Below are 56,210 nucleotides of genomic sequence, written 5' to 3'. Positions count from 1 at the left end.
GGTTTTTTTTTAAGGGTATTCTTGGAATTTCAGGGATAAAATGTTTGATGGTAGTATGAATTAAAAGGGTAAAATAGAGATTTTAAAGGTAGAGTGTTAAATTTTGGGGGGTGTAGTTTGTTTATATAGATAGTATAGATGTTTTTATATTGTATTTAGGAAAAATGATCTGTCTAGCAGACTTTACTTAAGCTTAGGTACTTTTACTTTAAAAAAAGTTACAAACTAAACCTTTAAATTTGATAAACATACATAGCCCCCCCCCCCCCCCCCCCCTGAATTTTACATAATCCCCTGAATTTGATAAACATGCATGTTTTACCTAACCTTTCTCATAATATTTATTGACGTATTATTTGAGGGGCCCAAAGTATTATATTGGTCCTAAACATTGTTCATATTCCCGAAGACGGCATTGCATGTACGACACATCAGAGGTCCTGTAATAATCTTTGATATAACAGAAGTAACCTCTCTATCATAGGGATAGTTAGTAGTAATGTTTTTTACAACTAAATCTCTCCCACACACTTTTGAAGACATTATTGAGACCTATAACGATGAATGACGACATTGAGTGTTACTTTTTACAACATGCATATTTAAATTACCTTTCTTGATAATTCGGTTAAGTTTTAAAGGTTTGTATGTTGTAATAAAGACAATTATATCACATACATTTTATCAATGTCGTGGAATTAAGTCTCGTAGATGACTTGTAAATATTATTTGAATATGTGTGAATGTGTAGTTAATTTGCTTTAAAAAATAAAACCCGATTGACTTGATTAGTAACAACTAGTGAATCCTCAACTTCTTGGCTAATGTGCTACGTACGTTGCTAGGCTAAAGGTCTGCAAACAAAGTATGATCGTAACTATTAGTCTATTACGAATGACACGTCATCGATTCAATCACATACGTATTAGCAAGGATAAACAATACGCAAGTTGAGAATTAGAGCCATGCACTAATTACTTTATTGAATTATTGGGGATTTGGGGGTACATGCAAATACTTAAAACATCTAATGTATTGAATTTAACATCTTAATAAAGGACAAACATCTCATACTCATTCTGACCCATCAATTGATGAATGTTTCCAAGGGTCGTCCAAATCCTCTAAAGGAGCAATAACTACAAAAAGTGATTCGTTTGTAAATAGGATGGAGATTCCCTCAAGTTGAAAACAACTTGAGAGGTCAAGTTAGAGTGAATAATGCCCTTTGAATTATTATCAAGGGCTAAGATTCAAAGATGATTATTGAATCTTGGCCCTTGATTTTAATCAAAGAGTCAAGAATTTCTTAACTTGACTCAAGTTAGGAGCTTAACTTGAAGGAATCCCACTCCAAATAGATATTAGCAAATTGTAACTTCTTTCGTAAAAATTAATGACAAGATTAATTAGCAGAGTCGTGCTCGTGTCCAACCCATATAAGTGTCATGTCATAAAAAAATAAAACTATAAAGATGTAAATAACACGAAATCTTTGTTGTAAATAGGCGGAACCACACTTTAAACAGGGATAGCCTGGATTACGGGTCCGTTAAGTTGATGTAATGTAAATTTTTTTTAATAAATGATGTATTATTTATTTGTGTTACGAGTCAAAAGAATATGAGATATATATCAGCCAGTCAATCTAACTAACTCGAAACTTTTAAGAGATTTTTCTAACAATAAAACTTATAAAAACGTACTTGTACAGCTGAATGAAATATGAAAACTAATAAAAAGCTAAAAAACTCTTAAAAATTGGAAAAAAAAATTACACCAAATATTTAAAATTAGCTAAATATAGTAACAATTCGATCGTTTCGTTACTTTATACCGATACAAGTTAAGTAAGAAAATGATTTACGCTACGGGTCACTTTGTCTCTTGGTTTTGCCACTTGTATTATGCATTAATGCATATGAAGTATATGCCCGACATATAGGTAATGCATATGAACTATATGTCCTACATATACGTAAGTTGATAAAAGATGCATTGCATGCTTCTCATGCTTTGTAAATTGTTTGCTTATGACAAATATCTATAGTTAAATTCTTTGTTAATCAGTTTATTTATATTATATTGCTGTATCACTTTTTAAAAAACTCATTGCCAATTTAGCATTGTTTTCTCGTGCTGGTAGTAGTTTGTATCTGAATTCGTATATATGATTGAGTTATATATTAGTTTGTTAACATTATGTTCGTTTCTATAGTTAGACGAATATACGAGTAATTTATATTTCTGGGGCATTCAACGTTTTATAAACAGTTCTTGAAAAATAACTCTATTCTTTGGAAAATAACTCTAATGATATATATATAGATCCACCCTTACCTAGAAAAGGAAAATACGTGACAATATTAAGACATTTATGAATGGTTCATATTGATAATGAGGTTTAAACTAAAGTCTTGATGACATGGGGCCTAATATAACCGTCCAATATCCATCCAACTGTACTCTTGATTTTGAATTTTCAAGAAAATAAAGTATGACTTGTATATGAGTTGGATGTATATCATTAAAATCAATTTTAATTCTACTAACATCAAGCTGATGTTTAGAATGACAACCGTGTCATGTTCAAATTCCTATATTCTAAGTTGGCATGTCCACAATTTAGAGATCTTAAGCCAAGTTAAAGCAAGGCCATTTTGTTAATTGTGTAGAAAATATAAACTCTTAAGGTCTTGATCCTTTTAATAAACTTGTTACTCATACCCATCATTCATTCATTCATATATGACCTGTAGCAAATCAATATGTACAACATATATTAATTGTAGATTTGAGAGTCATAAAATTTTGGTTAATACAAAATTCCGGTGTATTTCAATGACTAGATATCAACATGAATTGTGTTATCACTCACGTTCTGTATGGATGTGCGAGTTTAACTTTCAGGTGTACCTTGGATGTCACAACTGGGGTTCTAATCATTAACGTCTAATATTTGTTGTTTTAAAAAAAAGGAATTGTGTAACGATTTTAGTATATAATAATAGTTCGAGCCTACACTGTATGTGGATATTACAAATTTTGTACTAGGATAAAACACATAACATGAGGATTCTCTAAAGTTGTTTTCAACTTTACTAAGCATCTTGATCTTTGGATTGAAATCAAATGTCAAGATTCAAAAATCATCTTTAAATCTTGACACTTGATTTAATTCAATAGTAAGGATTAACAACTTTACCAATAAAGTTATATAGGCGTTTCCAATTTCAGGTTTGGATTGTTAAATCTAGTGTCATATATGTTAAGGCATCTTAATCCTTGAAAACATTTGGTGGACGCCACATCATCAAAAAAGAGTAGGACATGTGGACCGTCCAATCCACCTAAGGGGCGGCGAGCAAAGACAATAGAACTTTAGGCTTTGGCCGGTCGACGTATGCAAAAAGCATGTATTACTTGCTACATTATTGAGTTTGTGATCATATTATTCTCAATTTGGCCAATCCAAGTGACATCCTATTTCTTTTTGCCAAATTTCATTGTTTGTAACACAATGTGTAGATTACAACGTTGGGGTAATAGACTTTTTTATTTTTTATTTTTTTAATTAGTAAATGTTAGTGTTATTGTTTTAGTGAAAAAAATGAGTTATGCCAATCAAAAATGGTTCTTGGGGCATTATATTTTTCATGTTCATAATTTATTTATATTCTTTTTGTTTTATATTATTTTTTTATGATAAGAATATTAAGGATAAAAGATGGGCACAACAAATGATAGGAAAAGAATATAAAAGCCAAATAATCTTTAACATTATTATTGATTTATTATTAAAATATGCAAACGTTGTATTGTATTGAAAAAGAGAGAAAAAAGGCAACTAAAATTCCAATCCAACTAAATTTCATGACTCAGAAAAAGAATCTGCCACCTCTTAAGACGAATATCAAATACAATTATTAACCAGCTATTTCTGTATACTACTTTAAGTTTAAATGTAAGACACTAAATATAAATGACACTGATATTCTTTAAATTCATTTCAATACACCTTAAAAATCAGGTACGTCCGCTTGATAATGGCTCATATCTATGCAGAAGCCATATCAGAAAAAAAAAAAAAAAAAATTAAAGGGGGCAAATTAAAAAGTCCATGAAAAATAACACTCTAAAAGGGGCAAAATTTTAGTAAAAGCCTATAGGAAAATTTTAAAAAAATCCATAGAAAATTTAAAAATATATAACAAAATCCAAAATTTCAAGAAGGGCATTAGCCCCTCTTGTCCCCCATGTTATACCGCTCCTGTATCTATGTTCAGAAATGGCTAGCTACATACATCTGAATAAAAAAATTATCTTTTCTAAATAATCTGAACATGAAAAAGCTATTTCGTTGATACATTTATTTATCTTTAGAGAACTTATAATAAATCTTAAAACTTAAAAAGATTAATCTCAAATGATTGATGTTGCATTTCTGCTTGTGGAACCTTTAGAAATTGGGTATGCTCTCATTATCTTTTGCATAAAAAATTTAGACATTGTCCTACATATCTTGTGTGTGGTCTTATGATCAATCAATCAGATTCTTGCTACATTAAGATTGAGTTAATGAAAATTTAAGTTTGTGCTTAAAAGTCTAAAATATAATTATGGCTATTTTTTTGACTAATTAGGAAGTTGATCAATTGCACTCCCACTCACAAGTTGATAATTTTTCTAGCTGATAAGATGGTCCCTCCGGACCACCGAAAGCAACTCCATGTCATTGTTTCACTAATGCATCATTTACTACTAGTCATTAGGCCCATGAAACTTATCATAAGATCCTAAAGTATGTACAGTTAAGTAAAGGTGACAAACTTGGGATATGTTAGCAGTTAAAAGAAAACGGGTCATATAGTCAATTGGATCAAACGGGTCAAAGATCGCCCGAGTGTAACTTTAATGCATAAAAGTGATAAAACCATCATTATTCAGTATATAAGATCACACTGAAATAATACAATTATGGTAATCATAGCTGACACACTGATTATGTATTAAAGATTTTCAAAAGATTTGGACATTAAGTGTTTTGGGTCAACCCAAACGACCCAAACTGTATAAGAGATTTTACTTGTTTTGATCATTACCCACCCGCCCATTTTGTCACCTCTACAGTTTATGATTACCTTTTACTAGAGGGATCAATAACTAATCATAATTCACAATGCAATTTGTTGTCTTGGATTCCTGTGACTTGAAGCAGTACCTTCTAGTCTTCTACAGTGATTATGTACTAATCGAAACAAAAATATGAATTATTGAACAACTTGGATTAAAATCTCTGTATTAGCCTGGCTGAGCATGTGATATATTATTTAGTACCATGGGACACCAGCCCAGAACAAAAAATGTACTAATAGGATTGTCCAAGTGGCATGTTTGTCATTTACTTCCAACTTTACTAATAGTATCAATCAAGGGGCCATTAGGTGTAGATATATATAGTATGCAGTTTTAAAAGTTGAAGCCATCTCCATGTAAAGCTTTCCTAAACATTTAAACCGCCATCTCACAAAATTTATTGTGAGATTTTTTTTCCAACTGTACATGAGCTATGGCAACCGAAACTGAGATTCCTGAATCTGTTTACTTAAAGGTCAGTGATCATACCTCTACTTCGTAGCTCTTTATGTTTCATATGATCTGTGCATCACTACTGATACATATGGTTTAGCATCATGAGGTATCTTTTGTGCATTTAATATACATATATTGGCGGGTCTGGTCATAGCCAAGTCACATGGAGATTTTCTGTAAAAGCATGCATGAGTATGAATCAATTGCATAGAAAGATCAAAGATTTCATATCAATTAGTATGAATTATATCAATCGTGAATATGTGATACGTAGAGAAATACGAAAACAGAAAACAAAACAGCTAAATTAAACTTTGCACAAAACTAATCAGTTGGTGATCATAGCTTAAAAGCCCAGGCGATCTTTTTTAAAGCTTAAAAGTTCGAAAAATGGATCACAGGAAGTTACTGTAAATTGAAAAGTAATCTTGTGTGTTGTCACTAGAGGTGGGAAAATGGGTGCTGCAGTCAAGTTGGGTAACAAGTCAATATGGGTTCATGTCAATATTGGAGATTTGTTGTGCTGGTCGGGCAGGGTCGATCCAAACACTTCCGACCATAGTGCCTTTGTTTTCTTTATTAATATCTAGTGCGTCAAATATGACAACAGTACTTATATTACTATTATAAATCATCTACTTCCTTTAAGTGTTTTTCTTTCGGTAAAAGGGATTCACCCTGGTTAACTTACTTCCCTTAAGAGCTTTCGTGCTAAATGTACACTTTAGACAGCTTCCGTCTCGTTTGATCCATTTCCTTTTAAGAAAACTATTTATTTTTATTGATGTCCCTTTAGAAAAATCCTAACTCAAATCGATCCATTCTATAGTATAACTCAGTGGGCCGAAATTGTCACCTTTACACATGAATGTCTAACTTAATAATATGAGCTCAGTGATGGCTGCATATGCAGAAGTACTCTATAGTTGTTTCGTTGTTTTGATAAAATGCACACTTTCTGAAGATGTAAAAACGATGTTTTCTTGCAGAAAGGTGAAAGGGAGGATAATGTGTTAAGTGAAAATTTGGAAGAAAAGGTTACAGAACTTAGCAACCAAGTGAAGCAACTTGAATCTAGTAGTCAGCCACTTGAAACTAGTAGTCAAGTGGCAGAAACTGTAAATACATTAGAAACTGGTAAAGCGACCAACGAGAGTGAAACTTTTATCCCAGCACTCTCAGTTCCCATGGTCACTAGCAACACACTAGAAAGTTGTGAGGCCACTACAACAGAAGAAGAAAGTAAGACGTTCAAGATTGAAGACTTCAAAGAAGGGAAACCAAATATCGATGAACAAGTTGAAGCTGTTTCGACAATAGCAGAACCTGAAGAAGCTACAGAGAATGAAGAAAAGTATGATGAAAAGGCTATTGAGAAGAATGAATCTGAGGGGATCGGCCCAGACAAGGCTGACTCTGAATTAGGATTAAAACTATCTGAAAGCATGTCGTCAAGTAAGAAAGAAGTTCTTGACATTTTAGAGAAAAATCAAGGACAAAATGATGATGTTCCAAGCTCACAAGATGGAACCCATGATGATCTAAATGAAACAACAACCACTGAACACGAAACCACAATGGCCGATTTCAAGGAGCAAGATCCAAGTGAAAAGCCTAGAGAGTTCCTCAAGGAAGAAACAGAGGACATATTAACTGATGCTTGCATCTCAACACAAACAACACCTGAAGTGAAAGTTACAGAACACGATGAAAAGGATGAAAAAGAAGCTGGAAAACCCGACAGTCCCGCAATCAAGGAAGTATGTGAAGAAACTGGTAAAAACGTCGAGTATCAAGAACAGGCGGTCAATTTGTTAGAAAAAGGTAAAGATATTGAATTGGAACAAGAGGTAACAAAAGACCAAGGAAAGGATGAAGTTATAGATGTTAAAGACGGCACATTTGAAGGAGGCTTTGAAGAAAAGATTCAACAATGTGAAGATAATGACCATGAAGTTGCTAAAGCTAAAGAAAGCATAGAGGAAGATACTAAAGAAGTCGGAACTGTTGAGGCAGCAGAAAAAACGGAGCAACAAATGACAAATGTCATTCCGCCTGATGTTTGTATCGCAACGCATATAGAACCTGAAGAAAAAGTTACAGAAAATGAAGTAAGGAATGATGAAAGGGCAAATGAGAATGATGATGGTCAGACGAAAAAGTCTGAGAAGGCTGAATCTGAAGAAGGGTCAAATTTTCTCGACACTTCCACTATCACATCGAAAGAAAATGAAACAGCAAGCCATGATGAAGATCAACAAAAGGAACAGGAGCTTTATATGTCAGAAAAAGGGCAAACACAATCTCTAGCTGAAGAAGAGCATGAAGAAGAGGTCATTGAGATCAAAGATGATCAAAAAGAAAACTGCGACAACGTCTTAACCAAGGAAGCATTCAAAGAGACCGACTCTGAGAAAGTTAAATCTGAAAGTGTAGAAGTTTCTGACAGTTCCAATATTGAGCTAAACGAAAAGGCAGTGGCAATTTTAAGCAAAGATGAAACTGCAGAAAAGGAACAAGAGCTCAACATGTCAGAACAGGGCCAAGAAGAGGACGTCGTTACATGCTCACAAGATGCAACCCTAAAAGTTGGAGAAATTATAAAGGAAAACACCGAAGAGATAAAAACAGAAAAGGCCGAGCAACAAGGGTTGTTGCATCCCACTACCACTGATGATCGTGTCTCATCACAAGCAGAGTTACAAGAAGAGGTTATAAAGAATGAAGAAAAAGCGATAGAGGTTGAAGTAAAGGCAGTTCAGAGTGATGGTGATCAGATGGATAAGTCTGACAACCTCTTTGTCAAGGAAGTGTGTGAAGAGGCCGGCTTAAAAAAGACTGAAGCTGAAGAAGGGATAAAAATTTCCGACAGTTCCAATATGCTTGTAAGCTCACAGGATGCAGAACCTGAAGAAGACTTGCAGGAAAAAAGCTGCTACATTGAAGATAACAAAACTGAAATTGTTGAGACTAGAGAAAATGTAGATGAAGTCGAATCAAGTGTTAAAACAGAAGAAGAGACGGGCCAACAAAAGTTGGTGCATGTCATTACCACTGATTCTTGTAGCTCAGCACAAACGGAAATTGCAGCAGAAACTTTTGAAACTGATGAAAAGAATGAAGAGGCTACAGAGAATAATGATGGTCAACTGAATCTGGAAAGTGCGGTAAAGAAACAAGAGCTTACGATGTCAGAGGTACAAGGTGGTGAGGATGATCTTGAAACCATACAAAAGGAGGACGAAAAGAAAGCAGAAATTGGTCAATATGCTACCACAGTCGAGGCTGGGATTTTTGGTGAAACAACTGAAGACATTATCATAGATGAAGCAAAGGCAATTGATGTTCAAGAGGTAATTCATCTTTATCCTAAATAATCTCCCAAATATTTTAACTAGTTTTACTAGTATATTTCCAACTAAATATCATTCTGCATTGACCAATGCAATGAGAATTTTTTTTGCTACAAACTATCTAACTTCATATGTATGAGCAAACTAACAAGTGCAGAAGCTTTTTTAGTTGAATCATTAGCAATGATACTGCAAAAAATGACAAATGCATAGAGAAAACTGCATTATGAAGCAGTTTATAATCTATAGAGCAAGTGAGCAACTGCTCAATTCTTTGAAAAATAAGAACAATGAAACAATTGTATAAGTATCATTGATGCAGTTACGCGTGCATTCAAATGGCTCAAGACTAAAGATTAATCAAAAGACTGAAAACCATTGACAAAACGTCAATATTCTTATAAAACTCAATATCAATCAACTGCCCTTTCCAATAACCAAAGACCCCTATTTATAATAATCCTAATACCTCTAAAATAGGAAACAAATCAATTCATACTTATCACAATAAATAAAAAGATAACTTATAAAAATAAAATATAACTTATTAAAATAGAAGATACGACTTATTAAATTAGAAGATAATCTGATAATGGGTCTCCTGCATCAATCATTTTCAAAAACTTCTTACACATTATATCCATAATGCTCTCTTTCTTTAAATTCATAAACTCTAAATACCTTATGAACTCATAATTTCTAAATATCTTGTCATGTAGGCAAACATGAATGAGGATGGAGAAAAAGAAGAAATGCCAGAGGGAATTGTCGATAAAACTATAGGCTCATGTTCGGAAATTGAGCAAGATCAACAGACCAAAGAAATCATACCAAGTATTGAATCAAATGCAGAAGAGGATGTTTTTATCTCAACACAAACAGAATCTCCAGAAGAGGCTACTAAGAATGACGAAAAGGCTACTGAGCCAGATAGTGACAGAAAAGAGAATTCTCACAATCCGTTGATCAAGGAAGCTAGTGATGAGACTAACTTAGAAAAGTCTGAATGTGAAAAGCAAACGGAATTTCCCGAGACATCTAATTTGAATCTAGATGAGGATGTCGTTACATGCTCACAAGATGAAACCTTAAAAGTTGGAGAAATTATAAAGGAAAACACCGAAGAGATAAAAACAGAAAAAGCCGAGCAACAAGGGTTGTTGCATCCCATTACCACTGATGATCATATCTCATCACAAGCAGAGTTACAAGAAGATGTTATAAAGAATGAAGAAAAAGCGATAGAGATTGAAGTAAAGGCAGTTCAGAGTGATAGTGATCAGATGGATAAGTCTGACAACGTCTTTGTCAAGGAAGTATGTGAAGAGACCGACTTAAAAAAGACTGAAGCTGAAGAAGGGCTAAAAATTTCCGACAGTTCCAATATGCTTGTAAGCTCACAAGATGCAGCACCTGAAGAAGACTTGCAGGAAAAAAGCTGCTACAATGAAGGTAACGAAACCGAAATTGTTGAGACTAGAGAAACTGTAGACAAAGTCGAATCAAGTGTTGAAACAGAAGAAGAGACAGAGCAACAAAAACTGTTGCATGCCATAAACACTGATTCTTGTAGCTCAGCACAAACAAAAATTCCAGCAGAAACTTTTGAAACTGAAGAAAAGGATGAAGAGGCTATAGAGAATGATGATGGTAAAATAAATCTGGAAAATGTGGTAAAGAAACAAGAGCTTATGATGTCAGAGGTACAAGGTGGTGGGGATGATCTTGAAACCATACAAAAGGAGGACGAAAAGAAGGCAGAAATTGGTCAACATGCTACCACAGTCGAGGCTGGGGATTCCGATGAAACAACTAAAGAAATTATCAAGGATGAAGCTAAGACAATTGATGTTCAAGAGGTAATTCAACTTTATCCAAAATAATCTCCAACTATTTTAACTGGTCTTACTACTTACTAGTATACTTCCAACTAAACATTGTTCTGCATTGACCAAAGCAATGAGAAATTTTTTTGCTACAAGCTATCTAACTTCATATGTATGAGCGAACTAACAAGTGCAGAAGATGGCGTTCTTAGTTGTATCATTAGTAATAATACTGCAAAAAATGACAAATACATAGAGAAAACTGCGTTATGAAGCAGTTTATAATTTATAGAGCAAAGTGAGTAACTGCTCAATTCTTCTAAAAAAAGAACAATGAAACAATTGTATAAGTATCATTTTCCAAAAACTTCTTACACATTATACCCATAACACTCTCTTTCTTTGAATTCATAAACTCTAAATACCTTATGAATTCATAATCTATAAATACCTTTTCATGTAGGCAAACTTGAATGACGATGGAGAAAAAGAAGAAATGCCTAAGGGAATTGTTGACAAAACTTTAGGCTCATGTTCGGAAATTGAGCAAGATCAACAGACCAAAGAAATCATACCAAGTTTAGAATCTAATGCAGAAGAGGATGTTTTAATCTCAACACAAACAGAATCTCCAGAAGAGGCTACAAAGAATGCCGAAAAGGCTACTGAGCCAGACAGTGACAGAAAAGAGAATTCTCACAATCCATTGGTCAAGGAAGCAAGTGATGAGACTAACTTAGAAAAGTCTAAATGTGAAAAGCAAATGGAATTTCCCAAGACATCTAATTTGAATCTAGATGAGAAATCAATACCAGTTGTAACCAAAGATGAAGATCAAGAGAAGGAACAAGAGCTTACGGATGAAACTGCAGTTTATGAAGAAAACTTAGAAGAAAAGAAAGATATTGATGAACAAGAACCGCAAATAAAGAACCAGAATGAAAGTAATGAACCCGAACTTGTTGAAACAAGGGGAGATGATGATACTCAAGAAATCAAATCAAGTGTCGAAACAAACGAATGTGCAGAAACAAAACCTAAAGAAGACACTGTAGAGAATGAAGAATCGAAGGATGAAGATACTACAGAAAATGACGATGATCAAACAAAGAAGTCTGAAAGTCCAATGGTTAAGGAAGTATGTGAACCAACAAGCTCAGACAAAGCCGAATCTGAAGAAGCAGTAAAAGTTTATGATAGTCACAGTACGACAATGGATGATAATGAAATGAGCAAAGAAGAAAACCTTGAACCGGAACAGGTGACCAAAATTTCAGAGATCCAAGGTGATGAACATGATGTTATAAGCTCACAGATTGCATCCAATGAGGAAACAAAAGAAAACACGATTGGTCAACATGCTACCACAGTGGCCTGTTTTGAGGAGGGCCAGGGTGTAAGTGCAGAGACTGAAGAAATCATCAAGGAAGAAGCAGAAGATGAATCAATTGATGCTCAAAAGGTACATTCTGTTCATCCTAATTCCTAAGTAATCTATAATTATTCAAAAGGTTTTACTTGTATCGTTCTAACTAAATCTTGCAATACTGTAATCACTTCACTGTGAAATATAGAAAGCTATTGTCTACAACTGAATTTGCAGTTGATGGTTGGAAAATTTTAAACCGTATATAATATGCCCTTTAAAGTGCTCAATAGAACACATGATTGAACAAAAAATGCAAAAAACATTATCTATATGTGTATGTATGATAGTTCAGAAAAATGATATACGTGGACAAGAATTGGTGTCCTAAAACGCTTACAAAAAATGGTGTAGTAAAGAAGAAACAGTTTATACCAACTGCTCACAGCACTATGAATATAAAAAGGAACCTGCCATAAAGACTGCTTTAAGATTCTGGAATTCTACATATATCTAATCAATTTTCATTTTGATCATTCTTCGCATACACTCAAAATATATTTTTCATATAGGCAAGCGAGCAATGTGAAATTGACGCAGAAGACAAAGCAGAACAAAATCCCGAGGAAAGTATCAACAAATCTGTGAACTCCTGTTCGGAAATTGTTGAAGAAAATGTTAAAAAAGGTGAAGAGACCAACAGGGAAATACAAGCCGAACTAGATGCGGATAGTCAACCTAACAGAACAGTTGATGGAAGTGAGATGAAAGATGAAGTAGTTTCAGCTGAAAAGGTAAACTGGGAAAAAAACACCTGAGACTTTCTTTCCATTTATCTTTATATATTTACTTTCTTTTACATTAGATTATCTATTTACAATGTTCGATAACTATGTTAAATAGATGCCATTAGAGGTTGGACAATCTAAGGAACAATATGTTGAGGATATTCAGACATGTCCGACTGAAAGCCTCAGTGAAAAGACAGAAGATGAGATCACAAAAAAGAACGAACATTTGTCCTATGACAAAATTGAAGATAAAGATGGCAATACCAATAAAGAAGATAAGACATTTCTAGACGGAAGAACAAGAGAGATTGAAGTCTCTACTTTAGAGCATGCGCCTGTTGAAGAAAAGAATGATGATCTGGATGAGGAATCAAAGGAAAAAGTTACCGATTTAATAGATACCATGGCGATAGAGCCTCAAGAAGATAGCACACCCTCAAACTCGTTAGAAACTTCAACAGAAGACAGTTCAAGTTTAGAGAAGGTAGAAGCAGAAAGTGAAAACTTGTCAAAAGCTGATCTTGAATCTGGGTCTGAAGTACAAATCCCTGAAGTATTGCCCACATCAGAAGAGTCGAAGCAGAAAGAAGGGCACCTTGACTTAGAAACAATAACGCATGAGGATGAAGAAAAAGGAAACATAACAAATGATGTGTTAAGTGATGAGGTCAGACAGAAAAATTAATGATCTTAGAGTTCACAATATCTTTTTCTTGCATTTCTTTTATGCTTTATTTCTGAAAAATTATGACGCACAAACAGAAACAGGCAACAGAAATCATGCAAGAGACTTTCGAGGAGGTATGTGAAGGGGCTAGCTCGGAAAAGGCTGAATTAAAAGAAAGTTTAAAACTTTCTGACAGTTCCAATATGGAGATACAAGAGAAAGGTGTAACTTTCCCAGATGAAGATCAAGAAAAGGATCAGGATGTAAACATCTCAATAGAAGGCCAAGGTAAGGAGAATGTCACAAGCTCTTATGACGCAGTATCTGAAAAAGAAAACTTGCAGGAAAGGAGCTACCAAAATATAGGCGATGAACACGAATTTCTTGAAACTGGGGAATGCGTAGATGAAGATACCAAAGAAACAAAATCTAGTGTCGAGTCAAAAGAAAATGAATTTGAAACTCCCATGTTTAAAGAAGTGTGTGAAGCAACAACGTCAGAAAAGGCTGAATCAGAAGACGGGGTAAAACATCCTGAAGCTTATGATACGAAATCAGACGAGAATGAAATAGCGAGCAAAGAGGAAAATCTTGAAAAAGATCAGGAGCTGACAATGTCGGAAGTCCAAGGCAACGTGCATGATGCTACAAGCACCAATGCGGTTATAAAAGAAACAATTATTTGTCAACCTGCCAACACGGTGCATGATTTCGAGGAGGGGCAGGAACTGAGTGCAGTGACTAAAGAGATCATTGAGGAAGAAGCCAGGGACAAATCAATTGATGCTCAAGAGGTAATTCATGTTCATCCAAAGTAATCTCTGACTATTATTAAATGTTTTACTTGGCATCATAAGAAATGAAATGATTAATGAAAAATGGTGTCATAAGGAAGAAACACTTTATAACTACTACTCACTCTTCTGTGAAAAAAGAACAATGAAAGAAAGCTGACACAGTATTTTGAAACTTTGAGCCTCTGCATCTTCCATTTATGTTTTATCTCTTCCTTTCATCTCATTTACTAACTGTTTACTTTACCTATAGGCAAACAAGGAGAGTCAGGATGGAACAAAGAACGAAAGTGAGAAGACAGAATATGAGACCACAAAGGAAGAGAACGATACATCACTTGACAGTATCAACGATACAAATGATAATAATACTATTGAAGAAAAATGCACATTCGAGCATGAACCTGTTGAAGAACAAAATGGTGGTCTTGATGTAGCATCGAAAGAAATACTTACCGATTTAAATGAAACAGCTGCAGTGGAACCAGAAGATATCACACCCTCCAGTTCCTTGGGAATTTCAACGGAAGACACTTCGAACTCAGAGAAAGCAAAATCAGAAAGTGAAATCTTGGAAATAGCAATGCATGTGGATGAAGAAAAAAGAACTGCAACAGAAGAAATTTCAAGTGAACAGGTAAGATAATAATCGAATACACAGTTCAGAACATATAAGTCTTGCATTTATGTACTCTGTTTAACGTACTTTGACACTAACTTAACATTCTTCAAAGAAGTTCAAGTCACCACATATATTGGATCCTAACTCACTCCATCCTAGTCACTGACTGTCATAAAATCAGATGATTATGGGTAGCAATCGTGTCGTATTTGGGTTGAGGGATTCTGCGTTGACATGTTGGCGGGTTCATATACAACTCAAACCCAACCCATTTACTAATTGTGTCTAAATATGAACCAAAACCCAAACCTGTTTAATAAACAGACTAAACACTCGACCCGTTTACAGCTTGCGGGGGAATATTGACAGTTATACATATTTACATAGCATAGGAGGATACAATTTGTAAATATGTAATCTATATATATTCTTGTAATTATGAAATGTTGAGAATCACAATTACAATACAAATTACCAAATTTATCTTTGACAACCCTACAGAAAATGTTTTGCCTGCCAACGTTTTAACTACTACAAAAATGCTACTTCAGAAATTTATACATCATTTTGTTCATGCAAATTAGAATATTGAACCATATAGAGAAAGCAAACTTGCATATCTCGCTGCATCAACTAATGATCCTATTAATGAAATAACACAGGAATCAGAAAAATTGCATATTTCTACTGAAGAGAATGTGACCAAGTTGGAACAAACTGCTGAGAATAGTTCACCAGACGGAGAAAATGATACGGAAGAGGATGTTTCACAAAAAGATCAACTTAATAGCACAGAAGTTTGCCGTGAGAAAATAACGGATGTCATCTTAACTAAAGAGGTGAGTAATATATAATAGCACTAGACTTTCAAAACTATAAACTCATCCACTCGTTCTGCATAGATGAATGTTAAGTTATATAGATTGAACAGGTGACTTCGGAAATACAGAAGGAAAATGAAACAACAGACTTCGAAGAACAGGTTTTTGACAAAGAGAGTTATTCACAAATTCAAAAGGAAATGGCACACGAGGTCAGTTTAAATGAACAAAAGGGAAAAGACTTGCAGGTAGCAGAAGGTATTAGTTGTGAGTCAAAAGTAAAACACGATAATGTAGATCAAATACCGAACGAAGAACAGATTCCATCTCCAGAAGATGGTGCAATAGTAGAACCTGAAGTTGATTTGCAATCAAAGATAGAATCCACTGCTTATCCATCAGAAAGCGAGAAGTTGCCCATACAAACCTCTGAGTTAATTACTGAATTAGAAGACTCAAAGGTGAAAGAAGAATGCATTGTCTTAGAAACAGCCGGGCATACAGCTGAAAACAAAGTTGAGGGAGAACAAATAATCAGAACTGACAAAATATCAAGTGCACCAGATACAGAAGAGGAAAATGAAAGATCATCATTTCTTCAAAATACAGAAGAAAAGTCTGAGGTAAGATTAAAAAAAAAAATTAAAACTCTTGAATTTTTTTCTTCTATCACATCATCAAACGGAATTTCCCTGATTTTTGTTGCATGTATAGGCACAAAAATAACAACAGCCCTGTCATCCCCTTTTCGTCTTTTTTATATATAAATTTTATTTTCCGCTGCATGGAAACATCTATTTATTATCTATCATGGCACAATTTAATTGTCGTATGGCAATATAAAATTTATAACAATTGAAAGATCATCTTTTCTTCTAAAGGCATTTTTTTCAGCTACCAATAAAACTAAGACTGTTTTAGTTTGATGCAAATGAACCTTTATTTAAGTTTTTTGTTAAATTTGTGCAAAATTAAAACTTGAACTACTTAGAGAAGTCAATCCCACATCTGAATCTGTAATAGTAGAAGTCCAAGTTAATGATAATAAGTTTCAACCAGAACATTCATACATTACCTCTGAAAACATTATGAATGACCAGGCTTTGGAATCCAAGTCGGAGCATATGACAGAAGAGAAGTTGGAAGTTGTCAAAATGGATTTAGAGGAGGATGTCGCACAAGCACAAGAAGATCAGAATAAAGGGATAGAAGAAAAAGTAGAGACAGAAAAGAATGTCATTTTAGCTGATCAGGTAAGTCAAAACTCGCACTTGACTAAAATCTTCTTGTTAACCAGACAATCTATAACTCCAGCTTACATTCTAATGTTAAATGAACTGAACAGGTTCTGGAACCAACAAAGGAGAATGAAAGGATTGAAGATGCAGGAGAGTTGCTCGATAATACGTCAATATCAAATCAGACACAATTGACAAATGAGGTCCGTGAAGATTATAAGAAGTAAACTATAACATAATAGTGTATTGGACTATTTGTATATTAAGATGAAAACTGATTTGTAGCAGATAGAATATGCAAAGCCGATACCAGTCGGACACACTGAAGAGACAGAAATGAAAGCGGAAAGCCATCTAGAACTGGATAATATATCGGCTGCAGAAGATCTCGACTGTTTTTCAAAAGCATCTTCCACCTTAGAAGCATCCAATACAGAAAGGGACGACATTACTTTGAAGTCAATCACAACCATCAGAGAAGTAAAAGATGACAGCGTAGATGTAACCTCAAAAGATGAAGTAGTTCTGGTTGCAGAAGATATCAGGGACTTAGAACTTGAAGCCAACTTACCAGAACTTAAATCTACTGATATTCCCTCAGATAGCCAAGATAGCATGAAAGTCGCAGAAGGCATACCCTGCAGTACCCAAGAGACTACTGAAGTAAAAGATGACGATCTGATATCTAAAGTAGAAAATCATGAAGCATTAGTCAAGATCATACAGCAAGACCATACAGAAACAACAAACGACAAATGTGATACACCTTTGGCTGAAGTATCAAGTGAGAAGGTATATACTTTACCCCTGATGATACAATTCTTCTAAACCTACCTTTGTCTTATATTGACACGAGATTCTAGATTATCAAAGGTGTGTGATAGGTGTATATAAAGACTATTCATAAGGAAGTCAAAAAAGCTAAGTCTTGTTTATGATATACAGTTGTTGGATGAACCGGAAAAGCATGATGCCAAGGATGATACTGAAGAAATTGCTGAAGGAAACAAAAAGGCTCTGGAAGAGTCTTACCAAGATGCAGTGGCAGAAGTGATGGTCCAGGAGCAGTTTTCACAAACAGAAGAGTTGAAGGAGCTAACTGAGGTACACATTAGGAAAAGAAAGTATCATATACCATCTGTCTCCAAAAGCCATTTAGAATAGTTCATGCAAATGGGCATTTGGTCTTAACCTACTGACCACATATTTTGGTATGTAATAGAAACTCGAGTCCGTGATACCATCGGAGGAACCTACACCTCCAATGGATGAAGATCAAACAAATGAACTTACATTAGAAGCAGAGAACACAAAGGTTGAGCATGGCAGTTTAAGCAACAAGGATAAGAATCCAGAAGTCGTGGAGGAAGAGTTCGCAAATTCATTTTCAGAAGATCAGAGCATCAAAGAAAGATATGTCGAGGAAGAGGTGCAAGGTAAGGGTGGTGTTGAAGATACGAAGGAAAGAAGTGGAAATGAAGTAGTGGAAAATCTTATCGTGAATGAGGTCAGCACTAATAAATTAGTCATCAAGTGACTTTTCTTGTATTAGCTTAGAATTAGGGTCCTAACTCCCAAGTTGGAATGTGAAACCATCCCTTAATTTGCAGGTTCTTGTGGAAGATGAAACGACCAAGGAAAATATTAGCAGCAAAGACAACAACGAAGATAAAGCTATTCAAAATCAACCAATGTCAGTAACACAAGAAGTTTCCCAGGTCAGATGGAATGTTAAACAAGTATATTTCTCAATGATGCTGCGTTTTCCTTAAATTTACTCACATAAGCTCTGATTGAACAGATTGAAAGGTTAAGTTCAAGTCCTGATGAACTCATTGAAAAAAAAGATTTGGTTGAAGATGCTGAAAAACTGAAACTGGTGGCTGAGGACTTGGAAATAAAGGATAAAACGTTCACTGTCATGAAAGAATCAAATGAAGCAATTGATATTCCGGCACCAGAAACTGAAAATTCGGAGAGTATGGTGACAGAAGATAAGGAAAAAGAAGCAGATGCAGACAAAGAGAAAGAACCACTAGAAGATCCACGGGCAGACGATCCAGCAGAAGCCGTTTCTGGTTCAATTTTGAGTTCTTTGGAGCAAGATATAAACTTCGGGTCTGATGAGTACAGGGACCATGGTGAGGTGAAGATACCAGAAGAAAAGCCAGCTGAAGCTTTTGAAATTACATCTGAAGTGGCTGAAATAGTCCCTAATGATAGAGAAGTTTCTGCAATTTCAACAGACGGTCTTCCGGAAACTTCCCTTGAGATGCCGATAGCAAAACATGACATGAAACTTACAACTACACCTGAGAAGATTGAAGACGAGATTAAAGATAAAGAGGCAGCCTGTAAGTCAGTTGAAAAGACAGGAGAACTTAATGTTTCTATATTGAATTCCAAAATAGTTGAAGGCAAACAGGATGGTCCTGATGAAATCCAGAATAAAGAGAATGAACCAGTTCAACCTCAGAAGCAAGAAAAACTTGTTGATCCTCCAGAAGTTGAGATCAAGAAGCAAGAAAGTTTTACTCAATGTGCTTCACAAGAATCACCAGAAGAAATCGCTTTGTTATCACAGAATGACAAGAAAATTGAAGACTCGCCCACTCTACAATCAGTAGAGGAAGAGATCATGCAGAGCCTAGATAAAGGATTTGAAGAAGATCCTGTTGATGTAGTGAATAATGCGGAATGCTCAGAAGTAGAATCACCAAAGCTTGACACAAAAAAGGAAACACCGGAATTTGTTAACGAGGAAAATCAAAGGGATCAGAAATACCAAGTAAATGAGCACAAAGAGGCTGCAACTCCAACTGAAGATGTATGTAAATTTCTACCACGTGATGTACATTCGGTTTCATTTTCAGTATTATATATTCTTAAGTCATGTATGCTATTCTGTTCAAACAGGTGAAAAGTTCAACACTGGAACTTGAGGTTCCATCTGCCATGGATAAAACAGCTGACAAAGAAAGTAATACCGAGAAGGATCCAGAAGATACGAAGGCTGAAGTGTATGAGGCAGAAAAAGAAGTTCTAACAGAGATCGAGTATCCCGGGTCAACAATTAGCATAACCAAACCCACAGAAGAAGTTCCTGGAATGAAGCAAGTAAGATCATCAATGAAAACAAAGTTTAGAGCAGGCAAAAAGACATTATTACTGCCAAATTAGATGAACCAGCCATTCTCACAACTAACACACTGTGAAAATTTGCAGGAAATGTTGGAACTTGATGTACCAACAACTCTTGGTTCTGAAGCTACAGAAGACTCGATAATTTCACAAAAACATGTAACAGATTTATCTCATGAGCAAGCGGAGCCAACTAAACAGTCATTTACTGCTGATGCAGAGGATTTAAACGCCAGTAAGGCTTCCGGAACTGAGGCACAATACGGCAGCGAAGTTGCCCAATATGAGACGAAAACGAGTGATGAAAAAGATGAGTTCGAGTTTGCAGAATCAACAAAAGGAAAGACGGAAGTTGCTGAAAACTTAAACAGAGACTTCGCGCCACCTTTGAGAAAAGATCAACAAGTAGACAAAGAAAAAACTGTTGACAGTGCAGTAAAAGCGGATGAAGAAAATGAAGAAGATAGCGAAAAGTTGGGTTCATGCTCTGATGCTCCGGTTATGGTAGAAGCATCAAAAGATATGGACGTCAAGGTTCATAAGAAATCTCATAACATGCTCTCGGGTGTTGGTTCAAAGGTCAAGCATTCAATCGCCAAGGTCAAGAAAGCAATAACCGGCAAGTCGTTTCATCCAAAACCAACATCACCATAACAAAGAGAAATGGTTCACAAGGAACTCAATATTTTTACATATTTTTGAATGGGGAACAAAAGTTTGATTATTAGTTTGCATATATACATCGTGTGTTTGAGTGAATATGTATGAAACATCTCAGTTTTATCCTTTTGCAGCTATTTAGTAATTTGTTGAATTTTTCAGTCAACTTGTATTTGGACATACTAATGACTATCTCCAAAACATATGTGGGATTAACAGCAGGACAAGGCAAATAAAGTCTACGTGGTAATCTGATTGAATAGTTACAAACCTGTATGATAAACATCTTGATAGGAACAATTATATGAATTACGTAATGGTGGAACAACATAACGAGAATGGATAATTAGGGTTTCATATATATGGATAATCAATTGGATATGGGATTGACTATCACGGGGTCGCAAATCTCAAGCTCGACATAATCGCAAGGTCACAATATTATTCGGGGTCGCAATTGACTAAATAACCACATAATTACGAGGTCGTAATTTTGCGTCGTGCATTTTACTTGATTGCATTCAATACTTCAAGTACATGTACGAGTAGTATTCCAAGCACAATACGTAATTTGTTAAGACAACATTACAAACAAACTTATACAATGTAGACTCCTATTAACACAAAACGTATATTTACATACTCGTCCTTGACAATAGCTTCGAGACGTTACCAAATAATAAATCTATGTCTTTGCAAGGCCGGCCCTGGCATTGGGCGAAGTGGGCGACGGCCCTGAGCGTAGAAAAATGCGGGGGCATAAACGTTTTCATGGGAGCTATACCGGAAACCAAAAAGAAAAGGATGAAGGGGAGGCGGCGGAATTTAAGTTACAGGTTGGATCATAGACTAGAAGATGACTTACAATATATTTTCATTTAAAACCTTTCTATATTATGAAGTCTCAATTTTAACCCTAAACTATTAAAGTTATTGTTTAATATATTTGGAAAATTGAAACTCAGTACAAAGCTGCCCCACCAAAATAAAAGTATAATTTCTACTTTGCTTTTACTATTCATAGCGTTTTTTACGTATTCATAGCTTTATTTTACTTTGTTTTTGATATGCTTAGTAAAAATTAATTTTTCCAGTTTTAATTATTAAATGTTTTTATAAAAATAAAATGAAAAATAATTTCGCATAAATAACGCTTAGATGAATTATTCTATATGTTTATTTTATTTTTTGCACAACAATTATAATTATAAATACACATATATCTCATGTTAGCCACCATAAAATTTGTATTCACAATCTATAAGTTGGGTAGAATAACTCTTGACAACTAAAATATTGTCAGATATTATATTAAAATTTATTATGTTGAACATGTAACGCAATTAGGCTATTTTTCATACGAAGTAAATAATATCTGGTTTTAAAAGCATGTGGGATTAAGGATGTACTCGTTAAGTTACACCTTTTGGAAATTTACTGAACGTTTAATTTGGGTTTTATCTCCGCAAGTTGATATTTTTTAAGTTTATTTTATAAAGTTGTTAGGGTAATAGCGTTGTCTAGCTTGAACAGGTGTTAAACTTAGAAAACAATATGTTGTTTGTCTAAAGATATCACTAGGGGCAAATTTTGACCATCTTGCCCGGAGCATTCGAAAACTCAGGACCGGCCCTGTGTCTTTGTCATTGTCTTTGTCTTCAACCTACTTCTTCTTCTTCATTACGAATTCATGATTTAAACAACCAATATCGATAAATATTGTTTCCATACCTTGGTATTCAAACAACAAACATATCCCAACCCTTAGTTTTACAAAGAAATATCAAATTTATGTTAATCTTTGGAAACCTAGTACGAAAGATTCGAACTCCATTGTTTCTTGATTTTCTTGTTGCATGGTCAACTATATAACAGTTAGATTGTATGCCTAGAATCAGTGTATTGAGATAACACAAAGAAACAATCATAAAACTTTGATTTGAAGTATGTATTAGAAAACTAAATTGCGGTAGCAAAGATATATTTCAACGTCACAATTTTGAGATCATGAAACTGAAAATTGGGTTTTTATTTCCTCTGTTCCGTTTGGGCTTCGGTCAAAATTAGGCCCATTTATGAGGTCTCAAAATAACATGGCCCCATCACCGATGTTAAAAATAGTAATATAAATTGATATATATAACTTAAAATAGTAATAAATTGAGTCAAATAAATAAAATTAAATTAAAAATAGTAATAAAACAAAAAATCATTTTGTGATTACTTAAAAATATTAGAAGAAATGCTATAATATAAATTGATACATATAACTTTGATTGTCATACATATACATATAAAAAAAAGGAATAACCATGCTTTTAGTCATTAGTGGCCCCCACAACCCCTATTTCATCCCCACTCTCTTCGGTGAAGTTTGCCGAAATCTACGCATTCTCTCCTTTGGCGTAACACCTGTGGTGGTGGTATTGCCCGGCCGGCGACTCGGTCAATGGGTTTGACGAATACCACTCCTTAACATATATAATACTTACTTCTACTAGATACTAAGTTAAGTTCCCAATGTATGTACACATTTGATGAGTCATTAACCACATTCAAATCAAACATATGAGGATGTTTTCTTAAATACTTTTTTTTAATGGGGTTGTTTCATAATGATATCGCATTGATTAAGAGTGTTTTATTGAGTTTCAAAACCATGCTCTATTTGGGGGCTTTAGACAATAATATCAAGTGTAATCTTATTGATGACTTCAAGTGTGGATATTACAATCTATTTATTTGGGGAAAAGTGAATATAAAGTTGTCCGGTATCTAAGCTTAGGTGTGGAACCCCTCACATACAAATATTTTAATATTTCTTGATTAATGAATAAATGTTTGGGCCCCCATGAATTTTATGGATTAAAAAAATAATATGTGAATGTTCCACACTTAAGCTTAGGTACCTAATAGCGTTATGTTCCACACTTAAGCTTAAGTACACTTTGACCGTAAATATCTTTATTTGTGTTATATATTAATTGATGAAAGTTATATCAATGAAAAGTACATTTAAAAACTTAATATTAAGTATATAATTATATATTCACTTTCGTTATAACATTATTTTTATTGCATGTCATTTACGATAAATTATGTAGAAAATAAAATAGACCGGTGCAACGCACGGGTTTCACCTAGTTACAAACAAACTTATACAATCTAGACTGTGTATTTACATACTTGTCCTTGACAATAGCTTCAAGACATTAACAAATAATAAACCTATGTCTTTGTGATTGTCTTTGTCTTCAACCTACTCCTTCTACATTACGAATCCATAATTTAAACAACCAATATCCATAAATATTGTTTCCATACCTTGGTATTCAAACAACAAACATATCACAACCCTTAGTTTTACAAAGAAACATCAAATTTATGTTAATCTTTGGAAACCTAGTACGAAAGATTCGAACTCCATTTTTTCTTGATTTTCTTGTTGCATGGTCAACTATATAACAGTTAGATTGTATGCCTAGAATCAGTGTATTGAGATAACACAAAGAAACAATCATAAAACTTTGATTTGAAGTATGTATTTGAAAACTAAATTGCGGTAGCAAAGATATATTTCAACGTCCCAATTTTGAGATCATGAAACTGAAAATTGGGTATTTATCTCCTCTGTCCCGTTTGGGCTTCGGTCAAAATTAGGCCCACTTATGAGGTCTCAAAATAACATGGCCCCATCGCCGATTGTGATGTTCGGCCAAATTACGAGGTTGTAATTACACCTTACACACTTAAAATCGAAATTTCGTTAAAGTTTTTGAATATTTGACCAACGAATATTATGAACATTCTTAAAATATAAAAAATTAAATAAATAAATCTAAAAACACAGATTTTATATCTTTTTCTTAATTTCGCCCTAAACTAAAAAATTCAATAGTAACAAATATAACTTTAGCATTTCCAAAGACCAATTTTTCCAACGATCTTGAAACTTATTCCAACATAAATCTGTAACAAATCACAACACAACGTAATATTATTATCACATATTTCTTCAATTAATGATATAGGGTTGATTTACAGAAATGTTTTATTATTTTCAATTAAGTTTTAAATTTATAAGTTCAAGAAAAACTTCTTTACAACACTCACTTACAGGCAGTAGACCAGTTCGTTCATAGTATAGTAAATAGGTAAGATCAGGATCATTCGCATGGATTATGTCTAAAATGCAGTTACGTGTATTTCCAAGATTGTTTGGGGATTCGTGACGATTTAATGTAACTGATAACTAAGTAAACTAGCAAGAGTGTCCAACCACATGATCTAGCGAGGAATTGAAGGACATAAATGTTTGGAGAATAATAATAAAAACAATACATTAGTTTGGAACATTTCATATGCCACGTACATAGACCATTTACTAAATTACTAATAATTATTGAATGACTAATCACGATCAAGATTCCTGTTAAGCCCTTGATCTAAATGGTCAAGATTCATGATAAGTCAACGAACCCTTTAATTAGGAATTATGTTAAGTCACCTAATTAAGCGTTGTAAACTAAGTTTATATTTATGACCTAACCTTAAAATATAGTTGATTGGGATTCCTGTTAAGTCACTCAGTATTTTGGATTTGTGTAAAGTCATCAACCTACTCTCAAAATAAAAAGATAAAAAACAATTTAATTAAAAATGTATGGACGTTACATTATACGATCACAACGATAATACTAGAAGAATAATGATAATAAGAAATGCATGACGATGTTTGGGAAGGGAACGCCGACACTTGACAAGGAACCAACATCGAATGCTAATGGGATGAGGAGACAGTCGGCGCTGACATGCCACGTCGGCGCCAACGCTAACTGGTGGTCTAAATAACATAACTAGAAAATAGTAAACGACATTTGTGAATGAATAAACTAGATCCTTGTCCAAAGTTCTTATAAAGACAAAAGGTTCTTTCCTCCATATGTTACAACGTGGACTTCAAGTAGACACCGATGCTATCAATATAAGCACCACAAACGCCATAAAATCCGGCAAAAGAACCACTGTTGTCCCATTGTATCGTGAATGGTGTTCCTCTTTCTGTACCAAAAGGCCCATGAGTTCTTTTATCCGTCACAATTGAAATTGATGAAATGACTGTGTAACCAGCGTGAAGTCCCTCTGATACCGCAACTGTTCCAACGATGCCAATAATTTCTTCATTCCAGTCAAATGTTACCTATTGTTGTAGAAGAGAATAAATTATCAATTAACTTCCATGTAATGATACGCACGTATTGTACAAAGAGCGGCTTAAGCAATGAGCATTGTCGAAAATGCAAACTAAAATAGCTTAATTATCACGTGAGTTAACTTTTTTGAGTTAGAAATCTTTACCACGGAATTTTTATCTCCACCATATGGTTCATACCAACCACCGACTTTTTCAGGCCTGTAACTTAACCCTTTATACTGTGAAGTGAAAGCTAGAGAATATACGTAATCGCCATGATCAATGGTTATCTCCTGCAGATGATGATTTCTCTCAAGTTCGAAAGACCAAATACTTTCTGGACCCGCAGGGGCAGTTCTTCCCCATGTTCCAACCTTCATGATTTCATCATTGGCTTTCAGATAGACGCCGATGCTATTGATAAAATCACCAGAAATGCCATAAAAACCGACTAACGAGCCATTTTCCCATGGTATTGAGAAAATACACTCTGATGCTCGACCAAAAGGTCCATAGGTTGCCTTGTTTGTTTCAAAAGTAAGTGATGAAATAAATGTATTACTATCTCCAGTATCAATAGTCCCTTTAATACCAATTATTTCCTCGTCGGTATCAAGCATGACCTAACATAAAATAAAGGCCTAATATATATTATGTATGTAAAAAAGTATGTATCCATTAACGAAATTAAGATATGCTAACCTCGGAAATAAAGTCTCTCCCAGCCGAACCACCAACCTTGTTTGAAATGTGAAAGATATCTCTACATTGACTAGTGAACATGAGAGAGTATATCACATCACCATGATCAATGGTTATTTTTTGAAGCTTATGATTTGGCTCCAGTTCAACAGACCATTGATCATCATCCAAACTCACACTTTGTTTTCCACAAGTTCCTACCTTAATAAATGTTGTGGAATTGTTGCAGACCTTGAAACAAATATATTATAGATTAATGGAGTAATTAAAAAAAAATAGAAATGGAGTTATCACGATAACACACCAACATAACAAGTATATATATATAAAAGGGGATGGTTACATAAGACTGACCTAAGTAAAAGTGGTGTTGTTAGACATTTAAGTTGGGTGAAATTCCCTTCACATGCTAATTTTTAATTCATAAAAAACATGGGGGCCACTTATTTATGCAGTATACATTAAATGTTAAAAAATTAGCATGTGGGGGGGATTTTACCCAACTTAAGTGCCTAACAACGTCACCATCACTTTTTTCCTTATATATACATACATATGTGTGTGCGAGCGCGTGCGCTTGTGGGAGGGGGAGGCAGGGGGAGTAAATAAGTTGCAAACACACTAACACTTTATTTTGATCCCATATAAGTCCAAATGATTAACATTGTTTATAATAGCCTATCATTACTTAAGTGTTTAACATGGTATTGATCCTTCGAATCCTAAAAGATCACACTTTTTGTTTTTACGCAAAGATGCATGTGCATCGAGTTTTAAATCTTCATTTTTTTTAACAAATAATGAAAATCTAGATCGATGCAAGTTCATGAATTTGATGAATTTGAGATTAAAATGCATCAACTACTAGTGTTACTATTGTTCCTATTTTAAATGTTTCTAATGCGAATGATACTATATATATAGGGTTAAATGAATTTAAAAATGTTTTGTATATAATCTAGGTATAAAATTTTTCATATATTAATTTTATAATATTCATTTTATATTGGATAATTGATTGGACTCCATAATTTTTTATAGATAAAACTATCAAGATTTGAAAGATTATATATATACCTAAGCTAGGTATATATATGCTAGCGCGGACTCGCACAATACGGTGGTGGTCGTGTTGTAGACGGTGTGGTGATCGAGGCAACCGTTGGTGGTGGAGGCGGCGTCAAGTGGTGTATTTAATTGATGTAAAAGGTAATTGATTTAAAAGGTTAATGGAGATATTTTAAAAGATAAAAGATTGAGTGTAGTTTAATCTTTAATATAAGGGAGTAGTGTGTGTAAATATATTTTAAGGGTGCTAGGTGAAAATATTACATATTTTTCAATACTTCCAAAAATAAAATGTTTTTATTTTATTTTATAAAATAGTATAGATAGTATATAGGTTATAGGTAATATAAAACAAATATAAAAGTAAAACAAATAAAACAATAGGTTTCTCTTCATTGAAAATTATTGGGCATCATAAAATCATCGTGCATTTTATATTTGTCCTTTGTGAATCTTCATGCATCAATTTTATCATGATTTAAAGGTCTTATCCTCTTTTTTTTTTTTACTTAATACTTATTTTACAAAAAACAAACCTATATATAGTATCTCTTTATATAACTAGGAGATGATAGATTTTTGCTTAATTGACATTCATAATAGCATGTCACATTGGATTTTATATAATTTGTCATTTTTTCATTAAGTTTTTAAATTTTAGTTGACATGTGTTTAGCCATGTCATTCAAATTCTCCAAATCATTAGTCCTAATAACTAATTAATGAAAATAAATTGCCAAACATGTTAGCCCTATATTTCTACAATTCTACGAATATTTATATACTATCTAAGTATCCCGGGTTTAATCCGGGAATAGTAATAAAAGTTTTGTAAAAACATATATTTGATACTTAAGTTGTGACAGTCCAACGATACTCATAACCAAGTAATACTATATCTTATGTTTCAAATAAATTTAATTAGTTTATTAACCTGTATGATATGCCAAAAGTTTAAAATTATGTTATCATAAAATTAATTATATGATGAAAATATAAAAGTCCCATGTATAAAATATTAGAGTTTTCAAAAGAAAATAAAAAAAAACATCAAAAATAACAAAATAAAAATGACATAAACTTTAATTAGGAAGGTGTTTTTGACATCATAGATAAATTAAATAAAAAAGAACTAATTTTAAGAAAAAATTTGGAGGTGACAAATTAGTTATTTTTGTAAAATGTGATGTCATAAGAATTTTATTTTATTTAATATAAAGATTTATTATTATTATTATATTATATTTGTAGTAATTATTTTTAATTTTAATCATAATAAGTGTATTGATAGACTTAACCTGCAAGTGATAGACTATAAATTCTCAAACATAATGTAAATAGAATTTTGTGCGAATATGTAGTCAAACGTACGCATGATATCTATCTATAATATAACTAAAAGGAAAGGTTGAGGTACATTTGGCACCTCTAATTCCCCTCTTTTAGCCTAATACTCTTTCGTTATTAATCTTTTATTTTTTAATATTTATTTAATAAATAATGGCCGACCTTTAATAAAAAAAATATTATAAAAAAGTCTTTATTATTATTATTATTATTATTATTATTATTATTATTATTATTATTATTATTATATATACCACATGGAAAAAACCTTCACATATTCTCAACCCAAAAAAACCTACGATCGATTACCAAACAGTTTTTACTTATATACTTTGTTCAGATTTAATCATTATTATTATTATTTAACATTGAGTTCTTATGCTATTGTTATTATTATCTCTTTTAGTTTAGTTTGTTGTCCATTATAGGTTTATTATGACTTCTTATTCAACAACAAAATATAAGATCATATTAGTTCATCTTGATGATCTTAAGCCAACACATATTAATCATCATCTACGACTCCGTGTTGTGCATGTATGGACTGTTTCGGAGTGGAACAACCCGAAGAAAATCAAAACGTTTGAGATGGTCTTTGTTAATGAATTGATATGTATTTTTCAAATTATACACTGTACACTTTTTGTTTCTCTTTTTATTTAACTAAAGTTGGAAAAAAATGGGTAAACTGAAATCAATATTTATATGAAGTTAATTTTCATATGTTTCTTCTTTAGCTTTCGTATTAATTAAGTTGTGATATTGGTCATATTGATGATTGCTCAAATCATATTGTTACTGTGTAAATTTTTAATTCGTCTATAGTCAAAAGTTGTCATCAACAATCAATTTACTAAGAACATATATAGAGATTTATGAAGCAGAAACTTACCCAGCAAGAATTAGTACTTGATCTTCGTACGCAATGCAACTTATTTATTTTTTAATTATTAATATATGTTTATGTTTTGATAATGAGTATGACTCCGATATGTATGATAGGCTTTCCCCGAAAGATTAGTTTATTACGCATTACTTCTTCAACCTGTTGTCTTATTTGAATCGTTTTATGTTTTATTTTTAGATATTTTAATTTTATGTCGTATCTATTTAATATACTTGAATTTCAATTTTTTTAGCTTTGATTAATATATTTTGAGACTACCTGTCCATTGGACGGACCTGGGCACTAGCATTCTACTAAAGTTAAATTATTTGATCTTTTTATATTTAAGTTTCTGAGTGTTTCCTGAACTTTTTGTTTATTTTGTTATTTATTTATTTTTTTTAATCTCATGTTATATTATTTGAAAAGAATTACTTACTCAAATATATTATCTAAATATTATATAATATATAAAAACTTTCAAATTTTAAAATTAGGTTAATGCTTATTTAAGTTATTATTTAGAATAATAATTATATATCGATTATATTGAGTTATTTTAGCATTGCATTAAAATACGAAATATTGATTATTATTATTAATTTTTTTTACTTTTCATCCTGATATTCTAGAAGATTTTATTTTACATTTTAGATATTAAAAAAAATCCAATCTCTTAATCAAGTCCGATAAATTATTCATTTCTTGAAAAATTACTCTTTTTCGTTTATGCTTTATGCATTAAAAATGAACTTATATTGATGGTTTATTTATGAAGTATATTTTATGTAATTTATTTTTGATATCATTAATTGTTACATGATGTAGACATTATCAAAAATAAAAATTCCATTGATTAGTATTAAAAATATATTCATTTATAATTTAATTGTGTTTAATAAATAAGTTTACATTTGAATATATTATTACTACAATTATACTTTAAATTTAGGAGATATATCGTTTATTTTTAACAGATTTTTATGATACTAATATTCATTCATCGTACAACATGTGCATGGGTTTAATCTAGTATATCCATTTATTAACTAAAAAAAAATTACTAAGTCTATTCAAGGTCTTCATAAATCTAATTACAAAGGTCTATTTCCATCCAACCCATCACATATAATTAATTTTTTATTAACTAAAAAATCTTAAATATATAATTGATTTTTATTTTTTTATTTTTTATTTTTTATTTTCAATTTTTTATTTTAATAATGAAAGCTCCCTACAAAAGAAAAAAAATTTGGAAAATTTTTTTTCTATGCATCTGTAAGTTTTATACCTTACACATGTGTAGATATCTATCTACACCTATCTAAACATGTGTAAGTTGTATTTTTTAAATTCTTTAAATTTTTTTGTGGAATGGATTAATGTTAAAAAATATAAAAAGTAGAAAAAAAACAATTCAACAAAACAAGCTAAAGAAAATCAAAAATGAATATTGTTTCTCTTCTTTCCTTAAACTATCTTCTCTCTGGATCTTTACCCTATGTGTGTGTGTGTATAGAGAGCTTAGGTATTGTGAAACAAGTACTAAAGTAAAATAAATAGGACAGGAATTTGACCTTTAGATCATAGTTAATCTGATGCACAAAGATTCACGAAACAATTGATGCACAATGATTTTCAATAAAAGAAAACCTATTATTTTATTAATTTTATTTTAATACTTGTTTTATTTTATTATAAACCTATATATAAATAATCTAGAGTTACGTTTTATGATTATCTCCAAAGGTTTGAAAACTAAAATTTATAGGTTAGTGATAACAATTTACAAATAGACAATCACTGCTAAAACTTATAGTTAACAAAAACATTTCATGTTTACCAAAACTTTCTAAATGTTTATTGATCTCTAATATAATTTTGAATAAATCATATCTAAGATATTGAGAAAAAGATTTTTATAGGTACCGACAAATCCTAGGAGCAATCATATGATTAATTGATTTTACCTGGAACCATTAGTTTTATGTACTTATATATAGACCAACGCCTTCTGGATTTTCGTGTATCAGTTTTAATCATTTTGATCATGATCCAACTCTCAAGATCTTATCCAATTTGTTTATGTCTAATTTTAGTTTTCCAATGTCTAACCTTAACACACACACATACAGACACACACACTTACTTGAAGCCTCAATGCATTTTCAAGTTTCTCCACGATTGAACCCATTGTTGGGCGATCACTTCTATTTTCTTTTAAGCATTGATATGCAGTAGCGGAGAACACTTTCAACGAATCCTCTCTCATTTGATTTTTCAGTTTGGGAAGGATGATCTCATCTAATCTATTTTCTTCACATGATTGTTGGGCAAGTGTAGCAAGAAAACCACGTCCATCTTGAGATCTAGGAATAAGTGCATGCCTTCCACACATTATCTCAAATAGCAACACACCAAAAGAATAAACATCCGATTCTTTGGTTAGAATTCCGGTTCTTAAATACTATGGATCAATATAGCCAATGGTGCCACAAGCAACGGTGACAACATATGTGAACTCCAGATTTGAAGGACCTATTTTGGACAATCCAAAATCGGATACTTTTGCTTCCCAATTCTCATCTAGGAGAATGTTTGCACTTTTTATGTCGCGGTGCAAAACCCTATGTTGGGGTCCCACCTCATCATGTAGGTAGTTAAATCCACGAGCCGCCCCAAGACTTATTTTGAGGCGTTGGATCCAGGAGAGCTCAGGATTGCTCAGATATTTGTCAAGGCTTCCATATTTTGCATGTTCATAAACCAAGATACTTTCTCCATTCTCATCACAAAAGCCAACAAGGGAGACGAGGTTTTTGTGCCTATAGCATGTGAGCGTTTGAATTTCCATCAAATACTCACGATTCCCTTGTCCAAATTGACAATCGAGTCTCTTCACGGCAACTCTTATTTGTTGCTCTGATAGTGTGAGTGTTCCTACGTACACCTTTCCATAACCACCTTGTCCAATGAAAGCTTCATCACTAAAATTATTGGTGGCCAGTTTGATCTTTTCAAGCGGAATTTTAAAGTGTTCTAATGCTTCCATAAGTGACGTTTTAAGTGGGTGTATGAAATGCAGCTAGGAGGAAACCACCTTAAATAAAAAAAAAAAGGTGTTATATAAACACTTAAGAAGTAAAAGCACGTGAATAAAGCTCACTTGAAGTTATTCAAATTAATTATTTATATATACAAGGATCAAGCTATCTTTCATTACAAACATGGATGACTGACCTATAGTATTTTTAGTAAAATAACCTCAATACTCAATTTTTTACAAAAATTTATCAATTTACCCAAGTTTTTATAGATGTTAACAAAATAGCCACAAAAATTGCAATAATTTTGGAATATCGCAATGAGATTGTTAAAATCGCAATAAGATTATAAAAATCGCATAACAATGATGAAAATCGCATAAAAAAACATTGAAAATCGCATAAAGAACTTTAAAAATCTTATAAAGAACTTTGAAAAATGGCATAAAGATTTTCAGAATCGCATAAAGAACTTGATAATCGCATAAAGAATTTTGTATGTACAAAATCTTTTATGAGATGTATCCGGGTACGCTTCTAACTTCTTTATTTCCTTCATTATTAATATCAAATTAATCCTTGTGTTTATAATCCCTACTGTTATATACTTGTCATTTATGTTGATATATGGACATTTAATAAATCATGAGATATGGTTAAGTATACATGTTGTGATGAGATGACAACATTTATCTCTAGCTAGATACATCGATCGGATCATGAACAAAACAATAAGTAACATCAGCTAGCACTGTTTGAACTAGTTTAGAAAGATGTGTGAATGTTTAATGTTAAAACAATTAAATTTAAATCAATTTGAATCACTGACATGCAATGAAAACAAGTTTTTCAAGTATAAAAAGAGTAAAAGACACATGCAAATAGCATCCAACATCAACTATCACAACCTTGAAGATTAAAAGAGAGATCAAATATATAGAGACGACGACCAAACATTAACACAACAAATAGATAGAGACTAATTATTATAGTTGGATTATATATATCGGCCGCTTACCGGCCAACAGTTGTGATATCCGACTTCCGCTTAGCTTATATATCCTGGCGCTGGCTTGGCTTGGTTTTCCGACGACCGTCCAAATTAGTAGTTTGGTGGTTGATCGAAAGAGATTAATTAAGTTTGATTTGCAGCTGGAACTACTTAAATGTGATCGAAAGTCAGTATATTAATGAAAGAGTTGTAGTAATTGAATCCGAGGGTGGAGTAATTTATTAAGTAATAATGGAGGGTTGTTAGAGTTAAACTGATCAATTTGTATGTTAGTTGGGATGGATCTCGATCTTTATGTAGCTTTTGTCTATCATCACTCAAGTGTCATATCACTTAGATTCTTTTTTTTTTTTTTTTAAATTCATTCATACACTAACACTTATTAGATTCTCATGTGAGCTTATTTAAACTTATTCGTCATTGTATTAGACTTCATTAATTAGACACAAAAATAAATAAACATATTTATTAATAATGAAAGTGGTTGGTTCTCAAGTTTGTATACTTATTTATAACTTAGACATCTCCAATGATAAAAAAGTGAATAATTTATTGTAAAGAAAAAAACTTTTATAAAAGGTTGATACCATTAAGTGCAAAAGGTTATTTAATCAATAGGTTGAGAAATCTCAACCTATCAACTAAAAGTTTTTTTCTAGAATGTATAGGAATAGATGTTAATATAAACAAAAAAGCTTTAGAAAAGCTTTTCCATTAGAGTGAAAGACTTTTTTATAGGTTAAAGTTAGTAGCTAGATTTATAAAGTGACAAAATAAAAAAGCTTTTAATGACTTATTGTCATTGTGGATGCTCTTGTAAGCTTACCACCGTAAAGAGTAAAAAGTAAAAAGAAGAAAGTATTGTAAGTCATATGACCCGGCACATGTTATGAGCAAAGTTTCTTTTCACATTTCCCGTCCATACTATTTTTTTAAAAGAATTTCTTGGCAAGGTATCGAAAGTAAAAATTACAACAAATATGTGGGGCTAATGTATCATAACAGCCATACTAGTCTATTCTTTTTTCTACAACAATTGATCCAAAAGAAAGAAATAGAGTTTCCATTAAATACAAATTTCCCGCCCATATTTGATATGCAAATTTGAGGATGCGTAATCAAACTTATCTCCAACTCATGTAAAGATGGGCTTGCTAAGGACATACTCAATGATAAGTTATCTCAACGATTATTTGTCCTAACAATCTTGTTCTATTCGTTAAGAAAGAGTAGCCGGGTTGTTATCTTGAACTTACAAAGATGATGAACACATATTTCCAAAGTGATTGCTGATATATTTATATGGGAGGTGATCCATACACAATATCTTTTTGTCATACACAACAATATATACATTATATGATTGTATTGTACAACCGTATAATACATACAGTGTTGTGTATTGCTAAACATTATTGTGTAAGGATCATTTCTCTTAAAAATTAGTTTACTGTTTTTAGTAACAAAAAATTGATTTATATATTAAAACTTTGAGATTCATATTAAAAAAAAAATTAATGATATAAACATGCAAGTTGTTTATTGTGATATGCTTACCGAATTTAAATATTACAGGTTCTTAATATGTCAATAAAAGTTATAGATGGTGACATATTTAATGATATTTAAATATTAAAAATCATGATAAGTCACCATCATTTTATTTGTTTAATTGTTACACATGGTATACTACAGTTTTATTTCACACTATAAAAAACTAATATCTTATATTTAGATGAAATATATTCTAAATATTACAATGAGAATATGATAATGGTATATGTATTTTATATAAAAAAGTATATTTCAATATGATTTGTTTTTCTTATATGTATCATAACAATTACTGTATTAAAAAGAAACTTTAAAAAAAGAGAATATTATAATTACTTTTAAAATCTTAATATATTTAAATTAAATTTTATTAATTTTTAATTAAACTATTTTATATTTATATAATATACAGTAATAGTAAGATATATACTAGCTATTGTTATATTGAGTATATTAGCTATTTTTTATTAGATATATATTACTATTATCCTTTATTTATTATTTTGAAATTTTTGGTTATAAAGTGTAAATTAAAATAAAAATTGAAAAAAAAAAGAGTAAACATTACATAATCGAGAAGTATGATGGGTCGATAAGTTATTTGAGCAACTGTCTTCTAGTAGGGATGAAAAGAGATAAAAACAAAAATGTGGGGAGGCGTGAAAAAACACTCTGTCCACCATGATATTTTCCTAAAGATTAGCCTAATAATCCTCCTAAAATTTTAAGAAAGTAACATATGGTATCCACTAATTCTATTTTTTAATCTTGCCCCCTGATTTTGCCATATGTTTTCATCTAATAGTTAAGAGGATTTTTAGGCTATTATATTAGGAAGATTAATCATTTTCCTATTTATAATTCTTTCTTGTAATAATGTTCATTACTTTATGTTTTATTGACATTTTATTTGAATTTCAAAAAAAATATTTTCTTTCTTCACTGAAAGTTATTTTCTTATATTCAAGGTTGGTTTAAAAAATACATTTATGTAATCAATTTAACATATTACAAATCATAACAATTAACCAAAAGTTAAACCATATAACTTAACTTACATAAAAAGCTCACTTATACATCTTTTACAGATAAAAAAAAGTTATAAATTTCAATCTTGAAATGTAGCCGTAAACTACTTTAATGCTTTTGTAGACCTAGACTACTCTTCAATAACGTAAAAATAAGAATATAAAAAAATACTATTACACCTTTTAATTTGATGTGACTGGTGTATAAGTGTATCCAACTTATATGTGTGAATGTATTGATGAACTTGTAATATTTTTGTCCCGCTAAATTAATTTATAAAATGATATATATTTTTGAATTAAGATTATCTTAATAATTTAATTAAAACTACAAAATGATGATATGGATTATACTAAATCTCTTTTTTAATTTTATTTCTTTATTTTTTCACATGTTATATAATTTGAATAATAACTTTTGTTATGTTTATTTATTAATAGACTAACGTTTTTTTTTTTTTATCATTTTATAAAAAAAAGTTTATGTACAATAAAATGGTAAAACCTCTATAAATTTATACTCAATAATTTAATAACCTCAATAAAATTAATAATATAAATCTTTGCGTCTAACTTGGGGAGTTAGGGTTTTTTTTTGGCTCATCCTAAGGGGTCGTTTGGTTCGCAGAATTTTTTTAAATAAATTGAAATCTGTTAAAGGAATTAGAATTTGATAGAACTGAAACCTGAATGGATTTGAATTTGATGGAATTGGAATTTGGTTAAATTATAATCTTTTGTGTTTAGTTGAGTGGAATTGAATGGAATTCATAATATTAATTATAAAAATAATAATAAAAAAATTGAAATATATATTTTTTAATTTGTAATGTTAATACATTTTACAAAATATAAAAATTTATATAAAATATTAATAATTTTTTATAAATATATTTATTTATAATAATACTAAATTTTATAAACTAAGTTCGTTTTTTAATAAGAACTTTTTTTTATTAAATATTAAGAAATTTTTATAAAATAATATAGATTTTTATACAATAATATTATAATTTATAAACACTTATATAAATATTATATATATTAATAAAATAAAACTTTATATATATATTATTAATTTTTTTATAAAATAATGTTTTATATTGAATAATATTAAACTTTACAAGCTAAAATTAGATTTTTATATAACAAATGACTTTAATAAGTAGTAATAAACTTTATAAGTATTAAAAAAAAATTATAAAATTTTAAACAGTTTTTAACTAATACGAAGTAATTATTAACAATAATATAGATAATGAATAATAATAATTATTATTATAGTTTTACATATATAATAATGATAATATACATAGTTTTGAAATATATTATGATAATTTTAATAATTAAAGAATAATTATAAAAGATTTATTTTTATCAAAACTTGATTCCAATGGAATTTCAAACTTTCCATCAAAAATGTGAAGGAATCTTGAATTCCATCATGGAATTTGAAGGAATCCAATGCTAATTCTATACGAACCAAACAACTAATGGAATGTAATTCGAATTTCATTTTGCCAACCAAACAGGATATGGAATGGAATTCAGATTTCAATTCTATTGAATTCTTGAAATTCTACGAACCAAACACCCCCTAAGTATATAGATTCTCAGAGACGGCCCTGCTTAATTGAGTCTATATTGGACGATCATCCAATATAAGGGGCAAGGGTGTAGTCGGCTAGTTTTATCGCCAAAAACCATCCGCTAAATCGGCAATGCTATAGCACGTCACTCGACAAGTATCGGCAAGTTTAATCGGCAAGAATTGGCATGCTACATCGGCTAGTTTTGGCCGATTAAAGTGAACGTTGGGAGCGTCCTTGTTGACCTTTTTTTTTTGTTTTTTGTGAGATTTGAACGTTGGGAGCCTTTTTTTTTTTTAATTTCTTTTCCATCTTCAATATATACAAACACATATTTATCAAACAATCAAACAACAAACTATCACATACATCACTACTATCACATACAATCAAACATCAAACTATCAAATTTCATAAGGCAAAATGTCTGATGATGAACTACTTGTGTATATAATTCCTGAATTCTTGTCGTCGTCGTCATCCTCATCGTCTTCTGCCGACTTCGAGTTTTTGGCGTCTGTTGCTCTTGCAGCCTTAGAAGAAGACACTGCATCTTCTTCTGCAAATTCACGAAGATATATATAGAGAGATCGGCACTCAGCTCATGAAAGATTGATGAACATGTACTTTGTGGATGAGCCGATGTTTGAGGACTATGTCTTTCGTACGAGATATCGTATGTCGAGGAGGTTGTTTTTGAAAATTGTGGAAGATATTACTGCAGCATTTCCATGGTTTCGGTCTTCGGCGAATGCGGCGGGTATTAGAGGGTTCTCGGCAATTCAAAAGGGCACGTGCGCGCTACGGCAAATCGCGTACGACAACCTCGCCAACAACTATGATGAGGGGTTGTCGTTCTCTACTAGAACGGCTCGTGAGTGTCTAGGTAACTTTTGCATTGCCATAAAGTATCTTTATGGTAAAGAGCATTTGCGTTCTCCGACTAGCCACGATGTTGCGTGTTTATATGAGGCGCATGAAGCCCGACATCATTTTCCTGGCATGATCGGTAGCATCGACTGTACCCACTGGAGTTGGAGAAATTGTTCACATAGTTTGCGTGGGCAATACCACCGGGGTGATCACGACCGCCCGACTATCATACTTGAGGTCGTTGCTTCCTATGATTTATGGTTTTGGCATGCGTATTTTGGTGTTGCGGGCGCAAACAATGACATCAATGTTTTGAAGCAATCGCCATTGTTTATTCCCGAGGTGAATGGGAAGTCTCCTGAGTATGGCTTTACCGTAAACGGGCATCGTTACGATAGAGGATACTATCTAGGGGATGGTATTTACCCACCATGGTCTTGTTTTTTGAAGGCGTATGCATACCCGGTTGCGAGAAAGGAGAAGGTATTGAAGAAACTCCAAGAGTCCGCGAGAAAAGACGTTGAGCGAGCATTCGGGCTTCTGAAGAACAAGTGGGGGATCATCGAACGATCGGCACGGATGAGGGACAAAGAAAAGATCACTAACGCGATGTATGCATGTGTTATTTTACATAACATGATACTCAAGGACGACGGCAACGCAATATCACCGGTGTACATCAGGGATCCTCCTAATGATATTCGTGCTACCGACCCTAATTTTCTCTATCGCTTACGTAACGAAGAGACGCATTACATGTTACGTCGTGATATTACGGAGCACGTGGGAGATTTAGATATCGATGTTTAGTGATCTTGATTTTTATTTTTAAGTATTTGTGTGTTTTATGTTTTAAATAAATGTAATGTTTTATTTAGTTGTATTGTGTTTTTTAAGTTTAATAAAAGTGTAAGGTTTGTTTTGTAAATTTTTTACAATTGGTAAGAATTGGCAAAAAAAGGTCACTTTAGCATGTAATTTGGCAAGTTTTGGCTAGTTTTTGGTAAAAATTGGCTTTTACACGTGTCATGTTTTCATTGGCTTAAAACTTGTCAATTTATCCAATTAGCCAAAAGCTTGACACTACACCCTTGCCCCTAAGGGTCAAACAACTAGTGTCAGGGGCGGAGCTGTGTAGGGGGTAAGGGTGGCCATGGCCAACCCCCAAACCGCTAACACCCCATATATATTGATACAGAGGGTCGCCTTTGGGATTTTTAATAATCGCAAGCAACAATCCAGCTAAATTAAATTAACATTTGCTCATACTGAAATAGATTTTGTTTGTTAAAAGTCATAGGAGTATATACAGTAGGCTTGTTAAATCTTCTTATAGAAAACGTTGCAGGTTCTGATTGTGTGAAGAAGATGAGTAAAATTGCTTCGTACAGTATAGGTCCATGTTGATATATCTTTACACTGTCTAAGTCTATTCACTAGTTTAGCCCCTTAAATATATAAGGACTATATATACTGCCGTACGTTTATTTATAAAGAAAATTGTTTCATATCGATCATAGATTTTAATTGGAAGTGACAATCTGGATTTTAAATACTTGGCTATTGAATAGTAACTGAAAGCTTCATTTAACTAAACATTTAATAACTAATTATATATTACTCTTTTTTGTTACAACATAACATAGTAAATGACTAAAACATAACAAAAAAATTGATAGTGTTTCTATAATATATGCATGAATTTGTCCGTGACTGTTTATCGAGATTAGTTTTAGCCACCCTTAATTAACCTAGATTCCTGGCTCCGTCTTTGGCTAATATCATATATGCAAGAAAAGGAAAAGGCAAACCTTTTAACAACTCAATTTGGAGCTAATGCCGGCCTAGATCCGAATGCAAGGCCTTCGGCCATGCAAAAAGCACATGCGCCACTCCCATGTGCTACCAGTACTGCAGTAGTACGAGTATAAATTAAAATATGGTCACGGAAGTCAAAAATGAGTTGTTGGAGACATCATTGGCTTCAATTTTCCCCGGAAAAGAATATTATACACGAATAAAGAATACAACACCTATGTATATTGGAAAAATGAAATCAGCTGGGTCATTAATCATTACATATTCTATTTGGTCTTGGGCGCATTTTACTAGAATCATGTTTATATCACGGACGTTTACTGGACTGTTAATTAACTGTCCTCACGTGCGTTGCCATGAGAATATTAACTACGACTTCTTAATAGGGATTCATCTATCATTACTATGCATTAAATACTTATATTGTCTGCTATGTTAATTGCACAGTATGGCACATTAGTAAAAATAAATGGTATAAATATGGGCTCCCTTCCGAACACGGAGTTTTTCCTAATTTCTTCGTCACTACCATATGAGCGCCACATCATTTTTTCTCTTTCCAAAAACACCTCTTCCACACTACTATTAATGACACCTCTTCTTCAACTTTTATCTATTTATTTAAAAAAAAAATACATTTTTGGAACTTGAAATTGTCAGAATTTTCACTTATACACTCTTAGTGAAAAAATTACATTTTTAATTGGTACCTGAAGTTGGTAATTTTTTTTCATTTTTGATTCCAAGCACATACGCTGTTTGTTTTTCCGTTAACGTCTCCACGTGAGGGTATCAAAAATGAATTTTTTTTCACTTAGAGACTATAATTGAAAACTTTGACAACTTCAGGTACCAAAACTGTAACTTTCTCGATAACTAATGACTGAGTTTTTTAAGAGTTTATTTAATTATTTTAACACATTTAAGCTCTGGGATTTAATCCAGGGCTTATTACTTGGAAAGTCCTTCAACTTGTCACTGAAACCTTTTCTGGGGCTCGAACAAAAAAAAGTTCTATTCGGGGGAAAGAAAACGGCTAAAATCACATTTGTGGGGCTCCATACATGTTACCTGTTAAAAATATTTTCCAAATCATTTTCTTTATTCTTTATCTTATATATTGATGACATGTATATTCCATGTCATATATATATTTTTTTAAATCTATGTAAACTTGATACCTTGTTTTCTGCTAACAAAGGAATCACATGGAAACTTTGATCTAATTTACAAAATCTCATAAAACCTAAATGCTTCAAAATCACATACAACAAAATTGACCTAAAAGAGACTTCAACTTTAGCAATTTGTTTCTACATGACTTCAAATATACAACAAAAGATTCAGAAACCCTAATCGATCTTTCAAAAATCATCGTCGAAGCTGCCACCATCACCTCCAGTTTCTCTGCCATCCCAATTTTTTCCTCGTTCCGCCTCTCCGGTAGCCACCACCGGTGCCGCCATCAACGGCTAAAATCACTACCCCTTGATTTCCAGATCCGATTCCAATGGATAGAAGTAATAGACAGAAGCAATGGTTTTGAATTGTATAAAGATTCCAATAGCCAACCGACAGGAATATCGTAGCAGTGGCAAAGGAATCCAATGGTTTAAAGAAATGTTATGGGGGTGGCATGGGATACTGGTGAACAAGAAAATTGATGGGTGTAACACCTCACCGTTGACGGAAACATGGGGTGTCATGAAAAGTACAACACGACATGGAATTACATAGATACTGCTAAAGGAAATAGAATATAGTAAATATATTCCCAAAACATGAGTTTAAAGTCATAATGATGTTGGAACAACGTAATACAATAAGTCCATAAACGGGATAGTCCAAGGCATATAGCCTCAAAGTCTCATAATAAGTAATGGAGCATAAAATCTCCGAAGTCCAGTTCTAGCATGCAATTCATTATCCTTGATTTGCCTGAGTACCTGAAAAGTATACTAAAACGTGTCAACACAAAGGTTGGTGAGTTTGTAAGTTTTTGTCAAAGAGTCCAGTTGAAGAAATAAGTCTTTTGTCGATTCTTTTAAGTCAAAATACGTATTTGTTTAATATATGACGAGCAGAGTTACACCATACAAGTCAAAGTACTCAAGTCTCAAGTCCAAGTCTCAAAGTCTCAAAGTCACAAGTCTCGAAGACTCAATGTTTCAAAGTCCGGCCTTACGGTACCTGCCTTAGTCCAAAGTCTCAAAGTCTCAAGTCTCCTATACACACAAAAAGCACGTCAAATAAGCACGTCATAAAGCACAACAACAAACACATAATCACATACATACAACAAGACAGAAGCACGTCAAATGGCACAAGTAACTCTATACGCACAGACTCAATATTGAACAAAAAACAGAAATCGACAAAACTGTTTGAAAAAAATAAGTATACTTTCCACCCCAAAACTTGTAATAAAAAGGGACTACGAAACTCACCTGAAGCAGCATAAGTACAAGTATTCTAGACCAATGTCAAGAACACGAGCAGTCAGATACGCCTGATACAAGCTCACTATCTGTCCAAGAGTCCTACATTGTCCACAAGTCATCTAATAAGTACTTACTTAATATCACACGTCGAAGTCCTAATCTAGTGTCTTAGGAAATGCCATTATGTCTCATCAATGTCATAATATATATAATAGTCTATTTGTCCTTGTAAATTGTCCAAATGAAATGATTTCTTTTAATAAGGTCACATTTTTATGTTTATATCACGTCAAATCCTCGTATGGAACACTTCTATCGAATATGTTAAGTCCGAATAGTCATCATTTATTATTATACAAAATTTTGTCAAGAATTCGGATATATATATATACATAAAAATAGATTTATATATAATATATAAATGAAAAGTCTTTCATGGAAAACGAATTTGGGTTGAAACCCATATACTTTTCTTAGCAAAAACTTAGATGAAAAGAAGATTTAGATGATGAATTCGGTCCTGAGAGGAGGAGGAAGAAGTATAGCCGAGTTATTCATTAATCTATAAAACTTTTCGGATCCAATACATATATATATATACATGACCGAAAATAATTAAATATGTATGGAACTCATGATTTTCGTGATGAAGAATCATCTAAATGCAAAGATCTAAACAAATCTACCAAGATCTTTAAGAAAATGAAGAAAAGAGATGAAGATTGATGATTGTTGATCGTGGTTTGTGGTGGTTGAGCGGCGGTCGGAGGTGGATGGTGGCGGCTGGCCGAAATAGAGAGAGAGGGGGCGGCCAAGAGGAAGAGAGGGAGAAGAGTGAGAGAGGTGAAAGGAGAAATGAGGGATTAGGGTTAGGAAGTTAGGGTTTTGTTGCCCCATTCCCTAGCCTTGACTAACTTTTGACCATCTTTGACCTTCCAAAAACCTATTTGACTGGATCATTCAAGAAGACTCGAGACTCGTAAATTTATTTTGTTGACATAAGTGAATGTAACTTTTCAATATCTTTCTAACGGATATAAACATGTCTATATTTGTTTATTAAATCTTTAAATGATTTAATTTTAAGTATTTTACTTAATTTGGCATTTCCACAAGACAACTAGTATTTCTCCTATTCTCAAGTCCACGTACAATTTTTCTAAAGTCTAAATGCTTATAGAGCCCGAATAGAACATAAATCCATTTATTCCATTAATAAAGTCTTAAAGTCTAATGACTTACATAAATAAAGCGAACTAAAAAGACCGGAAAAGTATATCGGAAAACACGCTCAGATGACGGTTGTCACAGCATTATCCCGTTAAAATAATTTCTTCCTGAAATTCAACTCGCACTAGTCCCATTAAACAATTGGGGTTATTTTATCTTAAATCGATCTTTCCGTTCCCAAGTATACTCAGACCCTCGCTTTAAATTCCAATGACCCTTGACAAGTGTATACTTGGTTTTCTTTAATATCCGTACTTTGTGGTCCAAAATCTCTAAAGGCTCTTCGACGAAATTCAACTTATTGTTGATCCATGTTTCGTCCATAGGCACATGACAGTCCTCCTCAGCTAGAGATTTTCGAGGATGCGATACATGAAATACATCATAAAACCCTTAAGCTTTTCTGAAAGTCTCAATCGATAAGCTGCCTTATCAACTCATTCGAGTACCTCATATGGTCCTCTATATCGTGGTCCGAGCTTTCCACTCTTGACGAATCTGACAACACCTTTCCACGGGAAAACCTTAAGGAGTATACGATCTTTGACACAGATCTCCAAAGGTCTACGTCTGACGTCAATATACTTCTTTTGACGTTCACGTGCTAATCTAAGTCGCTCTTTAATCTGAATTACTTTCACAATAGTCTCTTCAATTAGTTCTGGCCTAACCAACCGACTATTACCAAATTTGGCCCACGCGACAGGCAATCTACATTTCCGTCCATACAATGCCTTGAAAGGTGCCATATTAATACTCACGTAATAACAATTATCGTAAGAACATTCTATCAAATGTAGATGGTCATCCTGGTTACCTCCAAAGTCTAGGACACAGGCTCTCAACATGTCTTTTAAAGTCTGAATTCTACATTCACTCTGATTATCTGATTGAGGATGTACACCGTACTCATATCTATTCTAGTCCCAAAGGCCTTCTGAAACCCTCGCCAGAATTAAGAATTAAAGCGAGTATCTTTGTCCGAAATAATCGAAACCGGTACGCCATGCTTCGACACGACTTCCTTTACACTTTGATACTCATAACACATACTCGTCTAGGCCTAATTCTTTCCTTACGGCTTAGAGCGTCACCACTATATTAGCTTTTCTCATGTGATAATGAATGTCACAATCGTAGACACTAAGTAACTCAAGCCATCTCCTTTACATCATATTCAGATCTTGCTGCTATATGCAGCAGACTTTTGTAATTCGTGTAGATTACACACTTGGTTCTATACAACTAGTGCCTCCAGCACTTTAATGCAAAGACCACTGCTCCTAACTCCAAATCATGAGTTGTGTAGTTCTTCCCATAAACCTTTAATTGTCGCAAAGTGTACGTGATCACTTTGCCCTTTTGCATGAGGATACAACCTAATCCTTGACACAATGCATCGATGTACATTACAAAATAATTTGATCCTTCAGGCAGACTTAAAATCGGCGCATTGCACAACCTATCCTTCAAAATCTGAAATGCTTTTTCTTGTTTCTCGTCTTAAACATACGGCCTATCTTTCTATGTCAATTGCGCTAGCGGCAGCGTAATCTTAGAAAATTTTTCGATAAACCTTTTATAATAACCCGCCAGACCAAGGAACTGTCTAACCTCAGTCGGCGTCTCTGGCGTTCTCTAATTCTTAACTGAATTAACCTTGCTAGGATTTACATGTGTTCCATCCTTGCTCACATCATGTCTCAAAAAGTGTACCTCATTCAGCCAGAATTCACATTTAGAGAACTTTCAATACAGTTTTTCTTTCCTCAACAATTCTAGTACCTTTCTCAAGTGTTCAGTATGTTCCTCTTTTGTCTTTGAGTAATTCGAATGTCGTCGATAAACATAATAACAAAACTTGTCCAAATACGGTCAACACACTCTATTCATCAAGTCCATGAACATTGCCGGAGCGTTAGTTACTCCAAAGGGCATCACTGTAAATTCGAATCGTCTGTATGTTGTCCTAAAAGCAGTTTTTGGTATGTCGTCCTCATGTACACGTAATTGATGATACCCTGAACGTAAGTCAATCTTTGAGAAACACTTTGCACCTTGGAGCTGATCGAATAGATCATCAGTCCTAAGAAGGTGATAACGGTCCTTCAACGTTAGCATATTCAGCTGACGATAGTCGATACACATACAAAAGGAATCATCCTTCCCTTTGACGAATAAAACACGTGCTCTCCACGGCGACTGACTAGGTCTAACAAATCCCTTATCTTGAAGTTCTTCTAGTTGTACGGCCAATTCTTGTAATTCAGTCGTCGCTAGTCTATAAGGAAGTTTTGCTACTGGAGTAACGTTAAGAACAAGGCTAATACAAAAATCAAGTTGTCGAGACCGAGGTAAGCAGGGTAGATCATCAGGGTAAACATCCTGATAGTCACGAACGACGGGGGCATTGGTCAAGTTAACCTCTTTAACAGACGCACTCATGACACAACCTTCAAGAGACTCAGACCTCTCGCGCTGAACTTCTTGTATCTCGCCATTAGGTAAGATTAAGAAAATGAGTTATGTAGAAAGACCTTAGCGTCGATTTCTCATAAAGTATGAAAAAGATAAAGGATTGGTAATAGTTACGACCTTTTGGAACCTAGTCTTCTGAATCAAAAGTTATAAGGGTATTCTAATAATTTTTGCAATACATAGTATCGTCGCAACGACCAAAGACATCCAAGTCCATACCAACAATAACGTCAAAACTCCCTTTTTCAAAAGGTACTAAGTCAATAACGAAAGCATAGTCAATAAGAACTAATGTGCACAAACGAATGACCGGTCTAGTTTAACTAGCTCTCTGTAACCATTTGTACATCAAAATATATATATGTAAGACTCGGTCTAATGTTCAATAAGGAAACGAAACTAGTTGCGACAAAACTATAATTAGCCCTTGAGTCAAAAGAACAATAGCATAAAGATCATTCAGAAGAAGTTCCCTGTAGCACAATCGAATCATTATGAGTCTCTGTTGCATTTAGTACGTAAGTACGACCTCTAGCAGCTTGAACTTGATCGCCTCTATTTTGACGGGTCCAACAATCTGTAATTGATTAGGATGAACTTCCACTTGAACGTGTCGCCCAACACACTAAACCAACTCATCAGTCACAGCCTCATATCTCAATGCAGCCTCTTCTAAGGTAAGCGGACGAACAACAGCAATAGTCGACCTAACCTGTGGGATCAACCTACGAAGATACTTTCTCGATTCCTTTGTTCTCGGGATTAACCAAATATGAAGCAAGCCTTGACAACTCATTGAAAGTGTTGAGTGTTCATACTTTTTTGCCACATTATTTTTTATGATATTACCACATGGACGTAGAAATAAACTAGCTTGTATGTTCAGGTCGCCCTCATTTGTCGGACCGTCGAAACGAGATTGGCTAAGGATATGTCGAGGTGCGGAATTGTAACATCCTAAACTTTTCTATCGTTGACTTTGATCGTTAGTTGACTATGACGTCGTTAGTTGCTTAAATGCCCAAGTAATTAAATATTGTTGTCTACAAGATAGATGTAATGCTTGTATTAGTTAGGAGGGACTTCTGTGTTCAAAACAGAGACTCAAGGAGAGTATAGCCAGGCTGGTGTTGCTGGCAAGGCAACCTCAGAAGCTCCACAATCTCAAGAACAGATGTCTACAGAGATAAACATGGTAGTTGAGCTTGAGGCACTTCAAACCGAACCCTTTACAGAAGATGTTGACGTTGATCGATTAAACAGGGGTAAGGGTTTGGTAAAGGAACCTGTTGTTGTTGCTCTTGATACTAAAGATGCTAGTACTCAGGATAGTGAGTCTAGCAAGACCGACTATACTACCAATACTTCTACCGAGTCGGATTTGCATTCAGTGATTATGCATAGACTAGAGAAGAGATTGGGTTATGATCCACAGACTCATATGAGAGCTAGAGCAGAGATCGCGGATTATTACTATGATCCAGAATCTATGAGGGATCAAGAGAAGAGACGGTTATGGTTAACTCATACTTCTTCAGAGTCAAAGTCAGAGTCAGATTCTGATTTTGAGATTAAGACTAAGACTAAGAAGGAGCAAAACAAAAGCAAGAAGAAGAAGCAAATGAAGTAGATTGATGACAAAGACAAAGACATATATTTTAACGTCTAGAAGCTATTACCAAGAGGGAGTCTGTAAGTGCACGTCTATATCAATAACAGTCTAGATTGTTTGGGCTTATATTGTAATATGTCTTTGTAATGTGATTGTCATTAATACACTTTGTATTATGCATAGAATACTAGATTAAGTTGAAGTATTAAATGTGTAATAATCTGCTAAGTGTGAAATGCGACCTCGCATTTCACAATGGTAATACAACCCCGTATTTGCAGGGATAAATACGAGGCTAGAACATGAATACGACCTCGTATTTGGGTCGAGTTGGACCAGAAATATGAGGTGGGAATGCTGAAGCCCAGTCATGAGTTTTCCTATAAATACCAAACCCTAACTGAGATTAGGGTTGAACATTTGTCAAAATATGAAGCAGCTATTGCAGGTTAAGTCGTCAAAGGATTGTTCCGCTAGCCTGAAGAAGATCTGCGAGGCAGCAGATTATCTAGAGGCTTTGTTGTGAATCACCAAGTTATAGAGAGGGATTCCTCACCTCTAAATAACTAAAGCAAACTATTAATGATCCGTTTCAAGGAAACTTACATAGCGTTAGTCGGGGAATAGAAGAAAGCGTGGCAGGTGGTTGGCATATCCCATCTCTAGATCATTGCTGCTCCGATAAACTTATTCAGGAAATCATCTGGGTCTCCTTTACCATCGGAATATTCCAGGTTCTGGGGGTATTTCATGATTACTGGCGTCGGGTGGTTTTGTATATGACTGGCAAACAAGCCGCTTACACTCGCTAGATGTGCCATCTCCCTGGATTTCCACTCGGGTGGGGAAGATCTCTGGATATTGTCTCCACCTATTTCCCTTGATCCTGTTTTTGTCTGGGCTGACCTTGGGTCTGATTTCTTGGGCCAGGTCTTTGTTCCAGAGTTCCTGTTTGGGGATTCCCCACCTCACTATTGTGGGGGTCCACTTGTATGTTCGGGGGGCTTTATCCCATGGTTGGCAACTTGGTGGAGATATTCTGTTCTGATCTTTCTTGTAGCCCCGATGCATCGTAAGTGTGGTGGGATATGGGTTCCGGCTCATACATATGGCCCGTGTCCCTTAAGCACCTAATTATTACACACAACACATCATAATTTGCTTGTACGTACGCGTCAGTGATTTCTCTGTCAACTAGTGTTGGTCCCTGATTTCCAAGTTGGTGTATTATCCTTGGCATCTTTACTTGCGGCCCATTCGTCTAGGGGTTGGCCTTATGTGGTTGTGCTATCTCTAGAGGGTGGCTTTGGATCGACCCACACTTGTTTTGGCTATGAGACATTGTGAGGGGGATTTACATGGGCCTTCTGATTGTGCCGAAGTTTTCCCCTGGTCTTGTACCAGTGATCTTGTCATGGGTTTGTTTTGGTGTTGGTATTGTGACGTCAGCCCGATCCCGTCATGGTCTTGATCTTATAGCCCTGGCACGGACCTGTCCCGGTCTTGGCCAATGGGCACTATCGATCTAGACACGTCATAGCTAATCTGTTTGCGTGTCTTATACTTTTCTGGGTCTGTTAGTGTCAACACTCTGTTGAGGCTTTCTGGCCCGCTCGGGGTCATCGCGGCTCCTTCGTGCAACCTATCTGTTGCGGGGGTATTTTCGAAGGGTGTCAACACTCCTTGATTTGCAGGGGCCGACTCAGACTTCTTGTATCATGGGTATGACACCATGGGTGTGGATCTATTTGGACCTCGACCTTGCGGTACCAGCATCGGTCGGCCTGGGCGTTGCTCTTGCAGATCTGGCGTCACCGTAGCCATCGCGATCCTTCTACCGATAACGGCGATTGGCAAAACCGGTTTGGACACATGCGTGTCGAAGGGAAGTGGTCCCTGCGGGTATGTCCCTTCTAAGGGCGTCTGAGGTTCCCTCATGCTGCGGGAACTCGATAAAAGACTGATTTCACTGTTGGCCATTGCAGTCGATTATTCTGATTGTGGGTGGGCTCAAATAGTGAGTGTGTGTTGATGGTCCCACGAATGGAGCCAATTTGATGTGTCAAATAATCGCACTATGGCACAACCGAGGGGTGTGTGAGTTTAGATGGTGATTTGTAGGCGATTCTCTACCGGTAAGAGGGGTACGACCGCTTTACGCCTAATTTGTGATATAGGTTGTCACCGGACCTTAAGGTCCGGCGTAGTATTGTGTGTGAATGATGAGTAGAAGATGATTTGTGTCGTATGATATCTCCTCTTTATATGGGGTAGAAACTTGGAGAGAAGTTTTGAGAATATCTTTTACCTTCTAGGGAGATTCGTGATTAACTCTTTACAAGCCATGTCCGAAGTCTTCGGACTTTAGTTTGTGTTTCTTTTTATAAGGGGTTGTTCGATATATATATTCTTCCGGGTCTAAGTAATTTGACTTAGGTGCTCTGGGGTCATTTCTGCTTATGGAGGTAGTGCTTCGTATAAGCATTCTGTTCAAAGGTATCTTCATTGATTCGGAGGTAGAGCTCCGTATAGGGTATATCATCAGGTTAGATTAGGGACTCCTTATCTTAGGGACCATTATGGACACCATCTACACCGTCCATCTTCATCGGATCTAATCACCACTTATTATCTCTGGCGACATATCCGGCCATATTCATTTTCGGCGACATCTCCAGTGACTTTTCCGGAGAGAATCAGGTTCATTTTCGGGTGGATACGGTACGGGCGTTGCCCTCGTCCGTTCTAAACTGGTTGTCACCGGACGCATTTGGGAATCATGTGGATTTGATGGGCGGCGAACCAAGAGATGGTGGCGGTTTGATACGGTACGGGCTTCGCCCTTCCTGCCGGCGTCGGCGCCGTGGTTGGGGTGGTCTGAGATGATGGTGGTGGCGGTGGTTGTTTTGCCGGAGATGAAGGTGGTGGCGGCTGGCGGCGACAGTCTCGCCGGAGAAGAAGGAGCGACGACTATTGTGTCTAGCCGGACTGATCCGTCCAAAATCCTTGATCAGACGGTCCAAAGGTGTCTCTAATGGTCCCTAAAATAAGGAGTCCCTAATTTAACTTTTCATATATATATATATGTCTGAGAAAAGTGAATATGGGGTTGTCCCTCATCTAATTAGATGAGGAACCCTTTGCAATATGTTTTTTTAATCTATAAATATCATGGGGGTCCATCATTTATTTAAAATACAAATACTAATAAAATATTTTTGTGTGAGGGATTCTCATCTAAGCTTAGATGGGGATCAACCCATATTCATTTTTCCCTATATATATGTGTGTGTGAACATAAACACTCGTATTTGATTAATATAGTGAGGTGGCGTGAAAAGATAAATGTTACATAAAAAAAAAATTATTATCTTTTAGTTTTATATAAAGAAGTAAAAATTTATGATCATGTGAAATACATAAAGATATGTAAATATGTTTATATAATTGAAAATAATTTTTTTTTTCTATTAGATTATTAAAAATTTTAAAATTTTATAGTGATATAATGTTACAACTTAATGACACATAAAAAACATACTTAGAGATAACCTTATGTGAACATATTCAAAACATATATATGTGTGAACGTACAACTACATTACTTAGTTAAATATTACAAAATGTATACTATATATGTGAACAATGTGAACATTGCAAGTATACATGTTTCATATATATATATATATATATATATATTCCACTTGCTATATTAAAGTAATGAGGCCCTATAAATTATATTAAAAATAATATACTGCCAATTACAAATGATCCAACATGTAATTATTTTAATAAAGAGATGATATTTGTATACAAATTTTGATAAACCTACCATATACATGTTTTAATAATTTGTACAATATATTTAAAACTTTGTCCTATGTGGTAATTTATTAATATCTATGGTAAGAATATCATTTCTCTTTTAATAATGATTGATTAAAAAAAGTAAAATTTTTCATTTTTCGACAAAAAGTTTTCACTAAATTTTGGTGAGATTAATTTCTCCTATGTGTTGGAGTAATATGATCTAATGTGAACACCAATAGAACGATAATAGTCCAATCTAATAAACAAATTACTCTCTCTCATTTTTTCAACTCTTTACCTTTAAAATACCAAAAATCCCTTAATTTTCAACACATCTATACTATATTAATAAACAAACTACTCTCCCCTTTTTTCAACTCTCTACCTTTAAAATACCAAAAATACTCTTAATTTTCAACTCATTTCTAACTCACACACTAAATCTGCCGAATATATCCCTAAAATATTTTCACGTAATATCTCTATAATATTCTTAATAAAGTTATTTATAAAAGATACATTTCTTAACCATAAAATAACTATACTATCATTTACATCAATTATTTTTAGATTAATAACCACATCATTACCACCACCTCCACTAGCATCACCTATTGCCGCCACCGTCTCCGCATTGCGCGGGTACCCATCTGTAATACAATAATGATCATCCAAATTATATATATATATATATATATGGCTACCACTACAAAAAGAAAAAAAAAATATGAATTGTCTTTTGATCTTCACCATTGAAAATAAACCAACAAATTAATCTCAACCATCAAAATTAAAAGTCAAATTTGATATTTAATTATGGTAAATTTTTATGATATTTAATATTTATTTTAATACTATCGTATTAGAAGACATACCATTTGGGGTAAGATTAGATTTAATTTTTTACTATTGTCACTATGTAGTACTGTTAATAGTTAATTTGTGAACCTAAATGTATGACACTTATGAGTTTTGAAAGAAAGTGATAATAATAATATGTTTTGTGAGCAAGAGAATATTTAAGAAAAAAGAAAAATAGTAACATGTCAAAAAAGTTAAAGATGAGATCAAGCAGTAGTGCAACAAATGATATTCCATATACCAAGCATTTGATGTTAAAAAAAACATTCAATACTTTGGCCATCACAAGAACATATGGCAACCATGATTCGTGCTGAATTCAATATTTTTTATTTATTATATTTCAACCAAACTCTCCCAATTGTTATTTTGAAAGGTAAAATGAACTGTTAATTAAAGTATATTAATCATAGAAATTCATGTTAAATAAGAAAATTCATTAAATATATATATATATATATATATATACTTTTACTATATTTATTACTACCGAATCCATATTACCATAAAATTCATTATTTATTTAATATATGAAAAAACTATTAAGTATTAAGCATTCAAAAAACGAAAAGTATGTAATAAAAAGTCAAATTACGTTAACATCAATTAGATAAATACTAGTACGGTACCCGCGTAACACGGCAGTGGTCATGACGGTGTGGTGGTGGGTGCGAGTGTTAGTAGTGGAGGTTGCGTCGAATGGTGTAGGTAATTAATATGAATGTAAATGATGTAAAGATTTAATGTAGATAATTCAAAAGATAAATGATTGATAATGTAATTTAATCATCAATGTTAAGAGGGTAGTGTATGTGAAATTATTTTAAAGGCGTGCTGCTAAGTGAAAATATTACATTTTTTTAAACACTTCCAAAAATAAAATGCTATTTTTTTATAATATATTATAGATAGATAGAAAGGTCGATAGTTAAATCCATGCCTCTTAGCTTTGAAAAATGTATTTAATATCTATATTTTTAAGAGATTATTTTGAAAAAACTAAAGATATAACTAATAAATTAGTGTACACCTCGGATGAGCATATGACCGGAAATTCGCGACTCGGCTAAGTACTACCGGACCCGGCACAAACCGACCTGCCCAATAGGGTTACGGGCCGGGTCATGGTTTTGATTGTGTTGCTCCATCGGGTTTTGGTCGGTCCGGGTCGGTTTATGACAAATGAAGAGCAAAAGTCCCTTAAACCCGTGAACTGAATCGAACCCGACTGAATCCTACCCGATCGACCTGTCATACGGGTAAAGAGCCGGGTCACGGGTTCAATTTTGTTGCTTTGTCGGGTCACGATCTGCACAGATCGTGCCAGCTTTTGACCCGTGCACATGCTAAATGTGCACAACAAATAAGCTTCCCCACAGATAAAATAAATCTATACGTGATCTTTGATCGGGTTACATATAATAAATATTATATATATAATATATATATATATATATAAGTACCTAAAACATGTTTAACTTTATATGAATTAACAAAAGTGATACTACCTTATGTTTGAGTTTGAAATGTTTATGTTACGTCTTACTAATAAACGTTAGATATTTGCACTTTAATTAATTCGGCGTATCTTTATATATAGAGGTGAACATGTTTCGAAAACTTATATATATATACTTACTTATATTTATATTTATTATTTATAACTCAGTCAACGACCGGGTATAGATCTAGTTATGCTTAAAAAAAAAAAAAAAAAAAAAGCACACTCATAAAGCATTTAGATCCACACGATTAGAAAAGTCGTTCAAAGTCAACAAACATATACTAACCTCTAGGATTCAATTCTGTTCATCCTTCGATCACCTTTCTTTAACATTTGAAAAAGATAATTACATCTTTCACATTTGAAGATCCACCCGCAAATCAACTTAATTTCATTCTTTCACCACTATATCAACCATCATCACCACCATACTACTAATTTGGACGGTTCGTCGAAAAACCAAGACAACGTCAGGATATATATATATATATATATCACAACTGTTGGTAAGCGGATATATCTATTTGTTGTGTTTGGTCGTCTATATTTCACCTCTCATCCATTATCATGTTGAAGGAATGAAGGTTGGTTTTACATCTCATATATCTATTGTTACATACTGCTTTTGTAAATGTAGATTGTTAATGCTACATTAATTTGTTCCTGTTGTTTTCATTTGGAATAAACGGCTTCGAATATTAGTGTTTTATAAAACTTTTTTTTTTTCATGAGTTGTGCATGTGTTTCTTTACTTGAAAATTTTATATTCATTGCATTTCAATAACTTAAATTTGTTTTAAGATTAAACATTCACATATTTTTTTAAACTTGCTTCAAACAGTGCTGATGTTACTTTGATGTCTCTATAAATTAAATATATATAGATATTTATTTGTAGATGACTTTGTAAAGTAGTTGATGAATTTGTTATATACAGATATAGATATGTTAGTATCTTTCTATCTATCGAATTGAACTAATTAAAATACCTTTTTTATTTATTCATTAGTTTTAACATTTTCATTTAATATATCTATAATACTTTTAATGAAATAATTTACAATATAAATTCTTCCATACTTAAAATAACTACATGTATCTTTTAACATTAATAACTTTTACATTCACCACCGTTGTCGCGCCTACCACCTGCCGCCGCCGCCACCACTACCATTATTTGCGTCACATTGCGGGCATATGACTCGTCTGTTAAAGAAAGAAGCAAGCCTGTTTTTTCAATTGATGACGTCATTCAATTAGCCGATCAAAATTTTATTTAATATCTATT

General features: G+C 33.4%; 4 protein-coding genes across 8 annotated transcripts; 2 read left to right on the top strand and 2 right to left on the bottom strand.

Annotated features, from left to right (window-relative positions):
- The first annotated feature begins 5,492 nt into the window (after positions 1-5,492).
- Positions 5,493-21,037, top strand: LOC122590033 (centromere-associated protein E). 5 transcript variants are annotated; one of them, XM_043762371.1, is made up of 19 exons: positions 5,493-5,611; positions 6,582-8,945; positions 9,665-10,804; positions 11,235-12,233; positions 12,710-12,931; positions 13,041-13,595; positions 13,697-14,389; positions 14,643-15,026; positions 15,674-15,850; positions 15,934-16,455; positions 16,933-17,087; positions 17,177-17,273; positions 17,356-17,862; positions 18,016-18,174; positions 18,293-18,577; positions 18,681-18,788; positions 18,872-19,897; positions 19,987-20,187; positions 20,296-21,037. In XM_043762371.1, the coding sequence occupies exons 1-19, from the start codon at positions 5,570-5,572 to the stop codon at positions 20,863-20,865; spliced, it is 10,206 nt and encodes a 3,401-aa protein (XP_043618306.1). In that variant the 5' UTR covers positions 5,493-5,569; the 3' UTR covers positions 20,866-21,037. The 5 variants fall into 5 exon arrangements, with proteins under 5 accessions (XP_043618306.1, XP_043618307.1, XP_043618305.1 ...); XM_043762372.1 differs by having other exon boundaries at positions 13,691-14,389; positions 15,943-16,455; XM_043762370.1 differs by having other exon boundaries at positions 13,691-14,389; positions 16,933-17,085; positions 17,178-17,273.
- Positions 21,038-25,816: 4,779 nt separating this feature from the next.
- Positions 25,817-32,466, bottom strand: LOC122587624 (mannose/glucose-specific lectin-like). The gene is made up of 4 exons (XM_043759798.1): positions 32,218-32,466; positions 26,768-26,998; positions 26,230-26,688; positions 25,817-26,071 (listed from the first exon to the last, which is right to left on the bottom strand). The coding sequence occupies exons 1-4, from the start codon at positions 32,464-32,466 to the stop codon at positions 25,817-25,819; spliced, it is 1,194 nt and encodes a 397-aa protein (XP_043615733.1).
- A 69-nt stretch (positions 32,467-32,535) lies between these two features.
- LOC122587623 (probable receptor-like protein kinase At2g39360) lies at positions 32,536-33,120 on the bottom strand. The gene has a single exon (XM_043759796.1). The coding sequence runs from the start codon at positions 33,118-33,120 to the stop codon at positions 32,536-32,538; it is 585 nt and encodes a 194-aa protein (XP_043615731.1).
- A 5,796-nt stretch (positions 33,121-38,916) lies between these two features.
- LOC122587622 (protein ALP1-like) lies at positions 38,917-39,978 on the top strand. The gene has a single exon (XM_043759795.1). The coding sequence runs from the start codon at positions 38,917-38,919 to the stop codon at positions 39,976-39,978; it is 1,062 nt and encodes a 353-aa protein (XP_043615730.1).
- The last annotated feature ends 16,232 nt before the right edge of the window (positions 39,979-56,210 follow it).

The sequence above is a fragment of the Erigeron canadensis genome, chromosome 2, assembly GCF_010389155.1.
Source record: "Erigeron canadensis isolate Cc75 chromosome 2, C_canadensis_v1, whole genome shotgun sequence".
Taxonomy (NCBI): Eukaryota; Viridiplantae; Streptophyta; class Magnoliopsida; order Asterales; family Asteraceae; genus Erigeron; species Erigeron canadensis.
The sequence above is the reverse complement of the archived record's forward strand: the minus strand, read 5'-3'. Positions and strand labels throughout refer to the sequence as shown.

Excerpts from the sequence above, each read along its gene's own strand:
- LOC122587624 (XM_043759798.1), bottom strand. The coding sequence starts at position 32,466 with ATGTGTGGAAGGCATGCACTTATTCCTAGATCTCAAGATGGACGTGGT. Across the intron at positions 26,689-26,767 it reads GGAGAGACTTTATTTCCGAG|GTCATGCTTGATACCGACGA; the intron begins GTTAGCATATCT and ends ATTTTATGTTAG. Across the intron at positions 26,072-26,229 it reads GTGGAGATAAAAATTCCGTG|GTAACATTTGACTGGAATGA; the intron begins GTAAAGATTTCT and ends CTACAACAATAG.
- LOC122587622 (XM_043759795.1), top strand. The coding sequence starts at position 38,917 with ATGTACTTTGTGGATGAGCCGATGTTTGAGGACTATGTCTTTCGTACG.
- LOC122587623 (XM_043759796.1), bottom strand. The coding sequence starts at position 33,120 with ATGGAAGCATTAGAACACTTTAAAATTCCGCTTGAAAAGATCAAACTG.
- LOC122590033 (XM_043762370.1), top strand. The coding sequence starts at position 5,570 with ATGGCAACCGAAACTGAGATTCCTGAATCTGTTTACTTAAAG. Across the intron at positions 12,234-12,709 it reads AATCAATTGATGCTCAAAAG|GCAAGCGAGCAATGTGAAAT; the intron begins GTACATTCTGTT and ends TTTTTCATATAG. Across the intron at positions 18,789-18,871 it reads TAACACAAGAAGTTTCCCAG|ATTGAAAGGTTAAGTTCAAG; the intron begins GTCAGATGGAAT and ends CTGATTGAACAG.